Genomic DNA, 72,089 nt, shown 5'->3' on the forward strand with positions numbered 1-72,089 from the left:
TAAAGGGCCAAGGAGTTCCTCTATTTGGGAAAAGGATACCTGAGATGTAAAGGAGCCAAACTGGGCCCTAAGGGCGCATCTCAGCCCTAGACCACTAAGTACATTGCCATGGCCTTTTTACATAAACAGACTGCCACAGTCCTTTTTTTTTTTTTTTAACTGCTGCCCAGTTCCCATGCACGGCGCTGGTCTATTCCCAAGAACTGGCTGGGCATAAAGCACTGCGCATAAGCGCTGTGCATAAGAACCGGGCAGCGGTTTAAAAAAAAAAAAAAAAAATGGACCGTGCCACCGGCATCCCTGCGCCAGTCTGTTAATGTAAAAAGGTAAAAAGGCCATAGCGATGTACCTAGTGGTACATTCACTTTAAAGCAACTCTGCCCTACGCCAACAGGGATTCTCTGCCCGGAATAATCATAAATTTTACCATTTACTCCTTTCTTTGCCAGGGATGCGGATGATGTCACCCCATTTAATGTGTACCTCCAGGTCTGTTTGTTTTTTTTAAATATTCTGAAATAAATAACACAAAAAACTAAACGGGAGCGGATCTGTCCTCCCTATGGAGCATTCAGTATACTAGCAACAGATTACTTACACTTGGTGAGTGGTGAAAATGTTCACCACTCCCTGTGATACAACGCCCAGAAAACAATTTCAGGGCATCTCTTGGAGCACTGTCACATACGACAAGGTAGCTTCAAACCCTGCGATCTCTGGGTATCCTTTGAACCCTCAGCTGGACAAGTTGATTCCTATCTCTGTGATCTTCCCATTTACATCCAAAGAAACTAGGTAGGTAATTCAAAATGTACTGACAAAAATACAAAAAATAAATAAAATTAGAATATACAGTAAATGTTTTTTTTAATCAGTACATTGCCATCTACCTACCTAGTTCCTTTGGATGCGAATGGGAGGATCACAGAGATAGGAGTCAACTCGCCCAGCTAAGCGTGCAACAGCGCTCCAAAGGATACCCGAAGATCACGATGTTTGAAGCTACCTTGTCGTATGTGACAGCCCTGAGATTGTGGAGAATTATTCTCAGAAGAGAAAATAATTAAAATTTTCCGGATACGAGGGGGGGGGGGATTTGTGGAGGGAGTTGTGGCACATACTCCCCTCCAATCAGCGAGTAAATTCATGCTTTACTGAGTATGTTTTATGCGCATTTTCAGATAAGATGCTCTCCATTTTTTTTTCTTTTTCTGCAACTTTTTTTTAAGAAATGACCTCTATATGTAGGGGAGGGAAGAGAGGAGAACAAATGCTCGGAAACCTATTACGGCATTCAATTTTTAATACACCTTCATTTTTTATAAAGTGATTGAGTGAATGATACACTTATTACGAAACTGCACCCCACCACTACCCCAAACATTATAGACGTTGACACCTTTACTTGGGACCTTGGGGATGTTGCCGTAAATCTGTTAACTACCCTATTGAATTGTGGTTAGTTATTTAGCACTACACACAATAGCCCAAATTGATCAATGTCTGATTCTTGTCCCTTACAGATTGATAAATCTGAGCCAGTAGTTATTGGTTGCTGTTTTGTTTACTAGCAAGAATGGCTTAGGGTATGTCTATATGCAAAAAAGGGTCCGTGGAGCCTCAGTTACGAGTCTCAAAACACGGGAATAGCCAGATATCCCTCCCGGGAAGGAAAGCCTGTTGCCAAGGGGGTGACTCCCAGTGGGGAGATCACCAAACCACCCTGATATGTAGCCCCTTAAGTCCCACTCGGTTGCGAGTATTGGAACATAAATAGGGAACTACCAGGGTGGCCCCTTTTGTGTCAAAGTCTAACTTGGTTGCGAGTATTGCGACATGACAAGGATTACCAAGGCAGGCATCCATCCACAGACAGCTGTTTCGGGGTATTTGCCCCTCGTCAGTGTGGAGCAGAATTCTGGCTACCAGAGGCATATTTAAATTTATAGGGGGCAATGTATCAGTGGAGACTCTTGAGTGAGTACTTTTTGTTGCTGATCTCCTTGAGTTCAGTGATTGCTGTTTTTTTTGTCCACACTATGGAATTCTGCAGCTGGCGGCCGCGCGCATCTCCGCTGGTCCCAAAGGCTTCATTTTATGTTTTGGCAGATTCCGCCGCCTGCCCGAAGAATGAGCGGGTCCATTATTCAGGCGGGATCTGCCAAACAATACAAACCTATGGGACCAGCGGAGATGTGTGCGGCTGTGAGCTTAGGCGAGCTGCGGAATCTGCGGCGGGTGATCCGCTGGGATTCCGTGGTGTGGACACACCCTAACAGGGAACATTGTACCTATGTGTTCTACATACGAAACCCCAGTGTACACATTTTATTTACAGCCAATGGGAAACAACTATTCATTTTTATTGCTCTAAATTTCTAAGCCAAGTGATACTTGTTTCACGGTCACAGATGTTAGTATAAATCTTCTTGCAGGCCAAACAATACATAGAAACTATTTGTATAAACAACATAAAGTAAATCTAAAAACGATAATATTATCATTGTTAAAACTGACTTCCTAAAATAGATCTTATACTGATTTGATTTTATTCCCCCCTTGTGACTTTTGTGTCCTTACACCCTTCCTTGGCCTAACAAATTCTCCTATGTTGATGAACTAATTGCATCTCTCTTTACTTGATCTTTATTTATCTTGAAAGCATTCATGGGAAATGAGCAGGCTCATATTAATCCTTGAAGATGATATATTGTATGGCCGCACTTCTGGGGATCAGGTTTTTTCATAGGACAGTCGCTGCTTCCTACTTGTTTATAGACCTTTATGTCAGCATGGTAACAAGAATTACACCCTGTTCTTTCGATTCTCTTTATACGCTGGAACAGGTGTTAAGGAGAGGTCACAGTTTCACGGCTATGGAGGGTGATCTCACTGTCTGTTAAATGGAAGTGGACTCATTTCAGAATAATGTTTCTCTATTACATAAGTATGGGCTATTAAGTTTCCGTGCACTTGTTTATGCATTTATGAATACATGTGTCACCCACTATTACAGTTATTAAATATTCAGTTGCCGTTTCTAGATCTAAGAATACCAAAGGAGATGACCTTTGACAGTGTAACTTTCTCTCCTAGTCAAATGAATAAGAGTTAACAGAGTCTTAGTTCTCATGAACACTGTTATCTGAGCATACTTAGCCTCTAACAACCCACAAATATATATATCTCTTTACAAAAAATTGAGATCTGAATATAAGGCAGGTATGTTGGACCCCCAGCACCCCTTCCAACCTTCCTCTCCCTGGTGTCCCTTTAAGTGGGACATTAAAAGGTTGATGTCAGATTAGTGCTCCTCATTCCCCGCTCCCTGACGGTACTATTACACGCGCAGACAGCAAGCAGGTAAGATAATTGTCAATAAACGGCCAAATACGGCCAATAATCGCTTTGTGTAATAGGGACTTTAGTGTGTGGGTTTTGCAGCTCCGTTCCAGTGAAGTGAATTGAGCATCATTGCAATACAGCTCACGACCTGTACTACCAGGTGTAGCACTGTTTTTGCAAGAGAGTAGCTGTGTTTTTTTCTAAGCCTGGATAACCCCTTTAAAGGCCAAAACATGTTCAACTATGTTAACATAGCGGAACTGCTGCACATTTGCCAACCAGATTTTTAGAAAACCAGTAGCAACAAAGACTAGGTGAATATAGAGTAGTGGGTGACTGGTTGGCCTGGTGGTGGAGCAGAAAAACTGTGTAACTGGTTTTACAGAGAGAGAGGGGGGGGGCTTCTTTTGTAGGCCATCAACTCCCCAATTATGCTACTGTGGGGTCCCTATGGGTTACCCTGACAGCTAGAAGGCATAGGGTGCGTTCATACTAAAGAATCCGCACAGAGAACATCCCGTGGATTCCACCACTCGTTCCCACATGCTCCTGCTCACACCTCTGGCCGTCCCATAGACTCCATGCTATGGTCAGCTGGATTCCGCCATCTGCCCAAAGAATTGACATGTCATGGCACAGGTGGAGATGTGAGCGGAAGCACGTGGGGGCGAGCAGCAGAATCCGTGGAATGGTCTTCGTGTGGATTCCTCAGTATGAACCCTAAGGCTGCATTCCCACGTTCCATGAGCCTGACGGATCACGGACATTGAATGCATGTACCGGAGTCCCCCCGTGCCCGGACAGCATCTGTAATTAGATGCCGGGAGCAGGGGAGACTGTATTCATAAGCGCCGTGCTGTAGTAACAGCACCGCGTGGCTGCTTCAGTACAGCGCAGCGCTTATGAATACAGTCTCCCCCGCTCCCAGCATCTAATTACAGATGCTATCCGGGTGCGGGGGGACTCCGGTACATGCATTCCACGTCCGTGATCCGTCAGGATCATGGAACGTGGGAATGCAGCCTAAGGCTATGTCCACATTTGGTATGAGAAGAGTCTCCAATTATACATTGCCCCCTTTAAATTTAAATATGCAAAAGAGGGGTCTGTGGAGCCTCAGCTATGAGTCTCAAAACACAGGAATAGCCAGATATCCCTCCAGGAGAGGAAAGCCTATTGCCAAGGGGGTGCCTCCCAGGGGGGAGATCACCAAACCACCCTGATACGTAGCCCCTTAAGTTCCACTCGGTTGCGAGTATTGGAACATAAATAGGGTAATACCAGGGTGGCCCCTTTTTGTGTCAAAGTTTAACTCTGTAGCGAGTATTGCGACATGACAAGGGTTTACCAAGGTAGGCATCCATCCACTGACGGCTGTTTCTAGGTAGTTGCCCCTCGTCAGTGTGGAGTAGGATTCTGGCTAACAGGGGCAATGAAAAATAGACCAACAGTGAATAGGAGCCGCAGAAAACTGACATGTCAGGTTCTTGCGGCACCGCTAGGGATCCCGGCCGGAGTGTATACCATGTGTATACACTCCGGCCGGGATTCCCTCAGCCTGCAGCACAACATAAGTACTGCAGAAATCATGGCCATTGTGAACATAGCTTAACAGAGAAAAAAAATGACTAGAATATTACACTGCTGTACAGATGTAGCATGTCCATTAGTGTGACTAAAAGTAGCACTCTGCAGTGATGTCACTCTGTCACCCTATCGCTGGATAAATATTCATAAGAAGGGCGGGCTGGTGCACTGTAGTACCGCCCCCTGTACATCGAATCACCTAATTTACATAAAAACAAAATACAGAATTGACCAATAATGGCGCAGAGGATAAAGGTAACATGATTACCCTTTTGGAACAACTTAACCTGCTGTACAATTCACTTTAATTCTGAGCAGCGGATATTTACCCTATTGGAACTACCTAACCTGCTGTACGTTTCCCTTTAATTCTGAGCAGCGGATATAGGATAACACTTCATTTCCTTTTGCTTTATTTATAATATAATATACTTTTAATCTCTGTTTCCTGTAAATTAGTTAATAAACCCATAATAAAGTAACAAGAGCCTTGGAGTTGATATCCGTACCTCTTTACATCCTCTTTATAACTGCACTACCAGATATACATTCCATTCATTTCTCCAGTCACTGAAATTCCAAAAGTTAGCCCTTTGGGTTCTGGCCACGGTTAAAAGGAGACCAGCTGAACTTTACATTCTTCATTAAATCTACGCTGCTCTTCTTAATTTGCAAGTTTAGGACCTGAACATAAACATCCGTTATTGCTATTTGAGAGACGGGGCATTGGGATAAATGTGAAGAATAACAAAGCCGCTCTCTCTGCCTGAGAGCCAAAATCTGACAAGACTTGAATTACTGAAACATTGCTCACTGACTCCAGTATGTAACTGGGAACCGTCCCTAGAAGCCATTAGCAGCTCAGCTAAGAGGGAGAGAAGAAGCTGTAAGTATCTGTCTTGAGTATTCCTCTTGTAACATGTATTGCAACATAGCGAAACGAGATCTGCAGCCGAATCGCTACTATTTACATTGTACTGATTAACGTCTACCGCTTTAATACCTCGAAGTGATAACATTCTAATTAAAGTGGGAAATATTTGGACTTATGGATGTGTAGAAGAAGCTGTGGGGCTGTGATCTGTAGGAAAGGCAGCACTTTTTATTTGGTTTATATAATGTGTTATATAATATTTCAACTCATTTATTCGGATTCCATACAAATTTTTGAAATGTTCATATGTTGATATTTAGTTATATGGTTTTAGAGAGAGAGAGAAAAAAAAAACTTCCTCCGTTATGTTATCTTTCCCATTATTCAACCTGGATCACTTGGGATGTAGATTAGATCACTATTTTAATAATAATCATCATTTTCATGGTGGGATTTGTCCAATAAAAAAAAAAGAATTACTCATACATCTACATGGCAGGACCTAATTATAGTAGATGGGAGATGAACCTGGATCCAACAAGATACACCGATAAATAATCTTATTTGGAGTTAATTTTTTTTTTACTATTTAATCGGCATGTTAATACTTACCTGTTTTTGTTGTGTTTTGTCCTAATTCAAGGGAATTTGTTAACAGGCAGACACATTATATAACATGTCCTAACTATCCTCTGGGGGATGGAAATCCAGCTTACAATTAGTTTAAGGGCCCTATTCCACGGGACGGTTACCGCTCGAAAAATCGTTAGAACGTTTGTAATTGAACGATAATCGTTTGGTGTAATAGCAGATTAAACGACCAATGAGAAATAGTTGGTCGCTTGATGGAATTTGGACCTATTTTTATCGTTGATGGTTTCAAATCGTTCGGTGTAATAAGACATTGTTACCTCATTCCCTCTGAAATGAACATAGTGGCGACAGCAGGATGACTGCAAGAACTTAAGTAACGATCATCGTTCCGTGTAATTGGGTGAACGATTTCAGCTTATTCGCCATATATGGTCGTTTGAGATTGGTAATGGCTAATCATTGAGAAATTGCTTTGTGGATTAGGACCTAAGTGCTTTGCCACACCCAGGAGCATAGAGGTGATATTGTGGTTGGTGAACTGATTAAGTCTGCTGGCCTAAAGCTGTCCATACACATTAGATTAGAATTAGAATTGTTGGCCAAATGCTTACGCTGTCAACTCCTGCCTGCACACTTAGCTTGACCTAGCCCTCATGTATTTTGTAAGGGAAGAAAGTGACTATGTTTATGATCTGTTTAGCCGCGAGTGAACGCTTTTGGACAATCAGTAATGCTAAAAGGCCTTAGGGCCCTATTACACGGCCGGATTAGTAATGTAGATGAGCGTCGATCTGCTAGATCAGCACTCCTTTACTGAGCCTATTACACGGCTGGATAATTGTGCAGCAAGGACTGAATGGACATTGCTTTAAAAGTGTAAAATAATAAAGTACGTACGTTACACATTTACGTTACCGTTTCACATTTTCAGGGGTCTTTCTGGCCAAAAGACAAAGATTATCGATCTGTTTAATAAAGACTACGATCAGCCAATGACGATGATCAACTGATTGTTGTCTTTATTACACAAAGCAATAATCTACCGAATCGGCCCTTTCAGTGTACTGAAAGGTTTAGTGGGTGTAGTTACTAGTGATGAGCGAAAATCCTGATGTTTGGTTCGGATTCCAAACACGAACATAAAAAAATGATCGTGATCGGTTCGCGTTCGTGTTCGCCGGACATTCACAAATAACGAACATACAGTAGAAGTGTAGAATCCCTATAGAAAACCTCTCCTACTCTGGACAGTTCCTGTCTCGGCCAGAGATGTCAGCAGAGAGCACTTGTCAGACTGAAAATAAAACAACATTTCCTGCAGGACATACAGCAGCTGATAAGTACTGGAAGACTGTAATACAAGTAAATTACAAATCTATATAACTTTCTGACACCAGTTGATTTGAAAGAAAAAGATTTTTGCTGGACAATCCGAAATGCAGACCGATCACAGTAACAAGAAATGTCCAGCACAGTCCTAAGTATCTTCATGTACAACGTGTATTCATGGCTTAATGTCTGGCTGTGATAGCTAAGGGATGATCTGTGTCTCTGTAACTTATCATGTGTCATGCTCTATTTTATATCTCAGACAACAGATTATCCACTGGGAGGGCTGTAAATGGAACCTATCTGAATGAGAAGTTAGATATAGCGTACCTGTGTCATCTGGCCTGCAGATGTGGAAGCCAATGCCGATGAATACTTAACATAGTTTGCAGGGATTTACATTTTAATGTGAATTAAGAGCATTGATTTACTTGCTAGATGTCAGATTGCATGGAACGTGCACACAACATTTACTTTTTTATACATGACAAGTACATTGCTTCCATGAGTATATTAGTCCCGGAAAAATTATGGGATAGAAGAACTGTATGCATTTCTATAAAACCCTAAGGGCCCATTCACACTACGGAAAACAAATTACGAGCGAAACCCCTGTCCTCGGACTCTGCTCAGAATCCCGCCTGCTATGTGTTTTAATGGGATGCCTCGCGCGCCTCCACTCTCTACACCTCTCCACTCATAGAATTGACCTGTCAATTCTTTAAGCGGAGAGGCGCGGAGAACAAAGGCACGCAAGGCATCCCATTAAAACACATAGCAGGCGGGATTCTGAGCAGAGTACGTGGACAGGGGTTCCGCTCGTAATTTCCGCCTGTTTTCCTTAGTGTGAACAGGTTTCTAAAGCTTTTGGGCCCCAATGTAAGGCTTTTTTCACACTATGTAAAAACAACGTCTGTATTTCACAACAATGGCCATTGTTGTGCAGACAACGGCTGTTATTTTCAAAACAACACCTGTGTGTGAACATAGCCTAAATCTGTTTCAGAATCCCCATTTCATGCAGCCTTTATATTATTGGTGTCATCTCAAGTGACAGGGTAGCCTTCAGGACCTCCAGGCACCAAGACACATGTGCCGCATATTGGCAGAGAGCCCATCCACTCCTGGACGACAGCCTGATATATGATGAGCAAAGAGAGAGTGGTCCCAAGATTGCACGCTTTTAGGTCCACAATCCCAAGTGGATTAGGTAAACTGGAAGCAAGGAGTCCTGCAGCATCCAAGTGGAATAATCTTCAAGTGTTTATTAAAGGATAAAGTTTTCAATGCAACGTTTTGGCTCACAATGAGCCTTTGTCAAGTACATTGTGAGCTGAAATGTCGTATTGTAAACTTGAGCCTTAAATTATTACTTATTCCAAGATTATTCCCCTTGGATGCTGTGGGACTCCTTGCTTCCAGCATAACATATGAGTGACCTTGTGATTATTTGGGACTGCAGCTTTATATTAGCCATTATATAGATACTCTTAATGACGCCAATCTTGCTCTTAGCCCTTGTCCCATGCATTTTGCAGTAAGTCTTGCTGATCGTGACCTCCTGCTGAGGTTTGTATGGTGAGGCTTGCCGATCAGGCCCTCTTCCTGAGGATTGTGCAGCAAGGCCCACCAATTCTGCCCGTTCTCCCAACAATGAATTGTGCAGAGTGTAGAAGACAATCAGTAATATCCATCAGAACTTGAAGAACATCAAAGAGATAATAAAAGTAGTGACAGAAAAGTGTCCACCACCTCATCTGTGGTGCTATCTGACTGTCAAGTCTCAACCCCTCCTTTCCTTCTTCACCCTCCCCTCTCCATAGAGTTCTTTAGGCAGCTGCAAGCTGATACTTTAGTGAGCTCATTCTGTATTGAGATGGATTTAAGCTATTTCACATAGTGATTGATGATTGGGGGCATTTTTATTTTCTAAGATATATTACAAAAGTGTTTTATATTTATATTATCAATTTATGTAAAGGTTTGTTGAAGTGACAGTGACCATTTAAATATACAGTATTATTTACACAGACCAAACAATGGGGGCAAACAATAGAATTCATTTTGTCAGGGAGAAGGGTTTAGAACAAGATTGGAAACCTATGGCTGTATCCAGGTTTTACATTCTACAGGGAGCGGGGCACTTAGTTGTGAACAACAGCTATTGTGTGCACCTCTATTATCTATATACTATATACTATATCTATATACTCATGTCACCTGTCACTGTGTTGATACGATGGGTGCTGCTCGGAATCGATCTGTACAGAACAGGAAGTTTCAGCTTAGTTTTGAGCCTAGTGGCCAGAAGGGAAACTACAAGATTTCAGAACTATTTTAAAATAAAAATCATGAAATAGAAAATTAGAATAGAAAAAAATTACCATAGTCTTTAAAAAATGTTTAACATAAAAACTTGAACAGCAAGTTCAGTGCTATAGGCTACACTATTCTTCTTGTCATTGTTATCTAACAGGGTCTCCCGATGGTCCATCGGACATAAGTGCGTACACACAGCCTAAACAAGACATAGGGCTCGTTCTCACTGAGCAAAAGCAGTTGAATTTCTGCGCTGAATCAGCGCTGAAATTTCAGCCGTTAAAATAGGTGCAGAGCTAATTTCCATTGTGTTGAATGGAAATTCTGCTCTGCAGTTCACACGGTGGAATTTCCGCACTGAACTAATCCGCTTTCCGCCAGAAGAATGAACATGTTCATTCTTCCGCTAGCGGAAGCCTATACAAATCAATGGGGCTCTGATTTTCTGTTTCAGCGCGGAATACAAGCGTAATATAAGCGGAAATTACTCGCTGAATCAGCGCGGAAATGGGGAAAAGGGGGGGGAGGAGGATTCAAGTATATGTTCTGGTATAGTCTAGTTTACTCACCAAATACTCGCTGAATTTCAGCGCTGAATGCATGCGGATTCAGCGCGGATTCCTCGAGTATTCCGCGCTGAATTTGTCAAGAGCTGATTACGAGCTGAACACTTTCCTAGCAGAATACGCAGGGATTCTGCTTACATTCTGCTTATATTCTGCTCGGAATTCAGCGTCAGTTGATTTCAGGCGGAAATATTTCCTTGCGTAATCCGCTCCTTTTGCTCTGTGTGAACGTAGCCATATACTTGATATAGCATTATTAGGCTACGTTCACACAGAGCAAAAGGGGCGGATTACACAAGGAAATATTTCCGCCTGAAATCAACTGACGCTGAATTTCGAGCAGAATGTAAGCAGAATCCCTGCATATTCCGCTAGGAAAGTGTTCAGCTCGCAATCAGCTCTTGACAAATTCAGCGCGGAATGCTCGAGGAATCCGCACTGAATCCGCATGCATTCAGCGCTGAAATTCAGCGAGTATTTGGCGAGTAAACTAGACTATACCAGAATATATACTAGATTCCTCCTCTCCCCCTTTTCTCCCCATTTCCGCGCTGATTCAGCGCGGAATTTCCGCTTGTATTACGCTTGTATGCCGCACTGAATACGCACGTATTCCGCACTGAAACAGAAAATCAGAGCCCCATTGATTTGTATAGGCTTCCACTAGCGGAAGAATGAACATGTTCATTCTTCTGGCAGAAAGCAGATTAGTTCAGTGCGGAAATTCCACCGTGTGAACTACAGAGCAGAATTTCCATTCAACACAGTGGAAATTAGCTCTGCACCTATTTTAACGACTGAAATTTCAGCGCTGATTCAGCGCAGAAATTCTGCTGCTTTTGCTCTGTGTGAACGAGCCCTTAGGAAGTTTCAAGTCCTGGAGTGCTAGCAATTGATCTTAAAGGGGTGGTGCATGGAAAGAAATAGTTTTTACATCAAATGGTTTCAGAAAAGTTATAGAGAATTTTAAATTACTTCTTTTTTAAAATAAAACTCAAGACTTCCAGTACTGCTGTATGCCCTGCAGGAAGTGGTGTATTCTTTCTAGTCTGACATGGTGCTCTCTGTTGCCACCTCTGTCTGTGATCCTAGAAAACTACTGGACATTGTGTGTGGGGGCGGGGTTTCGCCTGCACCCAATGCCCGCTTCCGCAACATGCCCCCGACCCTCTCTCATTTGTGGAAGTTATCAGCGTTAATGGGCAGACAGAGGAAGTAGAGAGCTGGTGAGCAGAAGAGGTAGGGGCTCTTCTGCTCTATGGATAACCCTTTAACATTAACATTAAAGGAGGTTAGAATTATGTACTGTGTTTCAACGAAAATAAGATGCCCTCCTAAAATAAGACACCCCAACTACCCTACCAACTAGCCTAAAGTAAGGCATCCCCCTGAAAATAAGGCACCTCTACTGTAAACTTGGGCACCCCCCAAAAGTAAGGTGCCCCCTGAAGGTGCCACACAGGACTCACTTAATCCCCCCGTGGACTTTCACAGCCGGTGACGCATGCATACTGGTCCATGGCCCCCACGTCCTCCGCATGTCCCGACACATGCGCACTCTTGACACACGTCACGCTGTCCCGATGCCCTCTTGGTCCCTCTGCAACGATGTGACCGGGGGGGGGGGTAATAAGACATACCCCGAAAATAGGACATAGTGCCTGTTTTTGATCAAAAATTAATATAAGGCACTGTCTTAATTTTGTGGAGACACAGTAACCAGCTGATATCTCCCTATAGTGTGCACTGGGCACTAGATTAGATGTTAAATCCATATGCTAATAATGCTAGTAATTTTAGTTCACTAGGGGTGGGACTATCACATCCAGTTTACTGATCAATTTAAAGAATTAAAAACCTTGTTTACATCTTTCTATAGTTTCTTCTTTAAATCCAGAAGCTGAAAATCCATACAGATGTATTGCTTCTCACAGCTGAGAATTCAATCCCAGCCTAGACAATCCTCTTGTGACCTAAATACATGAGCATCACCACTCTCTTCTGTCCTGAGGGTCTGCTACAATGTCTCAGTGCAGATAATCAGATTATCAGCATTACAAGGAGCTGAAACACCAATGTGCTAGAAGGGCACAGAACTTTTTTCTACATGATGATTCAGATTCACCGTTTTGATTTTTGGACTGTAAGAGGCCCCCTTGGTTTAGACAACTAAAAAAAGGAAAAAATACTACATGCTAACTAAACTCCACTATAGCAGTAGTGGGTTAAAGCGACTCTGTACCCACAATCTGACCCCCCCAAACCCCTTGTACCGTCAGATAGCTGCTTTTAATCCAAGATCTGTCCTGGGGTCCGTTCGGCAGGTGATGCAGTTATTGTCCTAAAAAACAACTTTTAAACTTGCAGTCCTGTGTCAAATTGGCGTGGCTTAGAGTGTCTGTGCAATAGGATTGCGACACCCTCTATCCCTCCTCCCTGCCCTCTACATCATTAGGAATGCCCCTACAACATTTCCTCCTATTCCTCACCTGTTTGAACACTGCGCAGGTGCCTTAACAATCTAGACCATTTGCAGTGTTCACACAGGTGAGGAATAGGAGAATACCTGCCTGGAGCATTCCTAATGAAGAGGGCGGGGAGGAGGGACAGAGAGGCGGTGCCAGCCTAATGCATACACACTCTAGGCCACGCCAGTTTGACACAGGGCTGCAAGTTTAACCCTTTGAGGACCAGGCCCAAAATGACCCAGTGGACCGCGCAAATTTTGATCTTAGTGTTTCCGTTTTTCCCTCCTCCCCTCCTAAGAGCTCCAGCACTCTCAGTTTTTTATCTACAGGCCATGTAAGGGCTTATTTGTTACAGGAATAGTTGTACTTTGTAATGGCGTCTTTCATTTTACCATAACATGTATGATGGAATCCCGAATATATTATTTATGAAGATATAAATTGATGAAATCGCAAAAAAGAATGCAATATGGTAACGTTTGGGGGGTTCCTGTGTCTACGTTATGCACTATATGGTAACAGCGACATGACACTATTATTCTATAGGTCAGTCCGAACACAACCATATGCAGGTTTACACAGATTCTCTAATGTTATATATTTTTTTTAAATGAAATCCTTTTTTTTGGCAATTAATTATAAATAAAATGGGACTATTGTGACGCTTATAACGGTTTTATTTTTTCACCTACGGGGCTGTATGGGGCGTCATTTTTTCCGCCATGATCTCTAGTTTTTATTAATACCATATTTGTGAAGATCGGACGTTTTGATCACTTTTTATTAATTTTTTTATATATATAATGTAACATAAAATCGGTAATCTGCGCACTTTTTCCCCTCTTTTCGTGTACGCCGTTTACCGTTCGCAATGACACTTGTTATATTTTAATAGATCGGACAATTACGCACGCTACGGTATATTATATGTTTATCTATTTATTTATTTTTATATGTTTTATTTATATAATGGGAAAGGGGGGTGATTTCAACTTTTATTGGGGGAGGGGTTTTGGGGTAGTGTGTTAGTGTTTTTAACTTTTTTTTTTTTACACATTTGAAGTCCCTTTGGGGGACTTGTACATAGATTAGTTTGATTTTTACACTGATGAATGCTATGCCATAGGCACAGCATTGATCAGTGTTATCGGCGCTCTGCTCATTGAGCCTGCCTGTGCAGGCTTAGAGTAGCAGAGCGCCGATCGGACCGCATGGAGACAGGTAAGAGACCTCCAGCAGTCCGTTATACCGATCGGGACCCCCGCAGTCACACTGCGGGGGTCCCGATCGGTAAGTGACAGGGGACTCCCCCTGTCACTTACACTTAAACGCCGCGGTCGCGCCGTGATCGCGGCGTTTAAGGGGTTAATGACACGCGGCAGCGCGATCGCTGCAGCGTGTCATTGCCGGTGAGGTCCCGGCTGCTCACTGCAGCCGGCCCCCACCTCCTATGAAGCGCGCTCCGCTCCGGAGCGCGCTTCATAGCGGGAATAACACCCGTGACGTAAGGTTACGTCATGGGTCGTCTGGGGACAGACTTCCATGACGTAACCCTACGTCCAGGGTCGTCTAGGGGTTAAAAGTTGTTTTTTAGGACAATATCTGCATCACCTGCCGAACGGACCCCAGGACAGATCTTGGATTAAAAGGAGCTATCTGATGGTACAAGCGGTTTCCGGGGGGACAGATTGTGGGCACAGAGTCAATTTAAAGAAAGGAATTAGCTTAGTTCGTCATCATCTTCTGACCACTGAAACTGCAGCAATGTATGTAATTCCCGCTTTACATTTAGCTAACCTGAGCCTGTATTACAGCCTAAAAGCCCTATTACACCAAGCAATCGGCCGCTTATCACAATTATCGGCCGCTACGGACAATAATGACTTAGTGTAATAGCGAGTGTTAAAAGGCAATGATCAACCGACAAGCACGATATTGGCTAAGTCCTTGTCTTGCAACGTGTTGAAAAAACTTCAACGATAACAACAGTCACCACTATCTCCTATGGACTCCCTGGACAAACTTTAGCTTTAGTTTTACTTTTTCCAAAACCTTCTACAGCAGTAGTGCCATAAAGCAGAAAGGTGACGCTTCAGTTCTTCCTTTACATTTCCCATTTCTCTTCAATTCACTCTTGGCTTTGGCTCAAAAGACGGAAAAACTGCCACAAAGCCTCCCTTAGGCTACATTCACACATCCATAGTGCAGCAATGGCCGTGGACCACACTACGGATGTACATCTGTAGTGCTCTGTGCTTCACAGACCACTACATTGGCACTTTATTGGCATAGTGATCCATGCCACAAATTATGGTCCACATTAAAGCAGGTCTTATTTTTTTCCGGCACGGATCACAGCCCCGTACACATGGACGGATGTGTGAACAGGGCCAGTTAATAAAATTGGTTCTATGTTCTGTCCCCAATTGCGGCTAGAACAACAGACGTATGAATGTAGCCTTCGTTTGGAAGTGTGCTGGGCAGCTGAGATTTACATGGCAAGTCGGCTTTTGTTTTACTGCAACAAGTACAGACAAAACGATATACGGTTTTGCCAACAGTTCTGGGAAAGGTGGGAAACTGCTTCCCTTTAACTTGTAAATCTAGCCTAAAGTCTCAGAAAATTACCCATGTGTCTCTTTACAACCTATGTGATAAAATAATACTGTAGATTGTTTGCTTATTCCATACGTTAGAGACTGTTATTTTTCTTTCCATCAGGAAATCGAGATAAAAGTTTAGTATGCACATTTTTTATGGATTTTCCAAAAATAGACTTTAGAAAACAGGACGGAGTTGGAGGAGGGAGAGAAAAGGGGAAGGGGATAAACTATTCCTTTGAGGTTTGTGGTTTATTTAGCTATGCATCCCTTGTTTGTTTTTGAAATCTTTTTCATACAATTTCAATAATAGTTTGCAAGGAAGTTGTAGTTAGTGTATTCTAATCTGTGCGAATCCAGAGATATACAGTTACTGTTCCACACAATCGATTTTATTATACTTAAGCCATAAGAGCATTAACATATATATATATATATATATATATATATATATAGTATACACCATGAAACAGACTTAGTATAAGTTGATAATTATTATGGTAATATACATCAAATCTGTCAGCCTAAATAGATTTAAATTTCATGTCATTCTTTTCAAATTTCTGTTTGTTCAGGCCGAGGCGAGGCTTATGCTTCTTTGTGTCTCGGCACTCACCAAAGTTCATTTATGCTTGTTTATGAAGTATCATATCAAGCAGGTACATGAAAAAAGGAAGCATTTCGGCTCATAGCCTTCATGAGCTGAGGAAAGCTATGAGCTCAAATGCATCCTTTTTCCATGTACCTGCCTGATGTGACACTTAATAAACAAACTTAAACGAACTTTGGTGAGTGCCGGGATAATTCTTGACTAATCACTTGTATTTCATCTGACCACATGTACCACCACCCCACAGAGTGCCGCCCTGCTCCTATATCATACTCTCTGTGAGCCTGGCCTGCTCTGGGGTTGTTCAGTATGCTCAACCCTGATTGACAAACAGGGCTCCTACTGTGGGAATGCATGCTAAAACAGTCCCGAAGCAGTCCAAGCTCCCAAAGAAGCATAAGCTTAGCCTGACCCTGAACAAAGCCAATTTTTACTGAAATAATGACACAACATCAAATTATAAAGGTATAACTTTAAATGTTTTATTAAGATCTATCTTAATGTGCCCCCAGTTCTAAGTATTTATTTGAGGTGACATATTGCCTTTAATTAGCATGCTCACTCGTGCTTTTTAAAACGACTCTGTACAGGCACCTTGCTGCCCCCAAACTGCCGGCACTGCCTTGTAGAGCTCCTCAAGCTATGCCAGGTTTGGGGGTCCGCCTGTTTCCCGGTGCAAGTATTTAGAAGAAAAAGTACTTTTATCAATATGGCGGGTGGGCAATCAAACTGGGGTAGCCTAGAGCATCAGTGCCCACCTCCCCACCTCCCTTCACTTTCAGCACACTCGTAAAGGTACAGTAGAGTAGAAAGAGTTGAAAGTAGAGTAGAGCAGCGTAGAGGAGAGGAGTTTGTTATGGGAGTCCCAACCCAAAGTAGAACTGTACTCTGACGGAACTTGAGAGAATACTTGAGAGTGTGAGATACTTGTACCCATGTATGGACTATAGTCTGACCACCTTCTGTCCTACAGTGTCAAGCTACTCGTCCTAATGGGGCAGCCGTGGTTATCTGGGTAAAGCTAAGCTTTTCAGGCTTCCTGGTTACCTGCACTGCGAGATAGAATATGTAGACCTTCTGGTAGCTTTGTTCTATCCAGGCTAGTTCCTCTTGTGTATCAGGATACTGCCCTGTATCTTTTAGACTGGTTCACAGCATGGGCTAGGATATTCCCAGACTTTTCTCCCTCTGTAGTATCTAGCACTGCATAGTAGATATAGTAGGTAGACTGAAAGAACAGAGTGTCTCTAGTTGCATCTTTATACACATGTGTCTTAGACTCAGACTAGACCAGACTAGAGAGAACTGACTTTTCTCTGTCAAGGGCCCTGGCTTGGCTAGAGTAGGGACGTCTGTTCTGTATGTCCTTCTCCCACGAGAATCTGGGTAGAATTGATCCTACACTCCCACCAAGTAACTTCCTTAAGGGCTATGTAAGGGATCCTGTAAGTGGTGGAAAGGAATGTGTGCAAGAAAAAAGAAGAAGAGTGATAGGTTGGAAGGAAAGAACATTTCCTATAGGTCAGCAAAAGCACATGGTACACATAAAATAATAACCCTTTGTTGACTTCAGCTGTGCAATACATAAGAGCATACATACAAAACACTGACATCTAGTGGTAAAACTACCAAATACCTTCATAACTACTTAACCTAGAGTTAGAAGCTTTTGCAACAGGTGTAAGAGAGAAACACAAAACACCCGTGGTGGGATACCACATTTGCATGTTCTCCCTGTTATCAATTTATTTCAGGTTCTCTGGTTTCCGCCGACAATCCAATAATATACTGATAGATTGACAGCTTCTGAAATTGGCTCTAGTATATGTGTGTATGTGAGATTAGGGGATTCGATTTTTATCGGGGAGTCAGAAGTAGAGGATGACAAACTCAGTAAAACATTGCTGGACATATGTAGTCCTTTCACATATACTACCTATGTAACTATGAACACAGTGGGGTCATCAGGGCTGAACTGGAGCTAGCACAGTAGTGTACACAGGCCTACCAGCCGACCATACACAGTGGGTTATTGTGCTGATAGGAGTAGGAGCACTGCATAACAATTGTTGCATAATTTCCCTTTAACAATAAGATGTGATTTACATGTAATATTTCACTAATCATTAAATCCTTCAGGTCACCTATACTGGATTGAAGGATTTTCTCTGGTGGGCACAAAATACTCCAGTTGCTTCCATTAGACCTGGGGCATACTGTTACTGTTCAGCTGCACACCAAGACCTGAGAAGCCTAAGCAGCCAATGGTAACAATTATTTGGTTACTCCTTAACATGAATCTGGGCACCTAAGTGGCAAGAATATCGCATAGGAGTTGGGAAAGAATACCCTTTCCTTTCCTTAAGACCTATGTGGCACTGTTGACATTTTGGTACCGAATTTCTAGGTAAGAGAATCACTTTAAGGCTATGTTCACACGTTGTAAAAGACCGGCCATTCCATGACCCAGCCAGGTCACGGAACGGCTGGTGTCAGAAAAGATCATCCCAGCCGGTACTGCAGTACCGGACAGATGATTTTTACCGCCATTTCCAAGCGCTCCCGCATGAGAATTCCCTACCTGACACAATGGAGCGTGCGGCCGGAGCTGCATGCTCCATTGTGTGAACTGACAGGGTTTTCTGTGACCGCTATTCAATGTATAGCGGCCACAGAAAACTGAGACGTCAGTGTGAAATCCGCAGCTATACTCCATCTGTGAAGGCACCCAAAGTACCTGTTCACACAGAGCAAAAGAGGTGGAATTTCAATTGGAGCCAGTGCTGCAGACGTCGCTTGAAATTCTGCCTCTACCATTTATTCAATAGGATTTCTGTGCACCTCTGCTGTACGCTCAAAGAATTGACATGTCTATTCTTTCAGTGGAGGCGCACGAGAAATCCCATTGAATAAATGGGAAAGGGAGAATTTCAAGTGGCGTCTGCAGCACTGGCTCCAATTGAAATTCCACCTCTTTTGCTCTGTGTGAACAGGCCTTAAGGATATTATTATGGAGCGGGTAAGGCATTGCCTTCTCTTATTCCTTGCTGTTCCACTCCCACCCTTGGTCTCATCTCAGAAATATAACTTCTGTGACTGGGAGGTCAGGTACTCAATTGATTATAATAAAAATGATAAGAAGAAAAAGTGAAGGCTATGCAGATTTTGGTTTTCCACTTGCTTTAGCTCTGGTATTACCTATGTACTGTGGCTCGGTAATGTGTTTGTGCTCATCATCCTGCACTCCCCGAAAAAGAACGCCAAACGCAGTCCTGTCTTTATATAGAAACACTTCTGTCTTTCACATATGACGATTCTCTGCCAAATGATTTTATCAGGGCACAAGTTTTCTTAAAGAGGACAACATGTACTAAGGTAAGGCTTGATTTAAGTGGCCATGTCTTTATTGTTGCTACATTTTCTACAGTAATTTTATTTTGGTCAAGACTATTATTATTATTCATTTGCCTTAACCCTTTAAGGACCGGGCCTAAAATGGCCTTAAGGACCGAGGCAAATTTTATGAATATGACCTGTGTCACTTTATTCATTAATAACTCGGGAATGCTTTAACCTATCCGGCTGATTCTGAGAAAGTTTTCTCGTGACATATTGTACTTCAAATTTCTGGTAAATTGGAGTCAATACTCCAAATCTTTAAATGAAAAAAACAATATAACGTGAAAAAATGCATTTTTCCAACTTTGAAACTCTTTTGCTTATACAGAAAATGGTTATACCACATAAATTATATATTAAATAGCATTAGCAACATGTCTACTTTATGTTGGCTGGCATTTATTAAAGGGGTTGTCCGGCGATAAAAAATTATTCACAGAATAACACACATTACAAAGTTATACAACTTTGTAATGTATGTTATGTCTGTGAATGGCCCTCTTCCCCGTGTTTCCCCCCACCCACGCTAGACCCAGAAGTGTGGTGCATTATACTCACCGCATCTCGTGTCGTCCACGATCTCCGATCGTCAGCAGTGACGTCTTCTTCGGGAGGCCGGCGGATCTTCCCGAGTGCCGGCCACCCTCTGCAGCGTCATCCGAAGCTCAGCCGCGATTGGCTGAGCATAACTGTGCTCAGCCAATCGCGGCTGAGCGGCTGATGACGCGACCACGTCATCAGCTGCTCAGCCGCGATTGGCTGAGCACAGTTATGCTCAGCCAATCGCGGCTGAGCTTCGGATGACGCTGCAGAGGGCGGCCGGCACTCGGGAAGATCCGCTGGCCTCCCGAAGAAGACGTCACTGCTGAGGATCGGAGACCGTGGTCGGCACGTGACAGGTAATGTATAGGGCACCACACTTCCGGGTACACGGGTGGGGGTGGTGGGACACGGGGAAGGGGGCCATTCACAGACATAACATACATTACAAAGTTGTATAACTTTGTAATGTGTGTTATTCTGTGAATAATTTTTTATCGCCGGACAACCCCTTTAAACTATCTTTCATTTTTTTTAGACAATAGAAAGCTTAAAACATTAGCAGCAAATTTCCAAATTTTCTGTAAAATTTCAAAATCAGATATTTTTAGGGACCTGTTCAGGTTTAAAGTGTATTTGAGGGGACTGTATGTTAGAAAGCCCCACAAAGCACCCCATTTTAGAAACTGCACCCCCCACACTCTGCAAAAGCATATCCAGAAAGTTTTTTTAACCCTTTAGGGGAGTCACAGAAATAAAAGCTAAGTGTGTAAGAAATTTGTAAATGTAAATTTTCTGTGCAGAGATTTTATTGTAATCCAATATCTTTCATAATTGTAAACCTATTACCAGAGAAATGCACCCCAATATTGATTGCCCCGTTTCTGCAGTTTATAGAAATACCCCATATGTGGCCCTAATGCGTTGTTTGACGCAACCACAAGCCTCAGATATAAAGGAGCGCCTAGTGAATTTCAATGCCTCCGTTATATTTGTACCACTTCAGCTTGGCAGAGGCTCTAGGGTGCCAAAACATAAAAAACACCCCTAAAGGGACACCATTTAGAAAACTACACCCCTCGAGGAATGTAACAAGGGGTGCGGTGAGCATCTGGACCCCACAGGTGCTTCACAGATTTTCAGAACAATGTGGCGTGAAAAAAGAAAAAAAATTTTTTTACACTAAAACGTTGTTCTAGCCTTCAATTTTTCATTTTCACAAAGGGATAAAAGGAATAACAACCCAAAAAACATGTAGCGCAGTTTCTCCCGAGTACAGAAATACCCCACATGTGGACATAAAGTGCCAAGCGGGCGCAGGACGAGCCTCCAAAGGGAAGGAGCGCCGATTGGCTTTTGGAAGCTGGATTTCACTGGAATGGATTTCCATTCTGAGAGATCAACTCCTCCCATATACTGATTGTAATCTAGAACACAATCAGGTTTGTGGTACAACGTACAGTGACAGGGGTGGTGCTATTCCTGTGAATTGTGGTCAAAATAAGGACATCGTGTTTGTCCTTATATTTGACCGACAACATATTTTCACAGGCGTACCCCTTGCTCTCCCCCCTTTGCATCAGTTGTCTAACTGGGTGACTTGGGAGGCCCCTTTGATTTTTTCGGATTGTGCCGTAAGCTACAGTAGCTCGGGCAGCGAGAGATCAAAACAGGGGGATGCTGGTATAAAAGGTATCAACGTACAGGTGATAACCTTTATCCAGCAGTGGGAAGATCAGTTCCCAAACGATCTTCCCACTAACTCCGAGGATGGGGGGGGCATTCTGGGGGCTGGATTTGGGTGTCCCTACCCTCATATACTCTAAATCTGTAAGTGTACCCTGAGGTACTCTCACAGAGTTTGTATAGTTTCACACCATACTGGATCTTTTATTGGGAAGGTACTGGCGGAAATGGAGTCTTTCTTCGAAGCTCAGGAGGGACTCATCTACTGAGATGTATTTCTCTGGAATATACATCTCAGTAAATTTGGCTAAGAAGTGCTCTATATGACCGGCCGTTCTTTGTACAGTCGGTCATATGAGGGATCATCTCGCGGGGGGGCAACTTGCATTGTCGTTATAATGCAAGAATTTTAGGAGGGCTTCAAATCGAAACCGTCCCATGGCCATACTGTAAAGTGGGGTATTATATATATAATATCCCCACTGGGCGAAAACCAGCGGCCCCTTAGACTCCGCTCCCTGGTGCGGTTACTACCATCGCTAGTGACAGTTCAGTGGATCAACGACTCCAGGCGTTACAGTAGGCTCCAACCATGGATCCCGGCAATATATCCTGATATCCGCGACGTAGCCCGAGTGGTCGCCCAACAGGCGCAACAGATCCAGCAACAGTCGCAGCAGATTCAGCAACTGACCGCCGCCTTACAGCAGCATACCACAGCCCAGCGCTCACCACCTCCTGCTGCTTCTTCGACACTTCGACTGGCTCTCCCGAGCAAATACGGTGGTGACCCCAAGTTGTGCAGAGGATTCCTGACTCAATGCACCATGCATATTGAACTCTTAAGTAGTCAGTTTTCCACCAAGCGCTCTAAAGTGGCTTTCATCATCAGCCTATTGGAGGGTAGAGCTCTGGCTTGGGCCACGTCGCTGTGGGACCGAGATGACCCTGCTGCTGCCAATCTCCGAACCTTCCTGGCCGAGTTTCGCTCCGTCTTTGAGGAACCTGCCCGTGTCTTCGGCTGAGACTGCTCTACTCAATCTCCCACAAGGGAGTTCCTCCGTTGGCGACTACGCCATCCAGTTCCGCACCCTGGCAACAGAATTAGACTGGAATGAGGCCGCTCTAATAGCCACCTTCAAGAAGGGCCTGTCCAGTCGGGTGAGAGACGTGCTTTCCACCCGAGACCTACCTACATCCCTGAACGAACTCATCCTACTGGCCACCAGGGTCGATACTCGTTTTTCTGAGAGAGAGGAGGAGGTCCGGCATGAACAGCGACTAAGCCTGTCCCGTCGCCATCACCAGCTGGCGCCGGTCTTCCAGAATCCTGTCGTTCCGGTGTCCCAGCCGACTCCTGAGATTCCTATGCAGGTGGAACGGGCTCACCTGACGCCTGATGAGAGAATTCGTCGTCTGGAGCTGAATCTCTGCCTCTACTGTGGTGGTCCGGATCACTTTCGGCTGAGATGTCCCCAACGTCCTCAAGTGTCCGGGAAACGCCAGCACCTAGGTCCAGTGGGAGAGGCCTCCCTAAGTGTGAATGCCACCTCTCCAAGGTTGTCTATGCCAGTCTCCATCGACACCCACGGGACAAAATCACCAGACTACTGCCTTTCTCGATTCTGGGTCAGCAGGCAGTTTTATTGCAGCAACATTGGTCCAAAGATGGCGGCTACCCGTGACTCAAATAGCCAGACCCCTGACTATCTCCTCAGTCACGGGCGAGATTCTTACCGACCATGTGCACTACCAGACCGCACCTCTAGTCCTCCAGGTGGGCACTTCACATCAGGAGAAGATCTCCTTCTACGTCTTGCCCCATTCTTCTTCCACCATCCTCCTGGGACTCCCTTGGCTGCGATTACATGCCCCTAAGCTGGACAGGAGAACCGGGAAGATTCTCAGTTGGGGTCAGGACTGTTCCAACCGGTGTCTGAGGTCACCTCAGCCCAAGTACTCTTTGTCGTCACCCGACCCCGCCAAGCCTCTATCCGGCCTACCGGCGGAATACCAAGACTTGCCTGATGCCTTTTCTGCCAAGAAGGCGGACTCTCTACCACCTCATCGGGTGTACGATTGTCCCATAGACCTCCTTCCTGGAACTTCTCCTCCACAAGGTCGGGTGTACCCTCTCTCCGTACTCGAGACTGAGGCCATGTCCTCCTACATCCGGGAGAACTTACAGAAGGGTTTCATCCGCAAATCCACATCCCCTCACCACATTATACCTCCCGATCGCCTAGTGCCAATCGCCACCTCTACTCTTTAGAGAGTGCCTCCCGGAAAGACCTATGTGCGCCCTGCACTTCGAAGAAGAATTTTGAAGTGGGGTCATTCCTCTTTTGTGGCCAGACATCTGGGAGCTCAAAAGACCGGGCAATTGATCTCTCGCCACTACTGGTGGCCCAATCTCCTCCAGGATGCCAAGGACTTTGTGGCCTCCTGTGCCGTTTGTGCCAAAAACAAGTCACCCCATCAAAGACCTGCCGGTCTACTTCAGCCATTGCCAGTTCCAGACCGTCCCTGGCGCCACATAGGGATGGACTTCATCACTGATTTGCCTCCATCTGCAGGCAAGAAAGAGGGGGAGGCCAAAGGGGGGGGGGGGTACTGTCACGGCCGCGGCGGCGTCCCGTGCTCCGGGCCGCCGCCGCGACCTCTCCATGCAGCCGCCGGGGTCCATATGCAGGGACCCGGCGCTGCTACTAGTTCGGCCCTGGGGGGCGCCTTACCTCGCCCCGCTCCTGTCACCCGCTGTGTCGGCCGGCGCGCGCGTCCCCGCCTCCTAGGGCGCGCGCGCACCGGCTGTCTCAGATTTAAACGGCCAGTCCACCCTAATTGGTAGTTGCACCAATCACTCCCTATAAATCCCAGCATGCCCTGTCCCTCGGGTTGGAGCCTCTACATGCTTCCCATAGCGTTTGGCCCAGCTCCCCGTTGTTCCTGACCTCAGTCCTTGTTCCTAGTCCCTGTCCGCTGCTTACCCATTGTTCCTGAGCACTGCCTGCCACCTGCGGTTACGCCCTCAGACCTCTGCCTGCATTACCATCTGCCTACTGCTCCTGCCACGCCTCGCCTGCTGTCACTAGCAACCAAGCCAGGGGTAGCGACCTGGGGGTCGCCTGCCGCAGCAAGTCCAACCCACCTTGCGGCAGGCTCTGGTGAAAACCAGCGGCCCCTTAGACTCCGCTCCCTGGTGCGGTTACTACCATCGCTAGTGACAGTTCAGTGTATCCACGACTCAAGGCGTTACACATACTCACGTAAATTCTAACAATATAACTTTTTTTTGCACGATAATCGTCCAGTGTGTTGTATGGTCCATGTGTTGTATGTAAATGAAGCAGCTGGGAGTCCAGACTATGCAATTACACTGTATTAGAATACAGAGCAAAGGTAACCTACCAAACAAGCGAAAGAGACCCCTTTAAATAAGACACTATTAGTATGATGACCATTTGGCCAAGTTACGTAAAATAGTTACAGATCTTTGGAAATGCATGTCAAATTAAATAAATAATGAATAAAGTAAAGAAAATAAACATATTGGTGGAGATTTATAAAACTGGTGTAAAGTAGAATTGTCTTAGTTGCCCCTAGCAACCAATCAGAATCCACCTTTCATTTTTCAAAAAATCTGTGAGGAATGAAAGGTGGAATCTGATTGGTTGCTAGGGGCAACTGAGCCAGTTCTACTTTACACCAGTTTAATAAATCTCCCCCATTGTAGAGAATTTATCATTGTTAGAGATGAGCAAATCGCCCGTGTAAATGAAACGAAGAGCTTTGTTTCATCGGCAAGCAGCTTGTCACTCGCTTGCTCTTCAACTCTGTTCGGCCCACGCTGCTCCACCCCGGGTGTCGGGAAAAGCCGTACCCAGTCCTGGGAAACTGGGAGAGCTTTTCCTGGCACCCGGGGAGGAGTGGAAGGGAGTGGAACAGAACTGGAAGGCAGCAGGCTAATAAGCCACTTGCCAATCGACGAAGCAATTTGCTTCATTTAGACAGGCGATTTGATTTCTAATCATTGTGCACCCAGACGTACGTCATGAAAAAGGTGCCGATTTTTGCACAAAAAAAATTTGCGCCTTTTCCCCCACATACACCCTGCTCTTCTGATAGGTGGGCAGGGGGGCGCAGCAAATTATTGCAAAGATTTACACCTGCTCTGGTACACCAGTCTTGAAAAATTCCCCCCATAAACTTTATATCTAACAATAACATCATAATGCACACAACTAATGCTACTAATGTGAAGGCAGAAAGTAGCTCTGCTTGCGTAAAGATTTTCTGTTGAGACAAAACTAGGTTGGTCTGTTGGCAACAAAGCAAGAACTTAAGAAACAAACCTTTATTCTCAACGCCCCATGCACTATAGGGACAACTAAACTTTTTTTTAAAGGGGTACTCCAGTTAGGAACGAGTTAACCCTGTTCAGTCTCTACCTATAATCTAAGCTTGTTTATAATAGGCTCCTATTTCATGAGCTCCTGAAAATCCTCACTTCCTGATCCACTCTGTCTCCACTCCTCTGTCCTCCCCCTCCCTTCTGAGACCCAGGTCACATGATTTTCATCTTTTCTGGGGGCCAGACAAACTGTAACATGTCTTCGGTAAACCTGCCCACCTATGATACCACACATATCAGTGATTACCTGGCCAAAGCAGAAATAGAATAGTGGTGGGCGGGTACCAGGCAGTTAGTTCTGAGGTGCAATGCATGTTGGGAAATGTAGTTTCCTGGTCAGATGCCATGATGTTAAACTGGGAACGTTTGTTAAAGGAGTAGTGCGGCGGTAAGCAATTATTCACTAAATAACACACATTACAAAGTTATACAACTTTGTAATGTATGTTATGTTAGTGAATGGCCCCCTTCCCCATGTTCCCCCAACCCCGGAAGTGTAGTGCTCTATACTCACCTGATTCGTGTCGACCCCCGTCCGCCATCTTGTAACAATGATGTCATCTTCGGGCGGGCGGCCGAACAGCTCCGACCATCCCTCGTGCCGGCTGCCCTCTGCCGCATCATCAGCGACATTGTTCATGTCAGCTGATCGTTGTCTTTTATTACACCTTAAGCTACAAAAATATTTTTTTTACCCCTAGGTGTTCCCCTGCTTTCATGCACTCCTTACATTAGATTGCATATATAGCGATCTATGGGTTATCGTTACATAGTGTAAATTTCCAACAACAAAATTCAACATGTTGTGGGAAAAACTAGAGAACATGGTATAGTCATCTGTTCTATATCACAAAACTTCACCTCTCAGCTTTGTGTCTTGGGAAAGTTGTAACTTGACCTCTATGAAGGGAAACATTTAACATTGCAGACAGCTAATAAGAATGTCCAAACTTTTTTGCAATGGGTGATTTGGTGCAGAACACCAGACACATCAGACATCTTAATGAATAATCAGTTTACAAAAAGTATAAGTTGTACAAATGCGCCTATATTGTTTTTACATCTACTAAAGCAACTTTGGTCAAAGAGCAACTAAGTACAGTGGTACCTCGGTTCTCGAACATAATTGGTTCTGGAAGGCTGTTCCAGAACCGAGCAGTTCGAGAACCGAGCTGTAAATTTCCATAGGGAACAATGTTAAACTAATCAAATGGTTCTTACACTCCGTGGGTCAGGTGCAGAGCACCCGGCCCACAGAGCGTAAAAACACTCCATATCCCCCGCAACAGTGAGAGACAGGAGCAGGCGGCTATTTAAACTTGCCGCTGCGCTCCTGCTCCACTCGCCCGCTCCTGTCTCTCACTGCGGGGACGCCCTGAGGCCGCACTGCTCCCCGCACTGACCTGTCATTCCACGTCCCCCCCGCCGGCACAGATTACTACTTGTATGCATCCGCCGTAACCGCAAGCATCTGCTGTTCTGCCGGCAGCCCCGCTCACCAACTCCTTAGCTGCTTCCTCCCGCTGGTCCCTGCTGCGTCTGCAGACTCTCCTTCATCCTGCAGACGCGGCGGGGAGCAGCAGGGAGAATCGGCTAAGGAGCTGATGAGCGGGGCCGCAAGCAGAACACCAGATGCCTACAGCTGCGGGGAGACGTGGAGTGTCAGGTCAGTGTGGCTGGCTTCAGGGCGTCCCCGCAGTGAGAGGCAGGAGTGGGTGGCTATTTAAACTTGCCGCCGTGCTCCTGCTCCTCTTAGCTGCGGGAGACACCTTGTAAAGAAGTGGGGAATCCCATCATAATGAGGGGAATCCCCGCTTCTCTACAGGGTGTCCCCCACAGCTGAGAGGAGCAGGAGCGCGGCGGCAAGTTTAAATAGCCGCCCACTCCTGCCTCTCACTGTTCCCGAACACCTCTAACTGTCAGCTGAACATCAGTTCAGCTGACAGTTATCCCCCTGATTTTGTTTGGATACCGAGCAATATTCGAGTACCGAGCAAAACATCAGGGGGTAATTTAGTTCGAAAACCGAATTGTTCGAATACCGAGGTGTTCAGAAAACCGAGGTATTACTGTATTAGAGATGAGCGAACCTGAACACTCTGCATTTGATTACCAGTGGTTGCAGAAGTTGAAATGTATTATATGATGATTAGAGATGAGCAAACCTGGAGCATGCTCGAGTCCATCCGAACCCGAACTTTTGGCATTTAATTAGCGGTGGCTGCTGAAGTTGGATAAAGCCCTAAGGCTATGTGGAAATCATGGATATAGTCATTGGCTGTATCCATGTTTTACAGACAACCTTAGAGCTTTATCCAACTTCAGCAGCCCCAGCTAATCAAATGCCGATCGTTCGGGTTCGGATTGACTCGAACCCGAACCCGGTTCACTCATCTCTAATGATGACCCTTTAAATCCATGTAATGCATTGATGGGCTGAGTAAACTAAAAAGTTGAGCAGGAGACCCCCTTTATGACTTCAATGAGGACTAATGTCCACATGAAAAAATATTTTTAGTGAATTATCATAGTATACCTGTTTGGCACCGGTTTTGGCCATGCTGCTCATAGAAACATAGAAGATTGTTGGCAGGAAAAGACCACTGGGTCCATCTAGTCTGCCCTTTTAGTATTATCTTTCTTATTATCTTAGGATAGATATAGGTTTATACCAGGCAGGTTTACATTCTGTTATCGTAGATTTACCAACCACATCTGCTAGATGTTTGTTCCAAGCATCTACTACTCTTGCAGTAACGTAATATTTTCTCATGTTACTTCTGCTCTTGGTGGAGATTGACACTATACAGTATATATGCTCTTATGTGTACCAGTGAATTAACAAGTAAATACAGAAGAAGGAACGGTTGGAGAGGTATTTCAGCCAATGAAAAATATGCATTAACAAACCCAACCCACCCCAATGTATAACTTCTACTAATTGAATCTAGCGCTTGTGTGGGGACCTATTAAGGTCTTTTTGGCTTGGTAGATCCATGCCTGATTTTCACTTGTTTAAAGGAGAAATCTAAAAATCTGGGGCAGGAAGGGGGTGGGGGGACACAATAAGGTAGATATACTTACCCCTCCTTGTGCCCCCGCTGCACATCATCACCTGCTTATGGACCCACCCACCATATGGAGCTCCCATTCCTGCAACGACATGTCCTGGTTGAGAAATGCCAGCTCAGCAACTGGGGTGCTTCCCACCGGAACGTGAGGATGCAGGAAGCTGGGAAAAACTGGAACCCGGCGGTGGTCAGTTAGCTGATAACTAGGAGGAGGGGGAGACAGAGAGAACAGCTCATACAGTTTTCTGTGTTTTTAGCACAAAGCAACAGGCTCAGAACTGAGGGAAGGAGACTGAAAAGATGATACCAAGTTTGGAATGAATTGTTAGTCTCCAGGAGGGGGGTTGATTTAATGTGTATTTTACCTGATCAGAATACCCCTTAAAATAGAAGACTATAACCTGCTAATGATATTACAGTGGATATATGAGGCTGCTCTCCTCTACCAATCAATTGTCTTAGTGGGAACAATTTTCTTAATAGTAATATGTTGGGACATTGCTGGTAATGCAATTTACTACATTTTATTGAACGTGTCTTCAAATCAGGACTGGACTTTAACATCCTGATGGAAAAATACAGTTAAAAAGAAAAGAACAAAAACAGTTTTCTTTAGTTCTGGTTGAAGTTTAATAAAGAAATTCAATTATCTATAATCCTATTTTACCAGTAATGAAAATCAGGAGACTTAATTGCATTGACTTGTCTATAGTATGATGTCTGAAGACACTTGTGAATTCATTGAGAGTTTTTAGCTGTGTGTATTCCTAAGGATCATCAGGTCAGTTCTGTATGCAAATAAGATGAAATGCTTGCTAGGGGTGCCTCAGTTTTTAGAGTTCACAATTAGAGATGAGCCAAGCGAATTCCCACTGGTTTGTAAAGGTAATTTGCATAAAACCCAAAATGGCGGCCATATATGCTGTCTGGAGCGTCACTGGGTGGGAGAAAGGGATTAACCATAATCCCTAACGCCCGTCCAATCAGCTGCAGGCCCCTCTGTGATGTCAGCACCTTACCCTCTATATAAGGCGGTTTGGCAACAGAGGTGGCCAGTCGGCTGTGTGTGGAGGAGAGAGCAGGATGGCAGCAGGCAGTTAGAGCAGAGCAGGGAGAGACTAACAGAGTGATATAGGAGAAACAGATTGCTGATCTCAGGGAGACCAGCCAAACGACAACACTCCCCCCCTGGGAAACATGAATATGCAAAAGAAGAGCCCGTGGAGCCTCCTCAAAGAGTCTCGAAACACAGGACTAGCCAGATATCCCTCCGGAAAGGACCCAGACAAGGGGTGGCTCCTGTAAGGAAACCACCAAAACCACCATATTAAAGGGAACCTGTCACCCCCCGTGCCGGGGTGACAGGCTCCCGACCCCTGTTAGAGCCCCCTATACTCACCTAATCCCGCTGGGTCCCGCTTCTGGAGGTGGTCGGGTGATGAAAATCTCAGCCGCTGCAGCCCGGCGCGCGCGCTGAGAGATGAGTCCAACACCCATAGAGAATGACGGAGCGCTGGACTCTCCTGTCATTCTCTATGGGTGTTGGACTCATCTCTCAGCGCGCGCGCCGGGCTGCAGCGGGGGGTCTAACGGGGGGTCGGGAGCCTGTCACCCTGGCACGGGGGGTGACAGGTTCCCTTTAAGTGGCCCTTTAAGTCGATGTAATGACAAGGGAAAAACCAAGGCCAGGTTTCCATCCACATACACCTGTTTTGGGGTGTGCCCTCATCAGTGCGGGTGGCTCGGTACTTCCTAGAGAGATATCTGGCTAGTCCTGTGTTTCGAGACTCTTTGAGGAGGCTCCATGGGCTCTTCTTTTGCATAGAGTGATATAGGGACAGAGAGGAGAGGAATGGCGGAAATTGGACGTTTGACAATTGTTTTTTAATTGTGATTCTCTGATTTTTGACAATTTTACAACAACATTCTTTAACAAATTCACCCTTCTGTAATAGTCCCAGTATTGTAGCTACTATAGTTTGGGCCGTTTTAATGAAATTCGCAAATGTTAATGAGTTTGACCGAAAATTTGCGAGGCTCGCAAAACAAATTTCCATACTGGTTGCTGCGTTTTATGAAATGTTTAATAAATATCAAAGTTTTTCTCACTTCAAGGGCCTCAACTTGCTTCCTTTTCCCATTCTAAATAAATTGAGGCAGTTTGTACACATCTTGACATTTTTTTAGGTAATAACGCCTATAATATAATAATTATAAGCAGCATAGGTGACTGGAAATTTAAACAGTTCGGCCAGGTTCACTGCTGAGTAGTGATTCTGACAAATGCCAAGTCTGAGGACTCCGAGCCCAATAGATCTAATACATCAATCTAATTCTGTCTCTGCTAACCTCTGAAGGCGTACATACAAGATCAAGGGCAGACTGTTTTATTCCTGCAGCTGTCTTAACCTTTATGTGACCAGACAGGACACACAGCAGGGATACTGTTACTGGGTCACACACAATGTTTATTGCCTAAAGTGCAGCTTTCTTCTGCCTCTACAAGTGAGACACAAGATTGATGGATTACTGCAAAAAAAAAAAAAAAAAAAAAAAGAGCGAGCGAGCGAGAGAAAAAGAAAGAAAACTATAGAACATGACTTCAGTTCGTCTTCCTTTTCTTCACTGAAATATTTGGAATTTTCACTGTATAAACAGTAAGAATATCTATGGCCGGCAGGGATTACACAATTACTAGGGAATATACATTGTACTCTATGGGGGAGATTTATCAAACTGGTGTAAAGTAGAAATGGCTCAGTTGCCCCTAGCAACCAATCAGATTCCATCTTTCATTCCTCACAGATTCTTTGGAAATTGAAAAGTGGAATCTGATTGGTTGCTAGGGGCAACTGAGCCAGTTTCACTTTACACCATGTTTGATAAATCTCCCCTATGTGCGCCACTGAACATCTGCAAAGTTGAATATGAGCATATCACTAACTACCAATGATTAGGATGTAAGGATGGTCCGAATCTGCCGAGGTTCGGGTTCGTATAAATCCAAACGCTCGGCATCAGATTCCTGCTGTCTGCCCGCTCTGTGCAGCGGGTGGATACAGTGGGAGGGCCGCCTGGAAAACTGGGATACAGCCTATGGTTATGGCTGTATCCCAGTTTTCCAGGCGGTCCTCCTGCTGTATCCACCCTCTCCACGGAGCGGGCAGGAAGCAGGAATCATTTCCGTGGGTTTGGGTTCGTACGAACCCGACCCGAACCAGGTTCGGACCATCCCTATTAGGATGCTATACTATGTAGACTGGGGAGCACCCCAATAACAAGGTTGAAAAAGAATCCAAACTAAACATAGAAACACAGAAGATTGTGGTAAGAAAAAGACCACTTGGTTCATCTAGTAAAGTGCTGAGAAATATATTGCCGCTATATACATAGATGTTTTTGTTATTGATATTATTATGGATGCAGGCTAAAAATCATAGGTCTCCAAACTGCGGCCCTCCAGCTGTTGCAAAACCACAATTCCCATCATGGCCGGACAGCTAAAGCTTTGGATTTGGCTGTCGAGGCATGATGGGAAATGCAGTATTGCAACAGCTGGAGGGCCGCAATTTGGAGACTCATGGACTAAATGGTAAAAAAGTCTTAGGGGGAGATTTATCAAACATGGTGTAAAGTGAAACTGGCTCAGTTGCCCCTAGCAACCAATCAGATTCCACCTTTCATTTTCTAAAGAATCTGTGAGGAATGAAAGGTGGAATCTGATTGGTTGCTAGGGGCAACTGAGCCAGTTTCACTTTACACCATGTTTGATAAATCTCCCCCTTAATCCTTAAATAGGGCTTTACCTTACATCTTCCCTCCATCCCTACCCTCACTGCACAAAGTTTGGGACCAGGGCCGGTTCCAGGTTTATGTGGGCCCTTGGGTGACAGAGTATTAGGGGACCTCTTTATCAGTGCAACTTGCTCAGAGGCAGAAAAACTGCAAAAAACTATAGATACCTAATTGCTGGACAGCTTTGCATTACAAAGGAATGGGTGAAATTAAAGCAATGGGTGAAATTGCAATAATAGTCAGCACACTGGGGTAAAACCTGCAGCGCAGAACACTTTGCACAATAGGAAGAATGACATTAGTTATAATTATGCTACTATTTTCATTATGCTGCTAGTATAGGGTACAGCTGGCTTGTAGCTGGCAAATCCAGTACACCAACACCAATGTTAATATCCTGTTATTGACAGGGGACATCTCTGATCACAGTGGATCAATTGTATTTTCCTTTTCAAGCCAGCGTAGGCCAGAGAAAAATATTGGTTTATTCTAGCACATATAGTATTAGGCCTCATCTGTGCCCCTCATGTAGTTGTTAGGTCCCCCTGTGTCCCTCATGTAGTTGTTAGGCCCCCCTGTTTACAGGACATGTAGTATCACACTATACTGTAGAGAGGAGATACTAGACACACACAGCAATACAGGACATGTAGTATCACACTGTACTGTAGGGAGGAGATACTAGACATACACAGCAGTACAGGACATGTGGTGTCACACTATACTGTGGGGAGGAGATGGTAAACACACACAGCAGTACAGGACATGTAGTGTCACACTATACTGTAGAGAGGAGATATTAGACACACACAGCAGCACATGACATGTAGTATCACCATACTGTAGAGAGGAGATACTAGACACACAGCAGTACAGGACATATAGTATCCCACTGTACTGTAGAGAGGAGATACAAGACACACACAGCAGTACAGGACATGTAGTATCACACTGTACTGTAGAGAGGAGATACAACATACCTCCCAACTTTTGCAAAGAGCAAAGAGGGACACGTGCGACGCGGTACCCATAGCCATACCCATAGCTGCCTGCGCCGGAGGATGACAGGAGTGTGTGCTCTGACAGGAGAGGAGCTGCTGGGACCGGCGGACAGGTGAGCCCCCTGCCCCCGGCCCAGCCCGCCACTGTGGCCCCACCAGAAAAACAACAAAGCAGTAACTCACCTGTCCGCTGGTCCCAGCAGCTCCTCTCCTGGCAGAGCGTGCACTCCTGTCATCCTCTGGCGCGGGCAGCGGGGTACAGAAACACTGACTGTGCCAAAAGTGTCCTGCAGCCTCTGTCATGAACCTGGCACAGTCAGTGTCTCTATACCCCACTGCCCGCGCTGGAGGATGACAGGAGTGTGCACTCTGCCGGGAGAGGAGCTGCTGGGACCAGCGGACAGGTGAGTTACTGCTTTGTTGTTTTTATTTTACACCCAATATATTGCGGGACACTGGGTGCTGTTCCGGGACGGCGGGACACCACCCCCGAAAACAGGACTGTCCTGTCGGATCCGGGACAGTTAGGAGCTACGGATACAAGACACACACAGCAGTACAGGACATGTAGTATCCCACTGTACTGTAGAGAGGGAATACTAGACACATAGCTGTACAGGACATGTAGTATCACACTATACTGTAGCTAGGAGATACTAGACACATAGCTGTACAGGACATGTAGTATCACACTATACTGTAGAAAGGAGATACTAGACAGTCAATCACTGTATGCACTCCAGTAATACTAGGGTTTTACCAGTAAGATGGCAAAGTAATTGGTCCATTATCTAGCTATTCACATGTGCCTCAGATTCCAACTGTCTGTAGCATTGTATGTTAAAGGGAACCTGTCACCTCCGGTGCCGGGGTGACAGGCTTCCGACCGCCCGCTAGAGCACCTTATACATACCTGATCACGCTCCTGAGATGAGTCCAACGCTCAAAGAGAATGGCGGCACATCGGACTCACCAGTCATTCTCTATGAGAGTTGGACTCATCTCAGGAGCGCGCGTGCCGGGCTTCGGGCGCTGAAATCTTTGTCACCCGACCGTCTCAAGAAGTGGGACCCGGCGCGATCAGGTATGTATAAGGTGCTCTAGCAGGGGGGGTCGGGAGCCTGTCACCCCGGCACGGGGGGTGACAGGTCCTCTTTAAGTCTGCTCTTTGCGTCCGTGTTGAAAATATTGTAACCTGGGGTCATTGTAAGCTGAGGGAACACTTTATAAGGCTGTGTGTAAGTCTGTGTACCCATATAGTAACTGGACTTCCCATCAGGTAGTATCCCCTATGTAGGCATCCCCTGTAGGTAATCCCCCTTTCTGTATAGTGAAATGCTATATTAACCCCCTGAAATATCTTCGTGATTTTTACCTACCTCTTCCTACCTTTTCACAAAGACATATCAACTAAAAATCAACAAAATATACATTTATTTTTAACCTTTTGTCACTTCTTATGAAGAAGAATAGCAGTATCTTTCAGGAACATGAAGAATGTTGCTTCTAAAAGCATAAACTCCAGTAGATGTCAGCCAGTATGAACTGTGTGCCCTAGATATGTTGTATGAAGTAAGTCAGTATAATTATCATTTTACTTTGTCAGCCAGACATGTAATCATGATATGTCACTATCACTTACATTAATAAGCAGGAGAAAAGGAAAAAAAACTAATGAATTTTGCAATGAAAGAGCAGACTTATAGTTCCTACTTCGATGTTTTCTTAAAGGCATATAAAGGATAGAATGTAGTCACATATAAAAGACAACATACCTTACCCTACATCTAAACAAAAGGTCCACGCTATAAAATTGTATGTCTCCAAATATACCAATTTTCACTGTGTTTCAATAACCTAATGGCTATAAAACATTCTACAAAACATATATATAATAATCATAAGCAAATGATAAAAATTGAAAATAAAATACAGAATTTTTTGGACTTAAACACCATGGCATAAAAAGTAAACCAGGAAAAAAAACTAAAGGGTTATGGCTATTATACATTTTGCCACTTCACATCAAAATCACAGAAGTGACAGAAAGGACCGGTATGGCATTCCTTAATGAAGGCCTTCTCCATGGTGGTGTCCTCATAATTAGAGATGATCGAACATGGGGAAAAGTTAGGTTCTATTAAACCTTGTCGAACCTTCCGCATTTGATTCCCGATGCCTTGCCGTTCCGTGGGGAAGGAGAAGACAGCCCTATTACCTAGGCTGTATACCGGAATTCCAGGTGGTACCCGGGCTGTCTCCTCCTTTCCCACGGAACGGCAAGGCATCAGGAATCAAATGCGGAAGGTTTAATAAGGTTCGTGTTCGATAGAACCTAACTTTTCCCGATGTTCGATCATCTCTAGTCATAATCTCTTGACCAATTCCCATCTCTCATTGCATACAAGACAAAAGCAGGACTTCTTGCTAAAGAGGATAGACCTCTATTCCAGCCTTCATAGCCCTTGCTCTGCACTATAATTGCTTTAAGAGAAGGGGGGGGGGGGTGAGGTCAATGGAACACCTGTAGCTGGGTGTCTGGCTTGTAGCCCAATGTTGATGGTTGGTGTAGACCATATTCGACTCCCTAGGCTTTGTATGTGATGTCCAAATTCAACTGTAGTACAGAATAGATCAATGCATGTCATTTTTCTAATATGATGATCTTGCCATGAAGAGTGCACCTCTTGCTGTCATGCCAGTTTGCCGTGCGTCTCCCAACCACTGGGACAAGCAACGTTGAACAGTGCTGACATCTCAGCCAACAGAAACCAAAGTCTCTTAGTTCTAGAAATCCGTCCCTCTCAGTTTGGAAGTGGAAATAACTGACATATCAAGGAAAAGCAGGCAACAGACAATCATACTGTACTGACCCGATCCAAAAAAGCTGACGAAAATTTGATTTCCAGCAGGCATTTAAGCCCTCCCCACATGGCACAGATTGGAGCTATGTGCTTGAAAATGTGAGAATTCATAGATCTCAGCTACACCTGCTACTTCCTCAGTTAGTAAAACATTATGTCCAACTTTTACTTACATCAACTTATCCTTGATCCAGAGTACTAAACTCTACCTACTAAGGTAAAATGGGATTAGGATTTTATAGCAACCCGGCCTTCTGCTGATCAATAATCCTTACAGATCCTTACTATGATCCAGTCAAGGTTCAACGTACCGTATGTTCTGGCAAAGTAGATCAACCCCTAAGGCTTGATTGAGACAACAGTGTGACATACAGTACCCAAGCCCACTTGATACACAGGAAAACTCTGGGCCAGACAGATTGCTACATTTTGAAAAAATTGTCTAGGAGCTTTTTGGAATTTTCAAAAGAGCCAGGAAAGTAGGGAGCTATCATTATATATACTAGTGGAAAAATAAATTAAAAGTATTAAAGAGGTTCAAACAAATAATATTTTATTGAATATTCATTCTCTTACCTGATCCATGTTCAGGTGTCTTTGAGCACTAGGAAATGTTTTGGCTTGGATTACATTTTGGAATAATGGCTTGCTGATTAAAAAGAAGGGGAAAAAAATCTACCATGAAAGCCATTTCTTACAAAATGTAATAAATTCCCTATGATTTTGACTGAATATAATTTTGGCCATTTATTTATTGGCCAAAACAATGGAATCTGTAGTTTAATGTTTCCAAATGTAAAATAATGCACTTCGGGGGGAGGAATACTCCAAGTATCATTTTGTCAGTTCTGTGTTGGCAAAGACTTCAGAAGAGAAGGATGTAGGGGTAGTGATTTCTGACAGCTTTAACATGACTCACCAGTACAACCAGGTGGTAGGGAAAGCAAATTGTATACTGGGGTGTATAGCTAGAGGTATAACTGGTAGGAAGAGGGAGATTGTGATCCCGTTGTATAGAGCTCTAGTGAGACCACATCTGGAATACTGTGTCTAGTTCTGGAGACCTCACCTACAAAAAGGATATTGCTAAAATAGAACGGGTCCAAAGACGGGCCACAAAAATGGTGGCTGATGGTCAGAAGGATAAAACATATCAGGAAAGACTTAAGGATCTAAATCTTTATAGTCTGGAGGGAAGAAGGGAAAGGTAGGACACGATCAAAACTTTTAAATATTTTAAACGACTAAATAAGGTTCAGGAGGGAAGTGTTTTTAATAAAAAAAAACAAAAAACCTGAACACAAGAACTAGGGGACACAATCTGAGGTTAATTAATGGAGGTAAATAGAAAAATCACATTACAGCTGCAGGCACTCCGCAATAATTCCAACCAGCCCGGTAACTTTTTTGACTAATGCACCAATTTTTATCTTCTTCCACGGAAGCTAAGACTAATGCTAGGAGGGAATATTCTTTGGCCATAGGAGGTAAATCACATTGGAGTCTATTTTGGCTGCTCCATGTTTGATTATACTCTTACCTCTACATTAAAGGTTTATTTTATCATATACATTAGATCAAGCCGTGTTAATAGCACGGTAATACAATTTAGAATGGAGACAAAGGCGGTAAGTATTGTAAATTGAGTTTCCACCGGATATATTGATTGTATAGTTTCGGCCATAAGTTTTTCTATAATGGAGTTTAGTATGTAGATCAGCATGTAATGGGCTCATTTATCTCACTTTCACAAACCCTGCAGTATACATTTCATGGTAGTAAGAATTATTTATCTACTGTACATCATCACAGTATGCCTTGTAGGTGCTCCTTTATACACGATGTAGTCCTTTACGCAAGATTCTTCAAAAACATAATTTTAGAACCAAATGGATTTATAATTTTTTTTCAATTGCAATAATTAATTTAATGCTTCAGATGTTAACAATTCTTCAAGTACTAGTACTAAACCCTAAACTGTAATCCAGCAAATAAAAAACAACTGCAGGACTAAGGGCACAACCAATGTGCCATTATCGATATTAGGTTGGGGTACTTCGAATATAGTGCGCTCATCTTAGGAAGTTATAATACGTGCACAAAAACAAGAAGAGCCTTTTGATAGGAAACGGCTGCTGCTCTCACCATTGCTGATATCCAAGCTTTGGATCTATATTGCAAACATGAAACAGGAAAGGGACAATGGGGCTGATTTACTAAGGTGTAGCAGATTTACTAAAGATGCGTGACACAATTTATCCAAAAACCTGACAATCCTGTCATTTTTGACCAAAAACCTGCCAGGTGAGCGTGTAATGGGTGTGTCCTTTTAAAAGGGTACTCCAGCGGAAAAAACTTTTCTTTCAAATCAACTGGTTTCAGAAAGTTATATAGATTTGTAATTTACTTCTAATTGAAAATCTCAAGTCTTCCCATACTTATCAGCTGCTGTATGTCCTGCAGGAAATGCTGTTTCCTTTTCAATCTGGCACAGTGCCGCCATGCCGCCAGCATGACAAATCCCCCTCTGTGTTAGTCCCCTTGTGTTGCGCGACATGGCGTGACCTAGCGTTATCACACTCTCTTGGGCATGCACCTGCTCATCGATACCCATAGACACTAGCAACTACTTATCAACCATTGCAGCGGACAGACTAGCAGGCGGTACACGTTTTCTGCCCTCTTCAACCTTTGTTAACTCCCATTTCTTCGTTTCTACATATCTAACTTGGTCCACATTATGGACCATATCCCGGTCGTCTCCTCCCACGCTGACGCCTCCCCCGGTTCTTCTGCCTACATGTCACCGTTACCATGACTACGCAGCCAGGTCCTCTCTGATCACTATCAATATCACTTCTAGTGTGGCGGTATGGTCAGGTTTTTTGTTTTGTCCTGTGAAAAACCTTCCAGAATTTACTAAGGACATACGGCATATTAATCAATTTGTCGCAAAAAAAAACCCAGACACAACCGACAGCATAATGGCTTAAAATTGGCGGACTGTTAGTAAATGAGGCCTTGAATGTCCTTGAAGTAAACCCAATATGCAGAAGGCACCCATGCTGTGTTCACTTTAAGGACGGTGTCCCTTTACTGTTTGTATAAGTGCTAAACCTTGACTTTTTGTTTGTTTTCTAGCTGCACATTTGTCATGGATGACAAAGCCTTCGACTGCTGCCATTGTAAGAACTCCCTGTATGGTCAAAAATATACAGTGAGAGAGGACAATCCATACTGCGTCAAATGCTTTGAAAGCATTTTTGCAAATAAATGTGAAGGATGTAAAAACCCTATTGAATGTGATGCAAGGGTAAGTGTGAAGACTAAACATATTGCATTCATACTTCAATGGAACAGAGTTGCAAAATCTACACCCAAACTGGAGACAAAAGTGGTGCTATCTCTAGAAGAAAGTTTTTCCTATGCTGGATAACCCCTTTAAAGAGCATCAACTATTTCAAATATAATTTACCAATGTAATATTGGCAGGTATTTAAAAGAATATTTTTTTATACTTGCAGTGTAAGGCCATGTTCCCACTGCGTAAGTTCCGTAATAATCACAGCTGTTGTAACAAAGGCCGTGATTACTACGGAACTTATGTAGTGGTACCTTCTAAGGAATCCCGGTCGGAGTGTATACAAATAGTAATAGAAAACCCTGTCAGTGCACACAATAGAGCGTGCGGCTCCGGTCGCACGCTCCATTGTGTGCAGCAAGGAATTTGGATGTGGGCACGCACGGATGTGCCCGCATCCGAATTCTGCAGCAGTAAGGATCATCCGGCCGGTACGGGATGATCTTCTTAGACACCGGCCGTTGTCTTATCACATGTGAACATAGCCTAAATTTGTACCTCAAGCTGAAATCTTGAGGACTGATGTAGGACATATGTTTTTGCAAACAGCAGGTTTTATGGATGTGCTACACTCTGGTATAATTTATACAGTGGTTCCAATATTTGTAAGGAAATGTGGGTGCCTTGCAGAAATAACCTTTAAAGTGATCCGGTCACCCCCTTTTTGTATGAGGACTTCTCTACACAGCTGTAAAGCCTGAATTCTGAACTTTTCATACCTTACTTCATTATAGATTTCTTGGTCCAGTGAAAAATGCTTTTTATTGTTGGTGGTTTGTGTCCCATCCGCAGAGCCACTTAGCCCTGCCCACATCAGGGATGTAGGCGTTATCTGTGTCTAGTCCCCCTCCCCCCCTTGGCAGCCATTGGAATGGGTCGACCTAGTGGGGGAGGGGCCTAGATGGTAATGATGTCACAGATGGACGGGGCCTATGGTGCCAATGTGGGAAAGGCTAAGTGTCACTGCAGGCATGAAGGTCCGCCCAGGTGGCACAAATCACCAATGATAAAAAGCATTTTTCACTAAACCAATAAATAACTTACCACACCTATAGGGGTATGTAAACATGCAATAGATTCCCCTTGTAAAAAATTTCCAGTCATAGATCTGTTCAATACAAGTATTTTATTTAAAAAAAAAAATTAAAGGGAATTATTTCATTGATGTATCCCTGGGTGTGTGATAGAAACTAAAGGGAAGCTATCATCAGGTTAGAAGAATCTAACCGGCTGATAAGTCCTTTTTGTGCACAGAGGGTTGAGGTTAAAGGGATGTCTCTTACTATCCTTAGCGCCGTTTCTGTGTAGTTAGTAGTTATATCATTAGGCTAATATGGCGGTTTGGAGTACTGGGGGCAGAACTACTGCCCCCACCAATCAGCCGGGGGCAGATCTGTGATCTGGTGTTGGTAGTCTTATCCCCAGTGCTCCAAACAGCCATTTTAGTTTAGTGTTCCAGCACAGGTGGTTCCCTATATTTTATACCACTCAGGTAAAGTAACAGAGACCTTAAATAGGAGCAAGCCAATGTCGACCTGTCAGGGGGGCCGCAGGAAGCTTCGGGGGGGGGTGATCGCTAGAAGATTGCAGCAGTCTGCTGCCGCCGCTCCTGTTCCACGCAGTGACAGCAGCAGATAGCTGCTATTGTGATCGTTAATTTATCAACGTGTTGAAAAATTACACAAGACGGTTATCGTCTGTATTGGCCGATAATCGCTTTGTGTAATAGGGTCTTAAGACAGAGTTCAGACACAGCTCTGAATGTAAACATAGAATAAACATAATTCATGGCCAAAAGATTCTTGGTCGTACCTTACACCCCGATGACTGCAACAAGGCCCCCACAGGTGTAGTCATTATACAATTTTGTGGTATACATGACTATTCTGGGATTTTTTTTTTTTTTTTTTTGTGGGACTCAAAAGCATGATTGACCACACTTGTATGGTACACAGTGGTACATGTTGGCATGCAGTTGTTCCAGGATGCTGGCACAAAATTTTCTTTGTATCAAGTGTGACCCTAGCCGAAGAATATCACTAAACATAACAGAGTGTATGAGTGTTGCCTGGGTTTTTTGTGATGTCACAGTTAGGATCCTATTCCACGGACCGAGGAGGGCCCGATCAACGATGTAGCTGCTACATCTGCTAGATCGCCGCTCGTTTACTGGGCCTATTCCCGATGATCGTTGAGCGAGGGCTCCAGGGACATCGTTACCGATGTCCTTGCAGCCCTGGCAGTATCATACATTACCTGTCCAGGCTTCTTCTCCGCGCTGTCTTCATCCCCGGGTCCCGCGCGCTCTATCTTCAGAATGGCCGGTCAGCTGACAGGCCACATTCAGCCAATCACAGGCCGCGGCGGTCCCGGCCTGTGATTGGCTGAGCGCTCCGTCAGCTGACCGGCCATTCTGAAGATAGAGCGCGCGGGACCCGGGGATGAAGACAGCGCGGAGAAGAAGCCTGGACAGGTAATATATGCTGCTGCTGCTTGTCAAATCGTCGGTCAACCGTAGCGATGCGCGGTGGGGGAACGATGATTTTAGGTCTGGCCCTAAATGAATGATCAGCCGATGACATGATCACCGGCTGATCGTTCTCTCTATTTCACTGAACGATAATCGGCCGAATCGGGCCAAATGGGGCCGATCCGGCCGTTTATCGTTACTGTGGAATAGGACCCTTAGAGTTATGTGATGTCACAGTAATGTTGTTTGGAAAATTGTAATGTGATATTTAAACATCTCAATGCATCTAAAATTCGTTTTATTTTTCTTTAAGGACCTTTCCTATAAAGACAGTCACTGGCATGAAGCTTGCTTTAAGTGTGTCAAGTGTACATGCTCTTTGGTGGAGAAGCCGTTTGCTGCCAAGGATGAGCTCCTGCTGTGTATTGACTGCTATTCTCAAGAGTATTCTGCAAAGTGTTTTAACTGCAAGGCCTCCATAATGCCTGGTAAGACTCATCTGTCCGCAGTTTATTAAATCACAGCCGTATAAATCACCTCAGATGCCCTCATATTTACGATTTGATATAACGCCTAACATTAAAAGAAACAAAACACCTTGTAGTGTGAATGAAGTGGAATACACTGAGCTAAACGGGTCTGACAACAAAAATGAGAGACTTGCTGGTTCATATGGGCACACTCCAGCATCTTGCAAAACGGTTGTTTTCCCGATACCTACCTCCATTCTTTGCTAAAGAGAAATGAAACATGACCCTCCTGACCATCTTACTCTCACTTATTTGTCAACACAAATACCCTGTTTCCCCGTAAATAAGACATCCCCTGAAAATGAAACCTAGTAGAGGTTTTGCTGAATTGCTAAATATAAGGCCTCCCCTGAAAGTAAGACCTAGCAATGTTTTTTGGAAGCATGGCCATTGAAGAGAACAACAGAACAGCAGCTGCATGGAGGACATGAAGACCATAACCTGCCGCCCAGCCTAATATTCTCTTCCGCAGCCATCACTTGTACATGTACAGGCAAGGCATCAAACGGCCAGTCACCTGCCGCCATCCCTACTGTCCCCTACCGCCAGATGTAGAGCTGCACAAAGTCTGACGTTATCCTGTCGTCTGCCGCCATACGGTACGCTGTCCCTGCTGTGCTGTACAGATGTGCTGTGATGAGCTCCCCCTTGTGGCCAGAAGCTGCAATACTTTCCCTGCTGTAGGAACTGCTGTAGGAGATTGTTACAGTCTCCAGACTGTACAGTATATAATAAATGTTTGGGGTTTTTTGGTTCAATAAATGTGAATTCTTCTTTATGGAAAAATAAGACCTAGAGCAACACTGGGAGCAAAAAAGAAGGTAAGATACTGTGTTATTTTCGGGGAAACATGGTATCGCTGACACAACATTTGCTGTCATGATTTGGTAAAAGGAGAGGTATGTGTGATTCCACACAACCTAAAAATATAGGGTAGTAAGACCTTATCCTTCTAGCACATGTATGGATTTTTTCTATAGTGCATATACCTTAAAGCAGTGCTTCTCAAACTGTGAGGCGACCCCTAGTTGTTGGTGAGGCCCAGCTGAGGAGCCAGTTTTTACAAAGTAACTATAATCTGCACAGTCCTTTTGCTGTTTGCAGAAATCTCGATTTTTAGCAACATTATTAATTTATTTTGTACTTAATTTATTAGTATATAGCGTTTTGTGAGACAGGTGAAAGGCAGCCCTAGCATTATTTTTAACTTTTAAATGGACTTTCACCACAGAAAGTGAGGCCCAGGCAACTTCTTGGTCAGTCTGGTGAGGCCCAGGCATTACCTTGGTCTGTTGGGTGAGGCTCCAATAGAAAAAGTTTGAGAAGTGCTGCCTTAAAGGGTTAACTGGGCCGCCAGAAAGAAGGACAGCAGCAAAATAGACATCAAGGTCTATTGATGTTAAAATCTTAAAGCGATGTACCTGCTGGCACAGTAAGACACAGCTTTAAAGGAGAAGTCTGGCAAAAATGTTTATTAAAGTATTGTATTGCCCCCCCCCCAAAAGTTATACAAATCACCAATATACACTTATTACAGGGAAATGCTTATGAAGTGCTTTTTTCCCTGCACTTACTACTGCATCAAGGCTTCACTACCTGGGTAACATGGTGATGTCACTTCCTGGATAAAATGGTGATGTCACGACCCGACTCCCAGAGCTGTGCGGGCTGTGGCTGCTGGAGAGGATGATGGCAGGGGGACACTGAGGGACACAGGGCACTGGAGGGACACTGAGCATCCCTCTGCCATCATCCTCTTCAGCAGCTACAGCCCGCACAGCTCTGGGAGTCGGGTCGTGACATCACCATGTTATCCAGGAAGTGACATCACCATGTTATCCAGGAAGTGAAGCCTTGATGCAGTAGTAAGTGCAGGGAAAAAAGCACTTTATAAGCCTTTCCCGTAATAAGTGTATATTGGTGATTTGTGTAACTTTTGGGGGACAATACAATACTTTAATAAAAAATTTCCCTGGACTTCTCCTTTAACCCCTAGACGACCCAGGGCAAAGTTGACAGCTGCATCTAAATACTAACTACAGCCTATTCCCTGGTGTCTAGTGGGTGGATTGGGGGGACTTCTAGTATAAGAGTAAAAAAAAATGCAACTGCTATGACGAAAAAACGAAAATGGAAAAATTTAAATTGGCTTGGTCCTCTAAGGGTTAAGTTCTGCCCCTGGGGAGAACATAACAAACCACCTATACTTACCATTCCACACTCCTCGGTGTCCTCCTATGTCACCTCTGGGTCTCGACTGAGCGATCCCACCTCTACTTCTATGAAGGCTGTCCTGTCTCAGTGATTGGATAAGCGGGCAGTCGCTACCAGACGGAGTGGGGGGATTGCTCAGCCAGGGGCCCAAAGATGGACACTGGGGGAGCAGGGAAAGGTAAGAATAGCCTGTTTGTTATGTTCTCCCTAGGGGCAACAACATATTAAAAGTTTACTGTGGGCGGTGCACCCCTCTAAAGATTCTGACTACACAGCCTAGATATGCAAAATGTTTGAAATGTTTCTTATCAACTATAATACCTTTTCTTGTCACCGACTGTATACACCACTGACTGTGTGTATACAATATAAGCCTTAACTCCATATTGTTGTTTCCCTTTTTTTACTACAGGTTCTCGAAAAATTGACTACAAGGGCTGTAACTGGCACGAGACATGCTTTGTATGCCAAGGTTGCCAGCAGCCTTTAGGATCCAAATCATTTGTGCCCAAACACTCTAGTCTGTATTGTATGTCTTGCTATGAAAAAGAATTTGCACAACAGTGTGTAGCCTGCAAAAAGGTAAATGATTTTGCTGTATCTGCTGTCTACAGTTCTGAGTAATTTTCCAGTAACATTATATCATTAAAGGGGTACTCCAGCAAAAAATATTTTTTTCTTAAATCAACTGGTTTCAAAAAGTTATATAGATTTGTAATTTACTTCTATATAAAAAATCTCAAGTCTTCCTGTACTTATCAGCAGCAGTATGTCCTGCACCAAGTGGTGGATTCTTTTTAGCCTTACTTCTATTTAAAAATGTCCAGTCTTCCCATACTTATCAGCTGCTGTATGTCCTGCAGGAAGTGGTGTTTTATTTTCAGTCTGACACACTGCTCTCTGCTGCCACCTCTGTCCAAGACAGGAACTGTCCAGAGCAGGAGAGGTTTTTTATGGAGATTTGCATCTGCTCTGGACAGTTCCTGTCTCGGACAGAGGTAGCAGCAGAGAGCACTGTGTCAGACTGGAAAGTAAACACCACTTCCTGCAGAACATACAGCAGCTGAAAGGTATAGAAATACTTAAGATTTTTAAATAGAAGTAATTACTGATTTTAACAGTTTGGCACTTGGGTGGAAATTTTCTGTTATTTTAATTTTGCAGCTAATTTTCTGCAATTAATACAGCCTGAACAACTTTGCGCACAGAATCCGCTCAAACTGCATTTCAAAGTCCTTGGCAGTGATAGGTGTGCTAAGTATTTTTGGTTTTGATCGGATTTGTCGTTTTTAAGAAAATTACGTTTAAAGACCAAAAATTCCCCATAGAAATGACTGGCAGAATGTTCAGGAAGTAAAATATCACACAGCACAGCCCTAACCAACCAATCACAACACACATGCAAATAGCTGAAATGTAGCAACCAATAGAAACTTGCAGGTCCTTCATTCAATGCCTGACATCCACAAAGTCACATGTCCCCTAATGGCCAAAAGAAGATGGCAGGTCCTCACTCAAGTCACTCTTAAAGGGACTGCACCAAAGTTTCTCTAAAAGGTACGGTACATAAGTCGCTCTTAAAGAGGCGGCACCAAAGTCGCTTTTAAAGGAATGATACCAAAATCGCTCCCAAAGGGACAGCACCAAATTTGTTCTTAAAGGGATGGCATCAAATTTGTTTTAAAAGGAATGGCACCAAAGTCGCTCTTAAAGGGACGGTACATAGGTTGCTCTTAAAGGACAGTACGTAAGACACTCTTAAAGGGATGGCACCAAAGTTGTTCTTGAAGGGGTGGTACCAAAGTCACTCCTAAAAGGAGGGTTTTAAAGGGGTAGTGCGGCGCTCAGAAATTATTCACAGAATAACACACATTACAACATTATACAACTTTGTAATGTATGTTATGTCTGTGAATCACCCCGTTCCCCGTGTCCCCCCACCCCCACCCGTGTTCCCGGAAGTGTGGTGCATTATAAATTACCTGATCCGTGTCGAGGGCCGTCCGCCATCTTGTGCCAAACGTCAACTTCGGACGGACGGACAAGTCGCTGCCACCCGTCCCCCCTCCGCCGCGTCACAACTGTGCTCAGCCGCGATTGGCTGAGCACAGTTATGTTCAGCCAATCGCGGCTGAGCATCGGATGACGCTGCAGAGGGCAGCCGGCATTCGGAACAGTCGGAGCTGTTCGCCGTCCGCCCGAAGAAGACGTCGCTGAATGAAGATCGAAGACTGGTGTTGGCACGTGACAGGTGAGTATAATGCACCACACTTCCGGGTACACGGGTGGGGGTGGTGGGACACGGGGAAGGGGGCCATTCCCAAACATAACATACATTATAAAGTTGTATAACTTTGTAATGTGTCTAAGTCTGTGAATAATTTTTTACCGCCGCACTACCCCTTTAAGGGTTAAAGTTTCCTTTAAAGGGAAATGGCTGTTAAAGGGTTGATCTTTTCAAGCCCTATGAACTTTCTCCTGGAAATGCACTGGTTATGGCAATGGCAGGGAAAACAGTTCGGGCCCTCACCACTCAGTTGCAATGTAGTCCGGTTTATTCAGTAAACCTCCATTAGTGCAGGGAGATGAGAAAGCATGCACGTTCTCACAAGATGACTATGATCATTTCACGCAATCAGCGCTTCTTCCGGTCAAGGACCTCAACCAGAAGCCATATATAAAAAATGGGATGTCGCTGGACAACCACTTTAATCATTTCAGTGCAATGCCAAGGCTGTAAGGCAAGACCTCAATATATTTATAAGAGGCTGGAAGGAGAGCAGGAAGATCTCGCATCTTATGAATACTTTTGACTACTGTCTCACAGCAATGGTTGCAATGACTAAACCCTGAATTCTCCAAAATAAGTAAATATTCCTTCCCAAGTGACTGACCACAAAAATCAATGTGACTTCTTCATGCTACCCTAACAGAGGGCATCATAATGGTTTTAAATGTTATGGTTCTTATAACTATTACTATGATAATTGTGTGAAACTTACAGGCAATCACCCAGGATGGAATATCATACGAAGAACAGCCTTATCATCGGGATTGCTTTTTATGTACTGGATGTAAGAATAAACTGGCGGGAGAAAAGTTCACAACAAAGGATAACACTCCGTACTGCATTGACTGCTTCAGTAATCTTTTTGCACAAAAATGCACTGCTTGTGCAAAACCCATCACTGGTGAGTGTCAGGCTGTGTTTTTTGGTTATAGAATCTAAAACCAATAGTGGCTAATGGCCAGGATTACTACATATTGAAGGGAGGGGCGGGGGCGCATCCACTGTCGATACCAGTATCCTCCTTAGTGGCTGTCTAAACCTAGACCTCTTTTGTGGGAAAAGTTCCAGGATAATGCATCATTTACTCATGTAAATCTCAGCTCATTATGGGTTAAGTGGTCAAGTGGCACTCTCTGTATATGCACTTATACAAAGATATCTGTCAATCGCTGAGTAGCGCCACCCACTTGACCACTTAGCTCATTATAAGCAGAGATTTACATGAATAACCTATAACCTTTCCCACAAAACTAGATATCGGTCTTCTCAGCTCTGTCTGCACTAAAACATGATGCCTGCCGATTGGACTACACTACATTTTCAGTATGTCAGGTTCCCTTCATTTCAGTAATCTTCCATGAAATTACTTTAAAGTGCCAGTAGATTTGTGGGCACGCTGTCAATTTTTTAATTTAAAACATTCCTTTGCAAATTCCTCCCTAAAATGCTAATTTTTAACCCTTTACAACAAGACATGCTGCCACATCCATTTTTACCCCCCGTTCCTGCATATGGACATGCTGGCATGTCCTCTGATGCAACAGATGCAGAATCTGCACCCACGCCATCTGCGGCAGGTCATTGATAGCCAGGCACCCGCCACAACTGCTGGGGCCTGAGCCGTGCTCGGATCCCTGCAGTTAACCCTTTACATGCTGCTGTCAGTGCCACCAAAGCATCTTTAGGGAGGACAGAGGAAGGATTTTCCCTATGTTCACCATTGGGACTCTGTGAGTGTCCAGTGTCATAACTACAGAAGGTGATTAGGCTCTGCCCTAAGGCAGAGTCTGATAAGCTATGAAGAATACTGTAGTCTGACAGGAGTAATACTCTGCAGTGCAGAATAGCACTGCAATGAATTATCTATTTGATCAGACAGTAAGACAGTAAAGTACCCTAGTGGGACAGTAAAATAACATATAAAAGAAGAAAAATTAAACACACACAAAAAAAATCAACAAAGTCAAATAAACAAAATCACATAAACACATAATCCCCATATCCCCCAATGCAAATAATAAAAGTAGAAAAAGGACGTGCCTATATTTGCTATCGCTATGTGTGTCATTTTGCCTTTTTTCATTAAATGTGACCATTTTTCACAAGAAAATCGTAAGGAAATCAGCCATAATTTGGCACTAACCTAAAGTACAATATGTCACGAGAAAGCAGTCTCAGAATCGCTTGGTTAAGTTAAAGCATCATTGAGCTATAACCACATAAAGTGAGACAGGTCAGATCTGACAAGCAATACATAGCCCTAAAACTTGTACAATTGTTTCCAGTTGACTAGAAAGTCAAACAGCTTTGGCGATGACTGTAAAGAAGTGCGTCTCTATTGTTGATAGCTAGTCCATTATGTTCCTGAGCTGTGCTGAAAGATAAAGCTGTCTCTGCACTGTTTTATCTAAAAAGGTACTACACCTGTTCATGGGTTGTGTGTGTCTAGTATTGCAGTCCAGATTTATCAACCTGAATAGATGCAATTCCAGAACGGTCACAGACAGACATAGGGTTATTTATGGAAGACAAAGGCAGACCTTTTTTTTGGTTTGTTTTTAATCCAGCACAACCACTGCCTGCAGAGGTTGGATGCACCCTAGGGAGTCCTGTACATGCTATGGGCCCTATTCCACAGGCCGAGCAGGGCCCGATCAACGATGTAAACGAGCGCCAATCTGCTAGATCGCCCCTCGTTTACTGGGCCTATTCCACAGCCCGATGAGCGTTACCGATGTCCTTGCAGCCCTTGCAGCATACATTACCTGTCAGGACTTCTCCTCCGCTCTGTCTTCCTCCCCGGGACTTGCCGCGCATCGCTACGGTGGTGGAACGATGATTTTAGGTTTGGCCCTAAATGAACGATCAGCCGATGGCATGATCATCAGCTGATCGTTCTCTCTATTCCACCGAGCGATAATCAGCCGAATCTGGCCGATTCGGGCGATTATCGTTCCTGTGGAATAGGGCCCTATATCCAGTCACACACACACTCTTGTCATCTGCACCTCAAAAACATCTCCAGATTTCATCTTTTCCTTACAGTTGAAACCTCTTATTCTGCATTCTCATCTTAACTACTTAAAAAGGGAACTCTGGCCAAAAATAAAGAATCTATACTTACCTTTCCTTGTGCCCCCACCGCACAGTGTCACGATTTCACAGACCACCGATGGGCTCCAGCTTCTCCCAATTTCCTGTATCACCACATCCTGAAATAAAGTGCCTGCTCAGCCAGTCAGTGACTGCCGCAATGTCTAGCCTCAATCACTGATTGGCTGAACGGGCCAGGGCCAGGGTGTGACATTGCATGAGCAGGAGTCAGTGATTGGTGGCGCTGCAGGGGTACGGGGAAGGGTAAGAATCTTTGTTATGTTCCCCCACCCCCTGATAGCCCTAGATTATTAGCGTTACCCAGAATTCTCCTTTAACTCTTTACTATTTGGCCTATTGTGGCAAGAATCCTATTCTCCTGCATATTAGGAGAACGGCTGAACAGAATGATGTAAGTAATACACTGATCTGTTCAGCATACCTGTCAATAGTTTATGCTGCCCTCATTTAAGGCAACATAAACCTAGTGACAGATTCCGTTTAACTAAGGGCCGTCATTTTGACAATATATGATCATAGTCTTATTCTGTCTTCTTTTGTACCTACAGAATTATAAAGTGCTGTTGAGTTTTGCGTTAAATAAAATTAACAATTTTTTATTTAATTTATTTTTCTTAATAGTAATAATTAATAGTAACAATAATATGTGCAACACAATGCCTCAAGACATGTAGATAGATACGGTATATGTGCGTATGACATTTCATTTAGGATTCTATATTTTACCTTAAAGGGGTTGTCCAACGAAAATCTTTTTCTTTCAAATCAACTGGTTTCAGAAAGTTATATAGATTTGTAATTTACTTCTATTTAAAAATCTCAAATCTTCCAGTACTTATCAGCTGCTGGATGGCCTTCAGGAAGTGGTGTATTCTTGTCAGTCTGACACAGTGCTCTCTGCTGCCACCTCTGACGGAGACAGGAACTGTCCAGAGAAGCAGCAAATTTCCATAGGAAACCTCTCCTGCTCTGGGCAATTCCTGTCTCGGACAGAGGTGGCAGCAGAGAGCACTGTGTCAGACTGAAAAGGAAACAACATTTCCTGCAGGACATACAGCAGCTGATAAGTATAGGTAGACCAGATTTTTAAATAGAAATCTGTATAACTTTCAGAAAGAAAACAATTTTCGCTGTATAACCCCTTTAAGCAAACATAGCAATGTACGTGAACCAAAATAGATACAGCAAAGCTGAATTTGTCATTGCGACTTCCCATTTATTGTACCCCCTAAGATTTACAGGTGTCGACATCCATATCAAATGTTCTAGAATATCCGCCATGTGCTATAACATCCATCCGAGAGGAACGTCGCCTCTTTAGCCTGTGTTCTCACCGCTATAATATGATAGGCCTATGGAGTCTTGTATGAAGGCTCTTATCACGGACGGCTGGGGGGTCATGTTTCTTTGTGACTCACTGCTGATGCTAAAACAAGCGCGGAGCCAAATATTTTGTTTGTTGCTATGTAACAGCTATTTATTTTGCACACAAATGAAGATAGAAGCTGCCGGATGCCACTGTGTGGATAAGAGGCCGTTCTCATGTCAGGAGCGACTATGTTTGCATTCATGTGTTACTTCTCACATTTTTCTCCGTTTCCCGTCTGCACAGGTCAAGGAGGCAACCAGTACATCTCATTCGAGGATTTTCAGTGGCATAGTGACTGCTTTGCCTGTTCGAAATGCAAAGCTTCCCTGGTCGGCCAAAGATTTCTCTCGCAGGAAAGCCAAATATTTTGCAGTGAATGTGGTGAGGACATGTAGGTAGATACGGTATACCTGCGTATAACATTTCATAGGGGATTCTATATTTTACCTTAAGGGTACGTTCACACTTACCGGATCCGCAGCAGATTTTATTTAAATAACTGAACACAGCATCAAATCTGCACCATCAAATCTGCTGCAGATCCTGTAGGTGTGAACGCACCCTTAAGGGGTTATCCAGCGAAAATCTTATACTTTAAAATCAACTGGTTTTAGAAAGTTATATAGATCTGTAATTTACTTCTATTTATATATAAATAATATATAATATATATTTATATATATATAATAATATATTAATATAAAGTCTTACCATACTTATCAGCTGCTGTATGTCCTGCAGGAAATGTTGCTTTCTTTTCAGTATAATACAGTGCTGACATCTCTGTCCGAGACAGGAACGGTGCAGAGTAGGAGAGGTTTTCTATGGAGAATTACTGCTGCTCTGGACAGTTCCCGAGTCGGACAGAGGTGGCAGCAGAGAGCGCTGTGTCAGACTGGAAAGAAAACAACTTTTCCTGCAGGACATACAGCAGCTGATCAGTACTGGAAGACTTGAGATTTTCAAATAGAAGTAAATTACAAATTTATATAACCATATGAAACCAGTAGATTTGAAAGAAATTTTTTTTTTGCTAGATAACTACTTTAAAGCTAATCCATAACCCACCCCAAATCACTGGCACCTTTGCGGAGCTCATAATAAAAAAAAGTGCCTGGCTGTTTTTATAAATCTTCATGATGCTGTTATTTCACATAAAGAAAAGACTTTTATTCTTGTGGCAGCGGAGTCAAAGAGGTGGGGCTTAGGGCTTGCAATGCCTGTCTGTGCTTCCACCTTGCCTCTGTTCATTTCAGCAATGCTATTGGTCTGGATTATTGCCGCTTTCGCCTTACTAATACTGAGTATGTGTCATGGCATCATGAAGACGGTGCAGGCGCAATGACAATGAGGAACAGTACGGGCTGCACCAGGCAGCGGTTGGTACAGGGAAAAGGGCCATTATCCAGCCTAGTGGTGTGTATGAACAGAGGTGGGGAGGTAGCACAGAGAGGTGTTGCAGGCCTAGGGCACAGTGGCCCTTATGGACAGCTTTGCACTGTTTTATTTAATGCAAAATTAAGCAACTTTAAAAATTTCCAAGCATTCAGTGGCTACTCAGACATAGATACATTTGACATAGCCTAGTGGACTTCTGTTGTCTCAGTGTTATTGATAATAGCAGGGGGAGGGGTAAACAGCAGCTGAAATAATACATAAAGGGAAGGGAAACCCCTGGAGGACAACTCACAGAGGCTGGAAAAACATTAGTCTTTATTAAAAATTTCCAAGCATTTAGTGACTACTCAGACATAGATACATTTGACATAGCTTGATGGACTTTCTGTTGTCTCATTGTTATTAATAACAGGGGGAGGGGTAAACAGCAGCTGAAATAATACATAAAGGGAAGGGAAACCCTGGAGGACAGCTCACAGAGGCTGGAGAAAAGAATGGAGAGAAGATCCAAGGCATTCTGCAGTAGAGAATCATATAAACTCACATAGCACATTGAACCAGCAAATATTCCACCTAACTGCTTTCCATAGTTAAAAACATAAATCTTCCATCTCAGCTAGTCGTATAAAATATCTGATCAATGTAAAGGAATACAGGAGTTGTGAAAGCTGTGGTCTTCTTCAGCAGACTTTCTGTGTTATTTCAAAAGATTTTAGACCGTCTACTGTCATTTGTGACCTTAGAATGTGGGATAAGGGTGATAACTTGAGATCAGCTTGATCGAGCATCGGGGTGTGTGATCGAGCTCAATGATCGACCAAGTACCTTCTGCTGCTTGGGTGCCTGGGGTACAAAAAAGTTTGTGAAAAGGTTGCTTTTCCACAGCCTTAAAGGGATTATGCAGCAAAAATCTTCTTCTTTCCAATCAACTATTGCCAGAAAGTTATGTAGATTTGTCATTTACTTCTATTGAAAAATCTCAAGTCTTCCTGTACTTATTAGCTGCTGTATGTCCTGCAGGAAATGTTGTTTTATTTTCATTCAGACAGTGCTCTCTGGCCGACAGTACATCTCTGGCCGAGACAGGAACTCTGTCTCGGTTTTCTATAAATCCTCATAGAAAACCTCTCCTACTCTGGACAGACTTGAGATTTTTTACATAGAAGTAAATTACAAATCTATATAACTTTCTGATATCAGTTGATTTAAAAGAAAAAGATTTTCGCTGGACAACCCCTTTAAACCCATGGGGGGGGGGGATTATACTTTCTATACTGCCAAGGTGCCACCGGGTTAAATGCACGAGTGTTCCATTGTTTTCAATGGGGCTTCTTACTCGAGTCAAGCATTTGAGCATTTTAGCACTCAATCAACTCTAGTGTTAACTACAAGCATGTCATAAAGTTAGGGAAGTTGGCTTACTGTAGGTATATGTAGATATGTTTGGAAAGGATAGATATAATAGAAAGCATGTATGTACCTAATATTAGATCAAAAGGTAATATACTGTAAATCCAGTAGTGTGCACTTATGTGATGTCATCATGTCATAAGAAAAAACAGATCACTGACCTCAGGGAGACAAGCTAAATGATAACACTGCCAGCTGCGAGTGAAAGCGCTTAATGCAGTGAAATCCTGCCCCCTGGGAAACATGGATATGCAAAAGAAGAGCCCGTGGAGCCTCATTGAAGAGTCTCAAAACTAGGACTAGCCAGATATCCCTCTAGCCAGATTTCCCACCTAGCCAGAATTCTGCTCAATACTGATGAGGGGCAACACCCTGAAACAGCTGTCTGTGGATGGATACCTGTCCTTGGTTTTTCCCTTGTCATTACATTGACTTATAGGGCCACTTAATATGGTGGTTTTGGTGGTTTCCTTACAGGAGCCACCTCTTGGCTGGGTCCTTCCCGGAGGGATATCTGGCTAGTCCTGTGTTTTGAGACTCTTCAATGAGGCTCCACAGGCTCTTCTTTTGCATATCATATCATATTATATCATCATTTTCACAATCCATTGTATTTCTTGAATGGGCCATAAAAAAACATGCCGTTTACTACGGGAACATCATATTTTATCATAGTAAACATAGTGCAAGAAATGATGTTGCCTTCTTCCAACGCCCTACAGTATAGGCAAGTAAAGCGTCCAGTAACTAGAACAATCTGCCAGATTTAGCATCACCACATGTTCCCTATGCCGCAGCTCTAATTCCAGCAGCGGGGTGGACCGGGAGACAAATGTCACCATGTAATCTTAGCATCAATGTGCATATTCTGTCTGTATGGCCCCATACCTACTGTATGCTGCAAGAGACTGACTCACACATATACACACACACACACTGACTCACACATATATACACACACACACTGACTCGGACATATACACACACACACACTGACTCACACATATACACACACTGACTCACACATATACACACACACTGACTCACACATATACACACACACTGACTCACACATATACACACACACTGACTCACGCATATACACACACATAGGCATACAGTACATTTTACTCTAGCTTCTCCGCTCACAGGGCACTAACATGATTCAGTGCAGGCATAGGAAGCATAGTTTGGGTTGTCACATTCTGTTTAGGTAGGAAAGGCAGAACCAACAGGCTTTGTGTATGCACGGACAGATAGCGTTAGTCATCCTCATCATCCCCCGCCATCCCTCTAATCTGCTTGTGTCTATGACAATCCTGACAGCATTTAAAGAGATTTCTACATGGAAAATACTGTGTAAAATCACAGAAATCTATAAAATCTCAGCTGAGCATGAACTGGTCTCCTGCTGTATCCTATCCGTATAAGATAGCAGACGTTCAGCCAAAACACAATGTAGTGGCTTCCACTAAAAACACCGATTTATATCCCACATGGGCACTGTAATATAGTGAATTAATAGAATTAATTGTGTATTGTATTCTTCTGCTTCACCAAGGCTTTTCTGTCTTCGTCAAATCACTCCAGCCCGAACACTTCACCCACAATAAATGTTCACCCTTAAAAATATGAATTATAAGGTTTTTTTCACAATAGAACACAAATGTGTTAAAGGGGTTATCCAGTGAAAATCATTTTCTTTCAAATCAACTGGTTTCAGAAAGTTATATAGATTTGTAATTTAATTTTATTTAAACATTTCAAGTCTTCCAGTACTTATCAGCTGCTGTATGTCCTGCAGGAAGTGGTGTATTCTTTCCAGTCTGACACAGTGCTCTCTGCTGCCATGGAACTGTCTGGAGCAGCAGCATATCCCTGCCCTGGACAGTTCCTGTCTCGGACAGAGATTACAGAGAGCACTGTGTCTGACTGAAAACATTTCCTGCAGGACATATGGCAGCTGATAAATACTGGAAGACTTGAGATGTTTAAATAGAGGTAAATTACAAGTCTATATAACCTTCTGAAACCAGTTGATTTGAAAGAAAAAGGTTTTTGCTGAATAACCCCTTTAAGGGTATGCTCACAATTCACTATATAATGTGATGTACTGGTCGCATGTATGGTAAGAAGGTTCACTCCATCACTTGTTGCACATCTGTCTATTACTACAATGATATGTATTCATCTGTATTACCTGCTGTATCTGTATGCATCTGTACTACCTGCTGTATCTGTATGCTTTATTGCCTTTAATAAATGTTACAGTATAATAAGCATGGACTTTCTTTATCTAAATCCCTTCAGGCAGATCTGGAGAGAACACATGAGTGGGCACAAGGTGTAGGGACAACACACACAGCACTAAATGCAACATATTTTCCATTTTTTTTTTTTTAATTCTCAATTTTATTAAGGATTTTAAATTTTTGTAAAAACAACAGTGCACACACACTTGAAGGGGAGAACGGTACAACCATGAAAACACTCATGGAAAAACATAAGGAAACAAACAGCAACAGCAGTTGTTTGTGGAACATATACCAAGTGCATTACACAACCCACCACGGGGGGTAACCTTTAAAGGGTATGAAGAATAAGAAAGAGGACTACCACTCGGACCAAAACCGAGGAGTAGTTTTTGAAAGAAATAAAGAAGCGGGGGAAAGAGAAGGGGGGAACAAGCGCAGAGACAGCAGGAGGGGGGAGCAGGGGGGGAGGGAGAGGGAGGGAGAGGGGTGGGGGAACCCAGGGCCACAACTCACTGAGCCAGAAGAGTCCTGTACTCGGCCGTCTCGATGAATTGGTCCCAGTAGAACCACGTCCGAAAGAACACAGAGTTCCGTCCGTGTAGCTGTGCAGTGAGGTCCTCCATATGTCTAACGTCCTCTATCTTGCGAGACCACATGGCGATACTGGGGGGTTCAGGGCGGTGCCATAGGGCCGGGATACAGCTCGCGCTGCATTGACCAGATGTCAGAGGACAGAGCGTCGGTTGGATTTCAGGGAGATGTCGTAAATATGTAGGAGAAAGAGCGACGGAGAGAAGGGGAGCGGGCGGTCAGTAAAGGTAGAGGAGATTCGCCACACTTCTTTCCAGAAAGGTACCAATTTGGGACAACTCCAGAAATTATGTGCGAGGGTGCCCTCCTCACCGCAATTTCTCCAACATAATGGTGAGACCTCCGGAAAAATCTCATGAAGCCGAGTGGGAACCTGGTACCAACGGGAAAGTAATTTATAACCAGCTTCCTGCAGACGAGACGAAATGGAAGAAGAATGGGTGCAAGTGAAAATTCTGTCCACTTGAGGACCCAAATCACCCTCCCAGGCAGAGAGAAATGAGGGAGGTGGGTCTTCCGGCGGGGAGCCAAGCAGAGTGTACAGGAGGGAGAGAGAGTGACGGATGGGGCCGGTGCCTAGACAGAGGGTTTCAAATGGAGTGCAGGAACGGGCAAAACCAGAGGGATTCGGGAGAGAGTGGAGAAAGTGATGGAGTTGTAGCGCCCTCCATAATCCTATAGGGGCCGGGTCTGTGAGATCTTTGAGCTCAGCAAGGGACAGCCACGTGGAGCCTTGGAGAAAAGCGGCAGCTCGGAAGGAACCAGCCCGAGACCATGCCCGGAAGATAGGGTCCTCCCTGCCAACTGGGAAAGCAGGATTATCCAGGATTGGGAACAGGGGGAGGTGTGGGGGCCAGAAAGCCGGCGGAAAGATGTTTTTGACACAATTTCAAGGTGGGAGCAATAGTGGGGTGAGGGCCGGTAAAGCGAGAGGCGGCCGGTATCCAGGGGGCTGCCAACAATGAGATTGGGGAGAGTGACATCTCCAAGCCCACCCATAATTTAGTGGGGGCGTGGCGGTGCCAGTCTAATACCCGAGAGAGATGGGCAGCAACATAGTAATGGTAAAGGTTGGGGAGACCGATACCGCCTCTCGTCTTACGGCGGTACAGGATTGATTTGGCTAAACAGGGTTGTTTGTGTGCCCAGATGAATTTTGTGAGGAGAGAGGAAAGCTGTCGGAAGTAAGACAAGGGCACCGTCACAGGGAGGGCTTGAAAAAGATAAAGGAGACGCGGCAGAATGTTCATTTTAAAAATTGAACAGCGGCCAAACCAGGTGAAGGTGCCCTTGTGCCATCGGAGCAAATCTGCTTCGATCAGTTTAAACATCAGAAAGTTATATAGATTTTTAATTTACCCCTATTTAAAAATCTCAAGTCTTCCAGTACTTATGAGCTGCTGTATGTTCTGCAGGGAGTGGTGCATTCTTTCAATTTCCTGACATGGACAGAGGTGGCAGCAAAGAGCATTATGTCAAACTGGAAAAAATACACTACTTTTTGCAGAACATACAGCAGCTGATAAGTACTTGATGACTTGAGATTTTTAAATAGAAGTACCTTTTAAGTCTACATAACTTTCTGAAATGAGTTGATTTTAAAGATTTTTGCTAGAGTACCCCTTTAAATGCATGGGAATAGAAGCTTTACTTTTGAAGAGGCACTGTCACCATAAAAAAACATAAAAATCTGGAGCATAAAAAACACCAGTTTTCTACATGTCTGGGACTTCATTATAATGTCATTAGCTTGCTAGAGTTTTACATGTAGAGATGAAGTATCTTACTGACTGATCCTTTCAGATATAATTGTATGTATTATGTTCAGAGAGACTTGTAATTACAGGTACAGATGTAATTCAAACAGATTCAATTTTCTTACACACAATTCCATAGCAATCTGGATGGTTACCATTCTCAAATACAACACGTAGAAGGCGTCATTCACACTACATTCTAAAATATAACATTGGGGTGATTTCACACATACTGAATTCCCAGCGGATTGCACACTGCGAGTTTCTAGCTACTTATTTCTATACTTATTTCTATTAAAGTCTATGGCCCTCTATTCCCCCAGCAAATAAAAATTCTGCTGCAAGAATATCTTGCTATAGACTTGTAAAAATGTACTACTTAGATCCTGACACCATGCTTACTTGTCCGTGTTCCCCTGCTGCGCTCCTGCATGCTTCTCCAGGTACCCATACACTGATAGCCTGCTCAGCCAATCAGTGTGCTGTCCTATCACAGTCAGTGATTGGCTGAGCAGGCCATCACTGAGCAGGGACCTAGAGGAGTATGCAGGAGCATGCCGATGGAACGTGGACAGGTAAGCTAAGCAGACACTTCCTCACACTTTTTTTGTGCGGCTGTGTCACTAGAGTGTTATGGAAATTCCAACAGTTTCCACGCTCCCGACATGATATTGATCCAGCATCCCGAGCAGGGAAATACTCCATTACAGGGTTGCCCCATCCATAGCGCCCATAATATACAGGACATGGGAATCAGCCCTTAATCCCCAGAGGGCTGAATTTTTCTAGTCAATCCTGGTTTGATCAGGGAAAGAGTAGGAGGTGAAAAACCCTACTCCTAGCTGGTCACACCAAGAAAGTCAGAGGAAGTGTCTACCAGCTTAACAGCTGAGGAGACTTAAGTTGCTAGTGTGGTACTCAACTGGGGACGTACTAAGATGTTACTGGTGACGCCACTTCTGTGGTGGTCGGCTGTGCACTACTCGGCCAGTGATGGTAACTGTCGTCACGCCAGTGCTTGTTCAGCACACAGGTGTGATGTTGATACCTGTTTTTTAGTGTGGCAGGTCTGTAGTTTTCTCCAAATGCTGGGCTTGTTCGGGTCCCTTGAGCTCTTGTCACGGTAGTCCTGAGTGGCAACTGACCCACCCAGACTATCGGTACCCCCACCCACAAAAAGGGGAAAGATAATCCAAGGTGTACGGATGGTGTGTGTATGGGTGCTAGTGCTTATGAAGGATGACAGAGTCCCAGTGATATCAAAAATAGAACAGCTTTACTGCAAAGTCTTTCAGTACTACAACACACTTCAGTAGAATAGATAAATCTTCACATAGACCTTAGTGCTTAAGTCGTTTGTGCTTAAGGAGGTGATTGAAGGAGTAGAGGAGAAGAGAGGTAGTTGTAGCAGTACTTGGAGAGTTGAGTAGAGTAGAGTAGAAGAGAAGAGTTGGTCGAAGGAGCCCTGACCTAGTGTAGCATTGTACTCTGCCGGAACTTTTGAGACTTTGTAGTAAGACGCTTACTTGTACCCATGTATAGACTATCTCTGACCACCTTGTGCCCTACAGTGTCGAGTGACCTGTCCTAATAGGGTTATACAAGCCCCAGTCGTGGTTATCTGAGCAAAGATATGTTCCCAGGGGTGTCCCAGTTATCTGCACTGCGAGATAGGGTACGTAGACCATCCTTGGTAGTTTTGTCCTATCCAGGCTAGTTCCTCTTGTGTTTCAGGATACTGCCCTGCACTTTTTAGACTGGTTCTCGGCGTGTATTAGGGTGTTCCTGAACTCTTCTTCTTTAAAGTGCTTAGCACTGCATAGTAGTTATAGTATAAGTAGTAAAAGAACTGGTTGTCTTTATCTACATCTGCACACTTCTGTGTCTCAGACTAGACTGCCTTTGTCCCAGACAAGAGTCCTGGCATAAGCAAGGACCTGGCTTGGCTACAGCAGGGACATTTGCTCTGTGTGTCTTTCTCCCATGAGAATCTGGATAAGCATGACTGAACATCCTCCACCAAGTAACTAACTTCCTACAGGGGCTAAGTAATCTATCTTGTAAGTGGTGGGGATGAGTGTGTACATTAGAGAAAAGTATAGAGATAGGTCAGAAGTAGAAAGTACCTCCAATACGTCAATAAAAGGGCATGGTACATATAAACATTAGCCCATTAGGATCTTCAGCTGTGCAACGTATAGAAATACATATAAAAGATACTGACATCTAGTGGTGAAACTGCAGAACACCTTCATCACTACTTAACCTGGAAAAAGAAGCTTTTACGACAGGTGCATAAGAGAAGAGAAAAGAACACCAGTGGTGGGACACCACACTAGACCCTGTGAAAAGGGTCCACACTGAGAGGGAAAATCAAGTCTAAAATCCTGTTCCTGCTCCACGTAGAAGAATTGTCTAGATGGAAGAGATAATATAGCTGGGCAAGGGTACTTCAACAAATGTTAAACTTTTTGTGGGCTAACAGACAGTTAGGGGGTATTCACACAAAAAGATTTGTGGTCCAGGGAGTTCTGCATTCTGTGTTATAGCATTGCTTCCGTTGGTTTCCATTGCCTCTTGACCACTGAATTAGTTTCCCCGAAAATAAGACATCCCCTGAAAATAAGACCTAGTACAGGTTTTGCTGGATTGCTAAATAAAAGCGCCCCCCCCCCCCCCCCCCCAAAAAAAAAAGTAAGACCTAGCAAAGTTTTTGGAAGCATGCCTGCCAAACAGAACACCAAGGCATGCAGCTGTGATTCTTTTTAGCCAGCCGCCGTTGTCCCCTACCTTTACTGTCTGTTGCAGAGCAGCTGCATGCAAGACATAAAGACCGTCACCTGCCACCAACCCCGATGTTCCCTTTCGCAGTTGTCACTTGTAAATGTGCAGGCAAGGCATCAAGAGGCCCGTCACCTGCTACAATCCCTGTTGTCCTCTATCGACAGTAATAGAGCTGAACACAGTCTGCCGTTATCCCGTCGCCTGCCGCCATACCGTAAGCTGTCTCTGCTGTGCAGTACGAGTGTGCAGTGGTGAGCTCCCCCTGGTGGCCGGAAGCCGCCATACGGGTATCCTCAGTTCCTGCTGTGCATGTGACATCCCCTCAAAATAAGACCTAGCACATCTTTGGGGGCAAAAATTTATGTAGAACTCTGTCTTATGTTTGGGGAAACACAGTATTATCGTTTATAAATCATAATCACACAAATCACAACCAAATATGTAGGGCAAATAGAAATTTCAACTCCCTGGGGTTCAAACTGGGAAAATAGGGTCCCCCTGAGCATATTCACTTTATGTGCAGCTCTCTGCAGCAATTGAACAGAATTCTGAATTTCCCTTTCTATCTGAAAAAAAAAAATCATTGAATATCATGGTATAAAAATGGTAAAAAGGTAAAAAAAAAAAACAACTTTCTCAAGAATATTGTAAACAGTAATTCAAGAACTGAGTTTTCCTTCAAGAATTGATACCACAAGCATGCAATTCCACTCTTGGCCACTAGGTAGCAGCAAAACTGAGGGAAATATTACACACAATCCTATGAAACACTGCAGGTTGCCTACCAAATGACAAGTATAATTTGCTGTTTCATTCTGTATAATAACTTGGGTTTTCATTCTCTTGAGACACTAGAGAAGAATGTTTAAGACATAACTAGTCAACATATTATATCCGATCTATGCTACTTTACCAGTAACTGAGCAATATACAACAATCATATCTGTCCCACAGATCATTTCAATATATTATATGATGAAACATATTATTCATATACTTTGATATGTGAGAGCGCATACTATGTTCTGTTGGATCCATTGCACAATGGATATTACAAGCATCTGACAACCTCAATGACTTTTAATGGTGGCTGATGTATTCCACAAAGGTGCAATTATATATTTCCTATGTGGTGGACTCTACAATGGAGGCTCTGAAGGCAGTGATAAAGCAGATTTGGGCTGGGTTCACACTACGTATATTTCAGTCATATTGCAACCAAAACCAGGAGTGGATTGAAAACACAGAAAGGATCTGTTCACACAATGTTGAAATTGAGTGGATGGCCGCCATATAACAGTAAATAACGGCCATTATTTCAATACAACAGCCGTTGTTTTAAAATAACAGCAAATATTTGCCATTAAATGGCGGCCATCCACTCAATTTCAACATTGTGTGGACAGATCCTTTCTGTGTGTTCAATCCACTCCTGGTTTTGGTTGCAATATGAGGACCACAATACTGACTGAAATATACGTAGTGTGAACCCAGCCTTAAACTGAACCTAAATGGTTGATGCCTTCTTTAGACCACAGATGCATGAAACATCCCTATTGCAAGGTCTATGGACAGGTCAAATGAAACTGTATGTGAATTGTCTTTACCTCCACTGTTCCCTCATTGCAAATGTTTGGCTGGAGAGACACGTATATAAAAACCTAGCATACAAATAAATCCAAACAACAATCCAAAAAAATTACATGTAAACTTTGAGCTCATGTTCAGACACTTTAGATGTGCAAAGCGACACATAAAAAAGCTAAATGTACAGTCACAAAAGCCTCAAAAAACAAATAAAAAGTGCATCCTGGAAATAACCCCGCTCGCACTCTCCATTGTGTGAACTGAGAATGAATAGCGGCCGCACAAAACAACGTCAGTTTTTCGTGCAGCCGATTGGAATCCCGGTCGTAGTGTATACTATGGGGGGAGATTTATCAAACATGGTGTAAAGTGAAACTGGCTCAGTTGCCCCTAGCAACCAATCAGATTCCACCTTTCATTCCTCACAGACTCTTTGGAAAATGAAAGATGGAATCTGATTGGTTGCTAGGGGCAACTGAGCCAGTTTCACTTTACACCCTGTTTGATAAATCTCCTATATGTATGTGCTCCGGCCAGTATTCCATTCATTCACATACAATGCATCTTCTGCATAAATCACGGCCATTGAGTGTGTTGTGTGAACATGGCCTATAACTGGTGGACCTCCCACACTGTATCACATAAAATTCTGCATCAAATTTAGTTTTATGTTATTTTTACACTTCAGATGTGTATTGTCATTTTTGGGGTGAATATATCCATTCTTTTTTTTTTTTTTTTTTAAATGCTGTTTTCATGTAAAATCAGCTGAGAAACAGTCAAAATTCTTGCACGAAACACAACTTAATATAGAAACATCTAAGCATACAGTCAGGGATGGGTATATGCTATCAATGTAAAAGCACAAAAAAGGCAGGATACCTAACTGTTATAGAAGAGAACACATAAGTGACCGGGTGCAGGTACAGGTAGGATACAGAACTATTATGGAACAGAACCCAGCAGTGACCAGGTGCAGTCACAGGTAGGATACAGAATTATTATGGAAGAGAACCATTAGGCCCTCTTCACACGTCTGTGAAATCTTTTATCAGGAAATCCAGCAGCCCCCGCGGCCACCCGTGGGCTCACCCTCTCTCGCTGCCGCCAAGTGTAGTAGTGGCAGCATTGTGCAGGGAGAGAAGAGCAAACAAGTGCTGACAGCGCCCCGTGTAATAGTTGCTTTAGACACGTCTGGTAGCCCCCAGGTTCTTTTTGGTGGTTAGCTGTCCCATTGTAGTATGTCGGTCTGTCATAAGTCACAGGTTCAGTCATTCACATCAGTTTATCTCTCACATCTATGGCAAATGGAGCTCCGCAGCCTCCACATTGTTTATTTGCAATGGTGTCATTTGTCCACTAATACACTTTCACCGCAGTGGCTTGCAAACGGTTAGTATTAGAAATCTTGCCACCCTTGAGCCGAAAGCCAGTAATTATCCTTTTTTCAGCTTTAATAAATAGCCCCTTTTACCCATGCCAACAAGAAGGGAAATGTGTGCAGACAGCCTATCACACACCTTATACAGTAGTGTAGTAGCTACCATAGAGACAGACTATGGGGCCTGGCGCCCACCCTGGCGGAGCATCATCTACCTCCATGGTAGCTACGGCTCACAGCACCCACATCCACCATCACCGGCAGGTCTCCCTCCCTGCCAGTATCTCTTGTGGCCAGAGGCAGCATTGCACCGCCCCCAATGCACATACTCGCCCAGTCCCTCGGTGTTCGTTCTCCCTGCTCTCCGGCGCACTCATTGCCGATCTCACTCTTGATTTGGGAGAACGTAGCGCCGTCGGACTGCGCTGGGAGGATGGGGGGTGTACATATGAGGCCTCATGAATCCTAGGTACACCCCTGACCTTATATATCCACCAATCCTGCCCACGACACGTGAAATAGAGGGAGGGCATGATAATGTGACCTCACAAACCTGTATTTAGCCCTAAATTCTCAAAGCAATAACATAACCCGCGGCAACAATATTTACCTCTTCTCTTCAGTCCTAACGTTTGAGAAATGTTACCGAACTCTAAGAGACAAGCCGATCCCGATACTAAAATATGTTTAGAAACATAAACGTTTATTGTTTTTCCCGTTGCCATAGCGATATTTCTTGCAAGTGATTTCTTTATAAAACAATGACAGTCAATGTCCTGGGGAGAGATTACATCAGGTCGTAGACAGCCGGAACTGTCCTCCCACTGAAAAAGAGGAACAAGGGAATTCATTCCATTCAACAAGGGGATAGACTTTTACCTCAGCCATAATGAGCACAGAACAAATGGCGTCTGCTCCACTGCAGTCCAGCCGCAGAATAAATACATTACAGGTAACCATTATGTCATCTGCCCCAAGAAGAAGACAGAATTCTGTCATTATTTGTATCTATCTTCTGCCGTTCTATAGGGAGGAGTGCGGCTTTGCTTGCTGCTAGTGTAATACTCTGGGGAGAATTTATCAATAGTGTGGGCGTAGGTTTTGGTGTAATAGAAATGTCAGATTGCTGAAAAATTCGACATGCAGTTATGTCAGATATGTAAATATTTACAGCAAACTTGCCAAGAGTTGCCAGGGCTGTCCCAATGGTTAAGGGGGGGGGGGGGGGGGGGGGGGGTACCAGTGGGCGATTACCCTAAGGGGATGCCTACATGTGGAAAACTTCAAACTGGGGTGATACCTACAGCGGGGGACTACCTACTAAGAAGACTACATACGGGGGACAGAAGGACCAAACTACTATATAGGAGGCACAGAAGGGGAGCTAACCAGCCACTTCACATGGGATCATTATAGTCAAAGAGCAGTATGTGGCACCACTATATTAAGAGGTTGATGTGTGTGGCTCCATTATGTAAAGCAGTGCAGTGTGAGGAATCACTATATTCAGGGAGCACAGTGTGTGGCACCATTATATTCAGGGGCATAGTATGGACCACCATTATATTCAGGGGACACAGTGTGTGACAGTATTATATTCAGGGGACACAGTGTGTGACAGTATTATATTTAGGGGACACAGTGTGTGGCACCATTATATTCAGGGGGCACAGTGTGTGACAGTATTGTATTCAGGGGGCACAGTGTGTGGCACCATTATATTCAGGGGGCACAGTGTGTGACACCATTATATTCAGGGGGCACAGTGTGTGGCACCATTATATTCAGGGGGCACAGTGTGTGGCACCATTATATTCAGGGGGCACAGTGTGCGGCACCATTATATTCAGGGGGCACAGTGTAGGGCACCATTATATTTAGAGGGGCACAGTGTGAATCACCATTATATTCAGGGAGCACAGTGAGGGGCACCATTATATTCAGGGGGCACAGTGTAGAGCACCATTATATTCAGGGAGCACAGTGTGTGGCACCATTATATTCAGGGGCACAGTATGGACCACCATTATATTCAGGGGGCACAGTGTGTGACACCATTATATTCAGGGGGCACAGTGTGTGACAGTATTATATTTAGGGGACACAGTGTGTGGCACCATTATATTCAGAGGGCACAGTGTAGAGCACCATTATATTCAGGGAGCACAGTGTGTGGCACCATTATATTTAGGGGGCACAGTGTGTGACAGTATTATATTTAGGGGACACAGTGTGGGCACAGTTTTGGGCACCTATATATTTAGGGGGCACAGTTTGAGAAATATTGAACATTATATTCAGGATTCACAGTGTGGGCATCATTATATTCAGGGGGCACAGTCTGGGGCACCATTATATTCAGGGGGGCACAGTGTGGGGCATCATTATATTCAGGGAGCACAGTGTGGGGCACCATTATATTCAGGGGTCACAGTGTGGGGCACCATTATATTCAGGGGGCACAGTGTGAGGCACCATTATATTAAGGGGCACAGTGTGAGGCACCATTATATTCAGGGGGGCACAGTGTGGGGCATCATTTTATTCAGGGGGCACAGTGTAAAGCACCATTATGTTCAGGGGACACAGTGTGTGGCAGTGTTATATTAGGGGACGCAGTGTTGGGCACCATTATATTCAGGGGGCACAGTGTGGGGCATCATTTTATTCGGGGAGCACAGTGTGATCTTCTGACAAGGTGAGGAGACAATGATGTCTGGGCATCAAACTCTGCAGAGAGAAGATGTAGCTGGAAGAAGTCATAGCAGTCTGGACCAGATAAAGAAGAAAGGGATTATAGAGAATATGTCTCCTGTCAGTCACTGATATCATTGTGTGTTCTACCTGATTGTGTCCCCAGTGCAGAGGGGTGAAACAACAACTCCCAGTATTCCATTACCATTGCTTAGGTTATACTGGAAGGGTGTAGTTTCATATTGTAAAAACATCTCTTTTGCTTTACCCTAACCTAGCAGTATATTTGATACATTTTCTGTAATTTGCGACATGCATCGAGTCACGCCAAGTAGCGAACCTGTTTTAAAAAATTAGAATCCCACCTCCGACCACCTGGTATGGGTATCCTACAGGATAGAAATTGTTCACATTCTTGAGAGATCTGACAGATGCGACATATCATATACTCATGACCAAAAAAAATGTCAGATATTAAAATATGCTCAAAATTGAATGCAGATGCAGATTATGTACAACACACACAAACAATTATCTACTTAATATCAATGCTAAAAAAAAATTAAGTTTTTTTTTTTTATATTGGTGTCTCCCCCCCCCCCCAGTATATTTTGCAGACAAGAATCCATTTACTTGTATAACATGGTCTCCAGCGCTCTCTCTCTCTCTTTAGCGGCTTTTAACCAAAAGAATTCTAAAAATAGCTCATTCCATATCCTCCAGCTGAACTAAAAATAATCTCTAAACTCGGCCTGGAATCATTTTTTTTAGTCAGGCAAAATGACTGCTATATAAACACTGCACTCGTGTTGATTTATAGTATATGCTTCCTCTCAATAAGTCTACAAAGAAGCCCTGAAATGATACCGCATGGTAATTTGTATAATCTAATAAAATGCCTAGAGTAAATAACAGCAATTATGCGTACAGCGCTCCAGTGTCAGACACCACTGCGCATTAGCTCCAAAGAAAATCTGCAAACATAGGAAGTCACAGACGTCGTTTGGTCTTTACGATGGAAACACTTTTCTTCCTGTTTGGCCATCTGGCTACAAAAGGTTCAGAGGTGCCTGACTTTTTCTCCACCCACCTCTTAGGTTCTTTTATACAGAATCTTAGGTTACCGAAATGCCATGGCCCGGGGTTTGCTAGGTGGAAAGAGCAGTGGGCTGACTGGTGTTTTGGATGGACACTTGTCCCGGTGGCCAGGAGTCATGATACTCACCACTGGACACACTGGCATTGGGCTTTTTAAGGGTAGCACAAATGTGTGGGTGCAGGTGCGGCGATAGGAAGAAATACAGAGTCCAGCACTTAAACAAGGATAACACTTTACTGAGTAATCTTCAGTGCAATACAGTAGTAAACTTTTTGTAAGTGAAAGTGCACCAAATAATCACAACACAGAACATTTAGCATGGGTGCTTAAAGTGTAGATAGTAGGTTAGGAAGTAGAGCTGAGTTGAGTAGGTTAAGGGGCTGTCTTTGGGGGCCTTTTCTAGGTAGTACAGTACTTTGATGGGATGTCTTGTACTGACTTTGTGTAGAAGAAGAAAAAGACTCTTGTACTCATGGTTGAGAATAAGAAGAGAAGAAGAACACTGCCTTTTGCCAAATAGGTACAGCGAGTGTCTGGTTTGGTAGTACGAGCTCCAGGTTTGAACAAGTGGGCGAGCAAGATCCAATGGAGTACTTCAGCCTATGCATTTTGCCCCACTACAGACTAATCCTGGCTCTGGATTGTCCTGATTAATTTCTGTTATCACTGGTGTAGACAAGGTTGACACCAGGTGACAGTTACTCCACCTTTGGGTTTAGCGCTGCATAGTAGTTTTCTCAAAACTTCAATGAAACTTCTGTCTCTACAACCTCCAACACACAACTGACTAGAAGCCCCCACACCAGGAAGTAAGCAACCTAAATAGGGGTGACCAGGACCAACCTCCTATTGGTGGGGAAAGTGCTGGAAGGCGTGAGGTGTAAGAGTGTGATAGGGTGAAGAGTGCGAGGCACCCAAGCTAGTGATTGGATAACACACAACAGTGAAACAGACCAAGTTAACACTTTTACACTTTCAGCCGTGCCGACAGACGGGGGAGAGTGAGACACCAAGTGACACCTGTCATTCCAGTGTGTGACACCTGACAGATTTACCTTTGGACAGGTGGAATAAGGCTTAGTGGCACACCTGTACTGGGACACTACAGAAACACATCATGATGCACCATCACATCACTAGAAATTAAGGGCTACTACTACTACTACTACTCTACTACACTGGTGTTAGCACAGCAAGTAATACCAATGACGCAATCTATTTGATGCAGGTTAAGGGCTTTTTACACAGTCCGATTATCGGCCAGGAGTGTAACTAGAAACGTTCCTACGGCTGATAATCAGCATGCGTAAAAGTGACAGCGATCAGCCGAGTTATCGGCTTTTCATCTGTTTGGAACCTGCTTTAAAGTTTATCTTTATCGGCCGCACATCTTTCTGTGTAAACAGGGGTTTGTACAGCCGAGAAAGATCTGTATATATCGGTGCTGTCAGTTTCTAGATCACAAATAGCAGTGTATACTTACCAGCCATGCTGCTTGTGATCCAACATCTGGCCTCCATCTTCCAGTATGAAGATCAGAGAACCAAATACTGGATCACAAGTAGCGCGGCTGGTAAGTATAGACAGCTAGTGATCTGGAAACTGACAGCACAGATATATACACATCTGTGCTGTCAGTTTCCAGGGCTGCATGAACGATACAAGGATCATTCATGCAGCCCATCTGCTTGATTTCTTGTGCCATGTAACACAGCAAACAAGACTCTGATCTCGCTGAGCGGCGCTCGTTTGCAGCCCCCATGGCCAAGAAATCTCTCTTTTCTTGGACATAGTGTCTGATCTGGAGTACAAAGAACGTGTAAGAAGGTATGAACTCTGTTGCAGGAGTTTTCCAAAGTTCTGTCCCTAGACTAGTCACAGACAAGTGGTGTTCGCACTGATAAAGCAGAGTTTTGGTTGGAATCCTACCTGATTGTTAGCACCAAGACATCAATAAGTATGCAACAAGCCAAGAGGTAACATAATCAGGAAATAACCTAAAGTCAGATCAAGGAATAGACTTACAGGTTCCCGCCAGACAATGAAGGACAATGCTGAGTGCGGTCAGGAGCAAAGCTAAGGTTGGGATCAGTACTCAAATACAATAGCCATGAACACAAGAGCCCAGGACAGATACACCAAGCACTTTCTAAGGGACAAAGAAAAAGGACTGTATCATATACATGGTAAACTTTTGAATATATCACTTTACAATTACTGTTACAGTATGTGACAAAAAGTGTATCGTAAAAGCGGCCGATAAGGGTGGATCTATAGTTGTTGGATTTAGATGGATGTGTTACTAAAGTTACTGACACATTTGACTAAGGAAGCAAAATCCTTTTTACTTGATGCTGATGGTTTCTAAATGAATTACAAGCTGTAGGGACTATTTAAGGAGAGAATATTTAAAGAAGCAGTTCACCAAAAATTAATATTTGCCCCCCCGGTAGGCACTGGCACGTATACTCACCGCAGCTGATCCGTGTCCCGTGGCGCAGCTTCATTCCAGTCCCACGGCGCCGTTCAAATTCGGCACATGCTCACTTCAGCCTCTGCAGTGACTCCTTCTCTGTGTCCTGTGATTGAACGCCGGAAGTCACGCACTTCCATAGAGAATGCACTGAAGCGTGTGAGTTTCCGCATATAATCACAGGAGACAGAAGAGGAGTCACTGCAAAGGCTAAAGTAAGCGCGCCCCGAATTTGAACGGCCCCACCAGACCG

General features: G+C 43.9%; 1 protein-coding gene across 2 annotated transcripts; it reads left to right on the plus strand.

Annotated features, from left to right (window-relative positions):
- The first annotated feature begins 5,623 nt into the window (after positions 1–5,623).
- FHL5 (four and a half LIM domains 5) lies at positions 5,624–53,302 on the plus strand. Of its 2 annotated transcripts, none has more exons than XM_069973583.1 (6): positions 5,624–5,818; positions 40,201–40,372; positions 43,204–43,378; positions 46,047–46,216; positions 48,639–48,825; positions 52,651–53,302. In XM_069973583.1, the coding sequence occupies exons 2-6, from the start codon at positions 40,214–40,216 to the stop codon at positions 52,800–52,802; spliced, it is 843 nt and encodes a 280-aa protein (XP_069829684.1). In that variant the 5' UTR covers positions 5,624–5,818; positions 40,201–40,213; the 3' UTR covers positions 52,803–53,302. The 2 variants fall into 2 exon arrangements, with proteins under 2 accessions (XP_069829684.1, XP_069829685.1); XM_069973584.1 differs by lacking the exon at positions 5,624–5,818 and adding an exon at positions 5,996–6,000.
- Positions 53,303–72,089: the final 18,787 nt, after the last annotated feature.

The sequence above is a fragment of the Dendropsophus ebraccatus genome, chromosome 6 (assembly GCF_027789765.1).
Source record: "Dendropsophus ebraccatus isolate aDenEbr1 chromosome 6, aDenEbr1.pat, whole genome shotgun sequence".
Lineage (NCBI taxonomy): Eukaryota > Metazoa > Chordata > Amphibia > Anura > Hylidae > Dendropsophus > Dendropsophus ebraccatus.

Excerpts from the sequence above, each read along its gene's own strand:
- FHL5 (XM_069973583.1), top strand. The coding sequence starts at position 40,214 with ATGGATGACAAAGCCTTCGACTGCTGCCATTGTAAGAACTCCCTGTAT. Across the intron at positions 43,379-46,046 it reads CAAGGCCTCCATAATGCCTG|GTTCTCGAAAAATTGACTAC; the intron begins GTAAGACTCATC and ends TTTTTACTACAG. Across the intron at positions 46,217-48,638 it reads AGTGTGTAGCCTGCAAAAAG|GCAATCACCCAGGATGGAAT; the intron begins GTAAATGATTTT and ends TGAAACTTACAG.